At 49.1% G+C, this 71,661-nt stretch overlaps 1 protein-coding gene across 3 annotated transcripts; it reads right to left on the reverse strand.

Annotated features, from left to right (window-relative positions):
- Positions 1-8,408: 8,408 nt before the first annotated feature.
- Positions 8,409-58,740, reverse strand: PMEPA1 (prostate transmembrane protein, androgen induced 1). 3 transcript variants are annotated; one of them, XM_065692012.1, is made up of 5 exons: positions 58,309-58,740; positions 42,689-42,727; positions 20,644-20,798; positions 13,759-13,812; positions 8,409-13,655 (listed from the first exon to the last, which is right to left on the reverse strand). In XM_065692012.1, exons 1-5 carry the CDS (start codon positions 58,409-58,411, stop codon positions 13,107-13,109), a joined length of 900 nt encoding a protein of 299 aa, XP_065548084.1. In that variant the 5' UTR covers positions 58,412-58,740; the 3' UTR covers positions 8,409-13,106. The 3 variants fall into 3 exon arrangements, with proteins under 3 accessions (XP_065548084.1, XP_065548085.1, XP_065548086.1); XM_065692013.1 differs by lacking the exon at positions 42,689-42,727 and having other exon boundaries at positions 58,309-58,738; XM_065692014.1 differs by lacking the exons at positions 42,689-42,727; positions 58,309-58,740 and adding an exon at positions 25,455-25,512.
- Positions 58,741-71,661: the final 12,921 nt, after the last annotated feature.

The following is a 71,661-nucleotide window of genomic DNA, read 5'->3' on the forward strand; positions in this document are numbered from 1 at the left end:
GCCATTGCATTTTGACCATTTCCTACACATCCTGAAGGAACCCCCTCTCTGCTGGCAGGAGAGCTCCATGCACTGCTGGGCTAAGGCACCCGAAACAGCAAAGGGAGGCGAGGGATACTCCTGGCTGGGACACTGACCATGCACGTCTCCTTTTACACACTGATCTACACACCAGTGACGTGCAGGATTTGCTTTTACCCTCCTAAAGCAACTGAAATCTGTTGTCACCTTTGGGAGCTGGTTTGCACCAGGGCAAGATCTCACCTGCCTTATACGAGAAGCAATGAATCACAGCTTTTCAGTTTTACAACTTATTTTACACTTATTTTTATACTCTGCTCCCACTCAGACTGTCTGGTCTCCAGGGTTTTGAGGCCATTGGTTTGGCATAGCAGAGATGAGGGCTTTGGAGCAAAGCACTTTCACTGTGGAGGAGCCATCAGTCAGCTGCTAAAAGGGCCTTCGATGTCGCTCAAAACTGTTCTACATATTGGGACAAATGGTGGAATTGCTGATCTCAGAGGTGTGAGGACATTAAACACACTGTTCCAACCAAGGGAGGAAGCCATCAATAACATTCCTCCTCTGGGTACACTCACCTGGGGCTATAAGCAAACTCAGTAGACTTGGAAGCCTGTTTATGGTGATTTTTAACACTTAATCCAGCTCAGGAAACGAAAACTACAAGAATTAACCCCCTCCGGACAGGCAGGTGATAACTGCCAGAGGACAAACCCATGCAGCAGCTGGGCAGTTATGCGGGTACCTGCTGAAAGAAGGGCCTTTTCAATTACACAGGGTTGATTTTCTCCATGTACATCCCCCATTACATGGGGAAAATCAATTAGCAAGAGTCATCTGTTTCTGAACACATTGGTTGGAGGGAAACATTAGTTCGGAAACATTAATTTCTGGACAAATGTTTACAATTAAAACGCAGTTTTGATTCCACTCAAGTCCTGCGCTGCCACCGTGTCTCTCAGCCAGCTCTGGGGAAGAAACAAGTCTCTAGGAAAGACAGATCAGGGGTCACAGTGATGGGAAGTGCCACCCATCAGTTTGTGTGAGGGCACTGAGATGCTTTGAAGGACAGGACCAGGCGACGGGGCTATTTCTGCACCTGAACCTTGTTTCCCAAGCCATGAACAAGTCCTGGGTTAGCAGGAACCCAGAGGCAGAGAGGAGGACAGCACACACAGGTGGCACATGGGGATGGAGGACAGCAGGATGCAGTCCCTGAGGGCTTGGGCTTTTTTTCTCCATAAGACTGATATTGGAGAATTTAAGAGCAACACATCCCTATGCTGGATTAGGTTGGTGCTGTTTGCCCAAGTCCTAAAATTGGTCCAGAAGCTGAAAACCGAGACAGAAAGTGAGCAATGGGCATAGTCTCCTGGGGGTGTCAGAAACCCACACACACATGCAGCACACACAGAAGCAGCAACTCATGGCTGCCCTCTTACCTATGTGTGGTACTGAAAGCCAGAGCAGGAAAGTGAAACCGATGCCTTTTCCCATAAACCAAAACTTTAAAAGAAAAGGCAAAGCCCATGTCCAAACTCACATTTGGTTCCAGCTATTACTCACAGCTCGTTACATTTGCTTAAGTCTCATTCTGAGAAGACCTCTATTCAGGGCTGAAACCTCAACGAGAAGTTGGGCATCTTCTGATGAACTTGAACTGAGTAAACTTGAATAATCCGTTTAAAGTTAGCCTACTTCCTTAAAGCCTTGCTTTGTCCTGTGCTTCTCTACACCACAAGAAGTCTCAATTATATTCCTTGAAACTATCCCTTTGTTCTCCAACACAGCTACTCAAACACCACACACCCCAAAACGGAAGAGTTTCCTTTGAAGCATCGCCAAGCTATAGAGAACAGCAACCACATGCTTACGCACGCGTAAAGAGCAAGTGTGCTGGAGGTGCCTCACCTTCCTCGAGATGTGATGCATGTAAAGCACATGCCTGCATCACCTTGTGTAGGGGTTTTCTGCAGTGAAGTTGCTCTTCTGCCACAGGTTACTCATCAGATCTCGGTTCTCAGCAGCAAGGTGCAAGTGCATCCAGGCACTGTGCGAGTTTGCAGAAATTGCTTATATAAGTAGATTATTTAGGCATTTACAGTCAAATCTGGCCTGGAGAGGGTAAATACAGTTCCAGTTTCATGCCACTCTTATGGAATTACTGTAAATCTGGTCATATTCAGTATTTTTTCCTTCAAGTGCAGGAGTTATGCACCCAGCTGACCTTGCACTGGCGCAGGAGGAAAGGAAGCTTTCCAGACCTCCTGTTTGCAAAGCAGTAAAACATAACAGGGCTCAGAGATCAGCAGGAAAGCAAACAGATCCTCGTACTCCTCCTCCCCACTCCCCCTTTTTACCTCCCCAGTTCATATTTAGCCCCAGCCCCTCCGTTCCCGTGGGAGGGCTGCCCTGGGAGCAGGGAGCCAGGCTCTTGGGGAACCTCGAGCTTTCCTCCTTGGAACAGGAAATCAAGGGAGCGGCTTTGCAGAACAGCAGCTCTTGCAGGAGGAGACTGGAGATGAGAATAAGAAAGCATTGGGGCCCATCAGGGTTGTGCATCATTTGCTTTTTAACCTGATTATGCTCATCTGAACCTTGCGGAGCCGTGGTTTGGGATTGAAGGAAAAAACCCATCCGTGTGCACTGTGACAGACAAGTACATTAATACGTTGTCTGGAGTGAACATGTGCTTATAGCGCATAATCTTCCCGGAGAAAGCCATTGGTGTGCACTCACCTTGAGTTAAAATCCAACCCAGCTCCCTCCTTGCACTCACACCAGCAGTGCTGACTACTCCAGACCTACACAGACTCTCCTCAAAACACCACCAAGCACCCCAAAGGGGCTGGTTTTACACAACTGTATGAATGCATGACTGTTTTAAAGACCCCTCACATGTTTTGGATGTTTAATTCTTATTCATCTTAACAGGCCAGAGTACTAAAACACTGTAAACACCTCTTGCAAAAAGGTAGCCCTTGGTACAGACAACGTTAACTGAACACTACAGTATCAGCAAAGGAGATGTGGCTACAACTGTGGTCCCCAGGAGAGCAGAGCCATTCCCCTCCCTGGGCCAGGTACATCATAGAATCACAGAATGGTTTGGGTTGGAAAGGACATTAAGATCATCCAGTTCCAACCCCCTGCCATGGGCAGGGACACCTCACATGAGACCATGTTGTTCAAGGACCCTATCCAGCCTGGCCTTGAATACTGCACAATATTGATCTTAAAGGTCTTTTAAAGTAGCTTCATAGCTTCTTTGGTATTGGGAAACTATCAATGCCAAGCTTCCAATATAGCAAAAGCCACCTTTTTCTCTCCATTTATGCCTGGACGATAGCAAGGCCACAGCAGATAAGAGAAGGTAGGAGGTTGGTGCAATGCCACCTGCCTTGTGCAGTGTGCTGTTCAGTGAGCAATGTGGTGAAGGTGCCTTATACTTAAGTCTCCAGTCTCTTCCTTGCAAAGCAGGCTGCTTATTAGCCATGCACAGCAGCCCCAAAGCAATAATTGCTTTGTACGTCAGAGTTACTCTCTTAATCAAATGCAACTTCACAGAGCCACCCTGCTCTCATTGTTCAATGTCCAGGTTCCCTGCCTTCACTGGGGATAAATACTCTGAGGAGCTGCATTTTGACTGGCATCCAAAACTCACCCCTGGCTGCTGTGATTGTGATTTATTGCTGCTGCTAACAATCAATCTCAAGGCAACTGCACGCATTTGAACTGAGAGTCAGGACTGCACGAGGGGGAGGAACAAGTACCCACCACGAGCTGACAAGTAATGAATGAATCCAGACCAGCAGTCAGCACTCTCCCACATTTCTGCATTGCAAATCCCACTCCAAGCACACCGCATAGAGCAGTTTATGTCACCTTTCCTCTGCCTAGACCAGAGCTTTCAATTCCATTTATGAACCTTTTAATCTTACCTGACAACAGGTTCTCCGTACGCCGAGCCGGGGAGGAAGCTGGGGATCAGCACAGCCAATGACACCCCCAGCAGACAGGGATGCTCTCCAGCAGGCAGCAAGCCCTGCTTGCATGGGAGCAGCAGCTCATGCTCTCCTGGAGGGAAGGCAGCCAGGGAGGAAGGCCCAGAGCTGCAGTGACGGATGCACTTCCAGCCACAGAGGACAGCAAAGCACACATACAGCTCCTGCAGCCCTGCTCTGGGTGGCCTAAAAAATGCCTTGAATCTCCATCCCACTTCAAAAAGAACAAGCTCTGAAGTGGCCGCTTCTTCCTTTGCCTCACCCCAACAGCTTCAGACACCTGGGGCATCACCACAGCGCAGCCCCACCTCACACAGCTGCAAAGGGTGGTCTGAAACGCCCTCTTCAAAACCTCCTCCAGCTCCTACTCAGCACAAGAGCAGAAAAACCCCACGACCTCCTTGGAGCTGCTCAAATCTGCCTCCTGGGCCAAGGCAGGGTTGTGCCCACCTGGGTCAAAGCACCCTGCCTGCTCACCAAGGAAAACCCATGGGTCTCCCTGCGCTGGGTTCAAAGGAGGGGGGGTGAGCTGTCTGCAGGGCTCTTGAGAAGGGCAAAGAGGGAGGGGGAAGCAGCTTTGATCCCACCTTAAATTAAACGAATCTTGAGCCGTGCTCTTCCAGCCTGATTGTGTCCAGGAGAATAAGGCAGGGATTATGTCCTCTTCTCCTGGCCAGTGTTCTGCTTTTGCTATTGACACTGTTACAAGGTCCTGTTTGATGCCAAAGCAGTGGGAATTTCTAGAGTCTTGAACAGCAGCAAGTGTTTGGAGTAAATTCCCATTACAGTCAGGACAGTCAACAGCAAGGATTCCTGTGACAGCAGGTTGCGTTCTCTGTGTAACCCATCACTGCAACACCCACCATGAGGGAGAATGCGTGTTTCCAGCTACCCTGCTTGGAGGGGTTCTGTCCCTGGTCAGTGCTTCCCCTCTCCCGACAGTGGGGCAGGTCTCAGCCTGCACAGGAGATTTGGGACCAGCAGCTTGGAGGCAAACCCCCTCCAATAAACCCGAGGGAAAGCAGGTTAAAAAGCAAGAGGCTGACTCCAGGTTCACACCCTCCCTACCTCAGAGCATCCCAAGGCATCTGCTCTGCCTTTACTGGGAGGGAATCACTGGCGGGCACCATCCCCGAGCACGGGGCCTGGAGCCGAACAAGTCCTGGGGGTGTTTGCCTCGTGCCCTCCAGGCACAAAGTGGATTGAACGCATCGACATGGCAGGAGTGGACACATGAGAGCTGAGTTATCAGCTGGGGAGAGGAGCAGGGATTAGCACAGCTCCTGAGGCGGGTGCGGGCAGACAGAGGGGAAGAGTTTGGGTTGGGACAAGCAGATGAAACACGGAGACAAAAACGGTGGTGGGGGAAAAGAGCCTCTGTGAAGTTCAGATACTTTGAAGCTGGAATTTGCACCTGCAGGAATTAGCGCTGCAGGAAGGGTTCCGATGCTGGGAGCTCGGGGGAAAGCTGCGTCTGGTTTCTCAAGTCCCATTCAATCTGCAGCACTGAAATCTGTTTAAAATCAAAGGCTTCGCCGCTTGTGGTTCCCAAAAGTCACAAAACTGTTTCTTCAACGGAGTTGCAAAGGAGAAAAGAAAGAAAAAGAAAAGGTTTAAAAATACTCTTTTGCCAGCCAGGCGTGCCGCAGTGTCCCCAGCTCACCTCATTAGCCGCGCAAAGGTAGCTTAGTAACAACATTTCTCTGCCCATTCCCACGCACTGCGCTAGCTGAACTTGGCTGGGTTGGGGTTTGGGAATTTTTTCTTCATTTAAAAAAATTCCCCTTTGGAAAATGTGGTTTCAGCTGAATTCCCGTTTTTTTTTTTTTTTTTTTTTCTGTGGGAAGATTGTTGGTTTCAGCTGCGAATCTGAAAGTGAGAAATGCCATTCCCAAGCACTGATTCAAAGCAAACCCTGCCCTTTCCCCCACCTCACCAAGGTGGATGCTTCCCGTTTGGATACTTGTGATCCTCAGTTTGGGGCAGGGGCATTGCCCCCTCTCAGAAATGCAGTGTTTTGGTGTTGCTTGGCGACATGGGATGAGAAAATGGGTTTGGAGCTGCTCAAGACAGTGCTTGGGCCATCAGCATCACACCAAGGTCATTGAGCCCCTTGTGTCCCCCCGGCCATGCTGCCCCTCACGGCCTGCGGTGTCACATTTGTCAGTCAAAGCAAACCAAGTCATCCCCGCCGTGGGTTTTCACCCCGGTTCTTCCTGCCGGCCCCGGTGCCTCAGGACTCCCGTGCGCAGTGTTACACACTGAGTAAGCCGTTTGAATTATCTGTTATTCACAGTGCATAAAATGAGACATCTGTGTCTTTTCAGGATGGGGGCCCCAGTTTCTGTAAGCCATGTCAGTCCTGCAGAGCTCCCACCACATCGTGGGTTAATCCCGACCATGCTTGCACACAAATGGCAGCTGCGGCAGGAGCAGGGCCAGTGAGGACTGCAGTGAAGACAAAGGTCACATCTTCATTACCTGTTTGAACACATGCAAGGGGCTGTTGCCTGTTTTGGTCCAGGCTGAAAGGTAGATTTTTCTTCCTAAATGCTACCTCATTGCACAGCCTCCCTGCGAGCTGCCGCCAGCCTCCTCTCAAGCCTGCCTAGGCTGCTAGGGTACTGTCCCTGAGGAGCCCAGCTTTGGGACAGAGCATCATTCCTGCCTGCCCCAAACACTCGTAGGAAAGTTGGTCAGCCGCTGAAATGGAGCAAGCAGGTTCTGCTCATTTACAACATGCTTTAGAGCAAAAACAGGCCCCTGGCCAATGGCTCATGGCTTGTAAATGGACTGAAAGGCACCAAGTGCCGGCAGCATAGAGCAGTACTGCATATAGCACACTGCTGGTACCTCCAATACATCACCTCAAATGCTCCGTGATGCCTCAAGAAGCCCACTTGCACCTCCAAATTATCACTCACCGATTCACCTATGAGCCCAACCAGCTGGGGCCAGCGTCCTCTGCTCTAAGATGGCAATGAGAGCAATGTGCCCATAGTGCTGCTCATGAGCCGAGCCTGCCCAGCAACACACTCTTCCTCCAAGTGGTTCCTCAGCTCTTTGGGAACCTCTGGCTTCCTTGGGGCATGGGGATGGCACCAGGCCTGAAGCCCCACCAGCTACATTCCAGCTGCTGACACCGGGATATGTTGAGTCATTTGGGTCTAAAGGTAGAAAGGCTCCAAACTGGACTTGGTTGGGTGTCCGGCCCATCAGAGCCTGCGGTCAGTTGCTGGCGAGTGTTCCCTGAAGCCAGGAGAGCCCTGCCAATGAGCCATGCACCAATGCTCCCCTGGGGAAAAACTGTAGTGCTCTAACCCAACACAGCTGCTTTTCAGTACTGTATCCCCCTGAACTATACTCGGAGGACACCAGCAAAATGGGAGGCAAGTGGCACAGCTCCAGGATCAGAGCCGGCGCATAGGATTTGGGGTCCTTCCTGTGCTGCACCTAAGCTGCTTTCAGTCATTAGTGATATTTTCCCAACTGTCCATCAGCTCGGGGCTATCTTGCAAGTAACCAGCCAGGCAGAGCATGCAGGCATCCCACTGAAGTCCACAGGAGCTCCTTGTGCTCACAGTTCCCCCATATGAAAGCCAAGTGTTCACCACTTGCCCATCCAAATCAGCTGGAGGGACGGCTTGTAAAAGCCAGGGGCCAAGACCTTAATAGAGGCTTCCAATCAGAGAGAGAGAAGGGCTGGGGAGACTGAGGGCTTAGGCAGAGCTGACAGCCTTCAGGTAAAGCCTAGGGATTAACCACTATACCCTCCTTAGCCCCAAGAGGGAAGCCAAGGTCTGGGTGAATCTATAGGACATCCTTCAGAAACACAAAAAGAAAACCCCCTGCAAACAGTTAAGTTTTAAATCATTTTAATGTGATCACTGCAACTTGACCACAGTCTCAGAAAGGAAAAACTCACACAAATTATCTGTGCTTAGGATTTGAGTCAATCTACGCAGTTCTTGTTGATTGACGGTTATTCAAGTTAAGACCTTCTGACCATCAGTGATGTTCTTGGCTGAAAGGCAGGATCGCAAGTGTTGGACATATTGGTGCAAACCAGGAATGCTTCTGGGATTAAAGCTGTGACACCTGATCTACTCAAAAGAAAACAGAATTGTACACACACACAAGGACCGAGCATGCAAATACACCGGGAACCAGCTACAGCTTCACGGAAAACACGCGTTGTGGCAATACAGAGGTTGGCCTGTTATTCAGAAGGCTCCTTAACAAGGAGGGGGGGAAAGAAACCACACAGATAGAAGGAACGGAGAATATTCATTTTCCAATGGTTGAAAACAGGAAGAGCGTTTGAAATTACATTGTGTTGGCAAACTCTGAGTTTTGGGTAACAAAGCAAAAGGTGAAGGCAAATTTTCCAAAGTATTGTAAAATTTATTGTATAAGTATTGCAGCTTTTAGAATGACATATAATTGCCACTATCGGTTACTGTTACACAATAAGCGTTTACAACAGGTTTTTGTAAATTGGCATCAGAGTACATATTCATACTAAACCAGCAAAATATAGATAAGTACTGCATTGCATGTGCTGTCAATAGTTTACATAAGTTTAAACTCGAACAGAACTCAGGATACAGGACTGCCTATAACAAACTCCAAAGCCAACGCAATGCAACTGGAAGTTTAAGAAAATATTAATACAATGAAATGTGTCTATAAGGCAGGCAAATTAGGACTTTACTGTTGTCCTTCATGAGCTTCTATAGTACAGCAAAAATCTGAAGCGCAGTTTCTGGAAAACTTGTGTTTGTAGCTTTGTGTGGTACATAGAAAATCTCTGAGCGACACAGAGACATTACAGATTCATTCTGCTCTCACCTAGCACTGTTAATGCTACACATCTGGGTTCAGTCTGTTCCCGATCCTTAGTAAAATATGTTGGGCTTTTGTTTCTCTGTTTTGTAAGATAGCAGTTAGTGCAATTCGGAGTTCAATACACATACAAAAGGGTGAGTCTCCAGAACGCAACTGAATTTCCTTATGCCCCTGCTTAAGACAGAATGAATTTCGTAACACTTTATGGAAACAACGCACTAGATCAGTAAAGCTGAATTTTCGAACTGGTGAAATCAAGGGTTGTGAAGGGAACACAAGTTGTACCAGTGTCGGCCCCAAATGAAACCCATCCTTCCTCACCATCCTGATCGACAAAGCCATAAAGATTTGGGGGCACTTTAAGGATGCTGTTTGCCGTACTGTAAGCTAAGAAACTCTGTGAGATTAACAACCCCTTTTAAAGCTAACGTGACTTAAAACTTCAAGCAAAAAGGCAGGCTAGGACAAGAGGTTGCTAAGCATCAGCAATGCCTTGTTTCTTCTATATTTATTTAAAAATAAATCATTCTTGAGGGGCCTGAATCTCTCTGCTGGCAGCTGCAAGATGCTAAAAACTCCTACGGAGCAGGACTGCAGCCCAGCTTGTACTACAGTTCCCTCCTGAGCTGCATGAAGGCCAGAAGGAAATGAGTAGAGACATTAGCAAGGGTGTGCAAAGCAAATTCTCTGCCTTGGTGGCAATACGGGACGTAGGAATTGGGGAAAAATGGACCCCGAGGCAAAAAAGTAATATTAAATAGTAATAATAACAATAATAACAACAACAACAATAATAATAAAAAAGAACAGACCATTATTTCTAAACACCCATTCAGAACTTGGAGTTACCCCAGGTCTGGTATCTGCACTTAATACACAGTTCTTGGGACTGCAAAGCAGAGGGATGGACAGAACAAAGGCAAAAGGCTCCACTGAGGTGGACTCGAGTGCCACCCACTGCCTGGCCCCCAGGGCTCCCCCCACCAGGGCTGCAGTGGCTCCCCAGGAACCTGCACTGGCAGCTTGGGTTTCGTTTGTGCATGGCATAGACTGAAAGGCAGTGCCTGCAACAGCAATTTGGTGCTGACGAGCTGCCCCTTTTCACACTCATTAAATTCCTCAAACTAGAGAAAGAGGTAACTGAAACTGGACCCAGAAACTCAACAAACTGATCACTCAACTGCAGATGCTTGGGCTGATGCTTGAGAAAAGAAAGATCAAGCAGGGAGTGGATTGGGGAAAGAGATAAAAAGGGAAAAAAAAGAGAATTGGTTGAAATTTTGAGGACTCCAAAGCACAAGAGCTGGGTTTAATTGCACTGCATTTTTAGACCTTCTCCCGCTACCCTTCCGCGCCTCTCCAGACCCTGCCCAGCTCCCTGACCTCTCTGCGGGGTTTGGTGGCCAAGTGACACCACTCGACAAGACAATCCCGTTACTTAACAACCTCCTGTCCCCACAACACCTCCTCATTCACTGCTCACTTCTAAACGTGTGATGCATATTCCACCCAAAACCTGCTGAGGTAACCATTTTTTTGTAGCAAACAAACTAATTCAGATCACAGACCCACATCCCCTCCCTCCCCCCTTAAAAAAAAAGCAACCCCAACAACACTATTCACGCATTTTGGCTCAAGAGGGCAGTAGATATTATATTTCGGTTTCTCTTTTGGTTGGTATCTCATTTACAATATCCACCGCAGATTTCCTACCTCCCCGGGTAGGATAATGTGCATAAATGTGTTCAAGTTCCCTTACAAACAGCTGGAGAAGAGCAGCGGCAGCAGCTCACGGGGCCAGGCCCATGGAGCTGCTCCAGGGAGCAGGCAGCACTGCCGGGAAAGGAGGGACTGGAAAACCAAATGCAAGGTCCAAAGGAGCAAGAGACCAGACGCTGGTTACTTGTGATGCTAACGATGATTTTGTTTCCCCCTCTCCTAAAAAGGGAGGGTTACTGTTTCTTTAATAAGGCACTAAATAGACATGTTACATAAAGGAAAGATACAATTTAAAAACTCTATGAATTCATCAGGTTTGTACCTTTCACGACAAACTAGATTTATTCCTTTGCTGGACTTGCTTTTTTTGTGGCTTTTTGTTTTTAGGTCATCAGAATTTAGGTTACAGGACTGTAAAGCTATGAAGATTTCAAGAGCTGTGGAAAAGCAGTCTGAAATATCGAGAAGGTACAGGACTAGTTCTAGGCAAAAATTCAACAAAAAAGGCAAAAAATAAGGATCAAACTTCAAGTTCAGCTATTCATCATCTTCTTTAAAATATATATAAATATTGTTCAAATGGTCAGAACTTCAAAACCTTTTGCATGGTTCTTTTTTTTTTTCTTTTTCTTCAAGTAATAGAAAAGTTGCTTAAAAACAATAGTTATTGCCTTTATATCTTTCATTTATGTCACTCTACTAGATAGCATCCTGCAGAAAATGTAAGCACACCCCCTTGTAAAAGCTTCACTCTCTGTGGTTCCCGACCCGTCCCTCCTCACGCTCAGGGAGATGCTCTCCCGGCCAGAGGGACGGGACCAGGACCGCGGTTTATTCCCTTTTGCTTTCTCTCTCTTTGCTCTCAGGTTTCGCACTCGCTCGCTCCATCACATGCAGATTCACCGCGAGGGTCAAACACCTACCGGACACCTGCGCAATATACACATGTAAACAATAGCATAGTGACAAAATGCTTCTGGAACCAAGGTAAACTAAAGACGTGCAATACCCGGCGGGCGGGAGGGCAGCGGGACCGTGCTGCTGTGGGTGAGGACATCTTCAGAAGAGGTAAAGGGGGTTTTGCTTCTAAAGCATTAGCATATTTCTTCAGCCTTTAATTACTACATCACAGGAGCAGATTCATTTCCATCTACTGTATCTGACACCCTTTTAGCTAGGATAATACAGTAAAAAACAGCTGACATGGCTGAGCATGTTTATCCCAAATAGAAGCTTGGGAAGTTAATACAAAATGAAGATGACTTTCACCACCACCACACTTTTCAGCTCGGACTGTTAATGACATGTAAAGCCCAGCTGAAAGGCAGCCAGTGGGCATGTTACCATTCACTCACAGTAACTTCCCTCGTCACCACTTTAAGCTCCGAATTGGGCCCTTCAGTTGAACATTGAAAGAAATAAACTGAGAACCACTTTGTTCCTTCAGACACAGAAGTTTATTCTCATCCCCCCCCCCCTCCCCAAACTTAAGAGGTTGTCCAAATAAAAAATGAAAATAAAAATCAAGTAATTTCTGCTGCTTCAGCCGTTACTGACTCTCAGAAGCAGGGAGGTTTGCTTTTACCTTTCCACTCCAATAATCCTACGGGATGACAAACAGATACGCACCAACTCCTCTTGCTTTGTAGGGAATGTGTAAAGCCGTGCGGCCATGCGCAGGGACTCTGGAAATTAAGGATTTGCATAAGATGCAGTCTTGCTCACCGCTCCGCCCGGGGCTGGCAGCTCCACTTCAGCGCCTCTCCACCCCCTTCCAGCTACTTTGTTCTTCACTTCGACATAGATCCCTTAACAGGTTCATGGTAGACATGATAGAGGCTTTGACCAACACAAGCACTGACATATTTATATTAAAAAATAGTGCAAAATTTCAACATTTATATAAATAACTCTAAACCCCTGCTTTTGATTTTTTTGTGTTTTTTTGTTTTTTTTTTTTTTTACAATGTAATACACGCTTTTTGAGTTGGCACTCAAAAAATTGCCATTTTTCTTCTAGTTCAGAAAACAACTTTTTTTTTTTTTCTTTTTTTGAATAGGCCTCTTCTAATACAAAAATACTCCTGCTCCGTACACATACACTTTCTCTTCTTTTTAATATATATTTATATATTTATATTGCAGATCTTTAAACAAAATGGTTTTTTTTGTGCAAATATTTTGTCTTTAAAGATAAGTGAAATAATCAAAATAAAAAGCATTCACACACAGCTCAACTAGAAAAAAAAAGGACTACTGTTGATTTTTTTTTTTCCTTTTTAAAGGTCTAGACACAGCTCAATAAAGAAATGTTTTTGCAAGCTTGGGAGGCTTGTGCATTCAGACCAGACATAACAAGTAAATATTTATACATGGAGAGATGGGGAAGGGCTTTTTTCTTTGCTCATCTTCCTCAACTCTCTCTCTCCTTTTTCTACGAGAAGTGCAGAGTGTTTTCATTTACTTTCTTGCCTTTTTTCTTGTCTTTTTTTTCTCCTTTTTTCTTTATTTTTTTTAAAAGGGGTGCCCTTTTTGTTTCTCTTTCTCTTTGTTCCACGCAGTTGTGCTCTCAAGGCCATTGAGTTGCGAATGATGGAGTCTGCTGCCCTCCAAGATGGAAGGCATGCCGTTGTTGTTCTGCTGGTGCTGGTAAAACGTCGACCCTGGGTAGTGCCCTATCACCTCGCTGTACGTCGGCGGCGGTCCCTCCATCCTACCATTGCTCCCATAGCAGGTCGCACTGATGCCAGAGTTACTGCTGGGGGGGCACGGCCCCCCGTACACGGAGTTATCTATCAAGTCACTGTCAAAGATGGTTCTGTTGGGGGGGGCCCGGACCGACTCTCTGTTGAGCTCCATTTGCTGCTCGGGGTCCCGCAGCTGCAGTGTGCAGGGTCCCTGGTATGGGGGGGGCTCTTCGCCATCCGACAGCGAGATGGTGGGAGGCAGGTCGATCTCGTGCTGCATGTAGGGGTAGGTTGGCTGGAATCGGTTAAAGCGGTCCCTCTGCAGGAAGGATGGCACTGCCAGGCGGTCGCTGGGTCTCGGGGTGTAGATTTGCTGCTGAAAGGGAGAAAAGAGAGAGAAAGAGGGTGAGAGAAGCGTGAGACACTGCAGCCTGGGACAGCAGGAGAGGCAGCAGCACCCGCAATCACATCGCCCTCACCTCTGTTATTCCATTCCCTGACACGGTGCTTTCCGAAGGCCACAGGCTTCCTTCCTGCATTGGAAAGAAGAGAGTGCAGAGTGAGTCTGACTGCCAGCAGTGGTTAAGGTCCCGCAAGCGGCTCTCATGCCAGGTTTCATCCTGCACCAGAGCCCAGGTAAGATGCTGCTGCTGCCATTCAGCACATCCCTAACCCTGCTGCAGCGACGCATGGCATGCACCCTTTTCTAAACAGGCAACTACCCCTGGTGGGGGTATAAGCTATACGCTCAGTATCATAATGGTATATTACCACTGAAAACAACACTTTGACTAATATTTCCCTCCATTTTCACCTCCATTTACATGTAATAGATCACTCGCAGAATGAATGATGAGACGACACCAGCAAACAACACTCTCCCATTTGCAGACTTCCCCCCTCTCACCCACACCCACCCAACATGTTTCCCTCCCTGGTTCCAACATGCCAATTTGCGATCCATGAGCCGTGGGTGATTCACAAGACATCACAAAATGCTCCATGAAATAATCACAAGATTATATATATATATTATTTATACATATAAAATAACCCAACAAAACACCAACCAAAAAAAAAACCCCACAACAAACCCCCCTAAAAATCAACCCCCAAACCCACCTCACACCCACATAACCGCATTATGATGCACACAATCAAGGAAATAATGGGAAAATAAAGATAGTAAGTGAATAACCAAATGTTAAGCCTAATTTTGATTTGGCTAGAAAAAACCTACTAATAAAAAGCAATCTGTAGCAACAGGGTGCTTCTAGAGTGTTTTTCCCCCAAAAATAAGTGGTCCTTGTCTTAAATAGCCTGAGGAACTGTGATCTAGAGGCTTCCCTTCACTGCAAGCATCACGCTGATTCTGCGATCCCAACCCAGGTGCCAACAACCCCAGGCATGATAAAGCCACAAGCCAATTTCCCCCAAACCATGAGATTAGCTTACAATTCATGATCAAAACAAACAAACAAAGGCTCTTCCCATTTGCTGGTGATGCTCTGAGCGCGCACAGCTCACCCGGGACACTTCTGCCGTGAGCACTGAGGTATTTAAATATTGCTAATATTCACACAGAGCAACATCCCTCCGGCAGGCAGGGCTGGGGGAAAAAAGGCCGGAAGGCTCATAATTATAACCTGGAATAGCTGGCACTTTTCAGTTCCTTGCAGGTGGATCTCCTGTTCTGGCACCAGCAAGTCAGGTACAAGCAGAAGAGTTTACACCAGTGGGAAAAAAATGCCAAGGGTGGTTTTTCCCCACTTTTTCCCTTTAATCCGTCCCATCCAAAAGCCATTCTTGGGCCCAGCCCCAGCAGGGCTCCCCAGGTGAGCAGACCACAAGCTTTCCCGCTATAAAACCACCTAGTTCTCTAATAGCTATGGTGGTGGTCCAGGCAGCCTGAAGCCATGGAGGAAGCCTGTAAAAAGCTGCAGTGGTTCTGCAGCACCATGAACGCCTTCACTGATAAAATCAGAAGGGATTTTGCTATCTGATGCTCCCTGGACCTCGCCCAGCTGCAAAGCACATCTGGCCTCATAGCAGGCTGCAGTACACAAGGGAAAAACACTGCTGCACACTTCCGCAGCTATCCCAGCAAGCAGCTGAGCAGCATCTCCACTCACCACAGCAGCACCCCAGAGAGCAGACAGAGCAGGGGTGCCCCTGCAGGCAGAGCCAGCCCCAAGCCCTGCAGCAGGAGCCTCCTCACCTGGGCATCCACAACACCCATCCAACTGCCCAAAACACAGCACCGGGACTGTGTTAAGATCTCCAGAGAAGCCACCCATCATAATATCCCACCCCCTGCTTTTTTCTTCTTTATTTTCCCCAAGTTTGGAATATATTTTCTCTTGTAGCATCACACATGGTTATCAGATATGGAGAGAATCCCATCAGATTCCCATTTCTAAAGCTCAGTTCTGCACATAAACCTGAAAGCGGTCCTGTTGCAAGGAAAACAGTGATTTATATGCAAATGAGATGGCCCAGATTCTTCCAATTTCTAGGTGTTCTTTAGGAAGCATCTCTTTGGAGCAGAGGTTAAGTGCTGCAATACCAGCACCCTCCCCTGCTAATCTATCCCGGCTAATGAACACGCTCATTGAGCTGTGAGCCACACAGCCCTTCCTGAGCAATGCAGCACCGCATTTTATACGGACCTTGAGCCTTCAGTATGCAACTGTTTACAAAGGCATCAACTGTTTAGTCTGGTCCATTTTACATGTATTTCTTGCCTGCAGGGACAGTCTACAGTCAAACTCCCCCAGCAGCCAAAAGAACCAAGACAAACTGCATCTGCCACAGACCAAATCCATGCCTCCAACCCCCCACTCAGCCAGGGTGCTGAGACCAAAGGGTATGGGGAGGGTTTCCAGTGCTGCCACATGCGCTGCCAGCCCTTCACTTCATCCTGAAGGACGCCAAAGCAGGAGGCAGGAGTGGGAAGCACTTTGAATATTGTGTTTACTTTGCCATGCCCCCATGGCAGACTTCCTGAGCAGTGAGTACCCCGCTGCCTTCTGCTAGATGTTTTATATTTAACTTGGCAGTGGGCAGTGCCATGGCAATATCCCATCTGCTTCCCCCTTTCCTGGGAGTGATGTCAGCCAGCTCCTACGAGGGTGGCTGCATCCCGGCGCATCCCGGCGTGCGGAGCATCACTGCGCTCAGCTGGGGCTTCCTGCTGCGGCAGGCGATGAGGAGGCCATGTATGCACCCTTACGTGAGTTGCTCCACCCAAACCACTCATGAGCCCTAAGTATCACTCACCCAAAACCTGCACCCAATATCCCACCCAGGCGTTCAGAAGAAAAGCCCTGGCTCTCATATTAACTCCTCTGTTTGTACAGATGAGGTCCAGGAGTGACGCTCCAGGCAACAAGCGATGCAAGAATAGCAAACAAGTAGAAACACCATGGGATCCTCAGGGAGACACGGAGCAGACAGAAGACCTTTTGTAGAAGCTGGATCTCTCAGCTGTTATTAACCACTTCTGTCAGGACTCCAGGGCTTTGACCTGGACACACTTCCGTGCCCATGGCTGACCGATCACAAGCACGCTCACCGACACTGACCCTGTGCCTCACACACCACCAGGAAGCCCATGGAGCCTCGTCTCTCCTAAAAACCCAGCAGTGGCAATCAAATTGCTGAAAATCAGTAGCAAGAAGAGGGCAAAGCCTCAGAGACAGGAAACATACACAGTTTTAGCCGTCATGCTTTGGCCACAGGATGGCTACGCAGCCCCAGCGAGCCACACAACACTGCGCTTGACCCATGAGGGAGCATCACTGCTGTAAATCCCCATCCTCAGGGCTCTCCTCACTCACCTCTCCATTTCAGAATGTTTAGGACTTGAATTCATCTCAACAATGGCTGAGGCTAGAAAGCTATGGCTTTCTGAAATGAAAGCTGAGATCCTGCTGTCTGATGAGCAATACGGCTGTAAAAGCCTCCGCAAGTATTCCAGGACTCACTGCAGAACCTAAAATTACTTTTTAATTTCTTTTTAGAGATCAATCCTCGACTTTTATAGAGCCGCTTGTTTTAGCGGTGTCAGAGAATTTTCTCCGTAAAGCTGCATGGTGCAGATTAAGCCTCTGAGCCTGCAGGAGGACCTGCATTTTCCATTTTGGGGGACAAAGGTATGCTTTGAAATGGCATTTAAACCCCTTTTTTCCTGGGGGACTGGGATATCACTGCTCCAAAGGTGCAGGAACCTTTCTGTGGAAGTTTTAGTAGCATTTCTTAAGTAATCTTAGTTCTGGAAAAATGAAGGCACTTGTTATAATGACACAGAGTTTAAGTATAGCAAGAATGGTGATGGAGAAACACATAAGAATTCCTTGCTACCAAGAACTGCATTTAAAAAAGCCCTTAGGGAAATTAGTTTCTCCTTCGGTGGTAATTTTTGAGCTACAACAACGAGAAAGGACAACCCTGGCAGACCTAGCAGCATCCCGACCATGGGATGATCTACTTTAATATTTCAAAAGATGAAAAGCATGCATGCAGCTTTGGTGCCCATCTGCAGTCACGACAGCAAAATGAAGTTTGGGATTTAGAAAGCCCAACACCAGGTCAGCACAAGTTTAATGGACAACATAAACCAGTCTCCAGTTCAGCATAGCCTCTGTCTGCCAACCTTCAGCACTCATTCAGACTGGAGCTGTTTTCTACTGGAAAGACATACTGTGCTGATATCCAACAGGAGCTCCCTTCAAGATCTGTAATGACAGGACCAGGGGTGAATGGGCTGAAACAGGGGAAGTTCAGGTTAGACATAAGGAAGAAGTTCTTCCCTGTGAGGGTGGTGAGGCACTGGAACAGGCTGCCCAGAGAACTGCTAAATGCTCAATCCCTGGCAGTATTCAAGGCCAGGCTGGAGAGAGCCTTGGGCAACATGGTCTAGCTTGAGGCAACCCTGCCCATGGCAGGGGGGCTGGAACTGGATGATCTTAAGGTCCTTTCCATCCCTAACTATTCTATGATTCTATGATCTTTATTACAATTGATCCCACTGTAATGAGCTTTCCACTTAGTGCATGAGGGGCTTCTCTGTCCTGCCAGGAGTTTGGGCCACAGAGAAGCTTGGCTGCCACTCCATCAACGCAGAACCATGCACTCACAGCACAGTATAGACAGAGAGGCAGGGCAGGAGAAAGGGGGGAAAAAGCCCCCAAAACACACCCAACAAAACCCCTGGGACATCAGCTTTTTCTCCCTGTAGCTATGAGAACAGTTTTGAAGTGCCTGCATCCTCATGGAGGTTTAGCAGAGGCACACAGGTAAACCTTTGCTGAAAAGTGATTAAATCACTGATGTGTCTGAAGGCTGAATAAATGACAGAGCTGGTTTGGTGTGGGGACCGGGCCAAAAACTGGCTGGAAATTATGGTCTGGTGAAGCTTGAAAAGAGAAAAGGAAAAAAACCCCAATAAATATTTAAATAGTCAATAATTTTTGATTCAACCTGAAATTTCTGTTCAATCTCCATGTGATTTATTCCATGTCAGCCTTCTTTCCTCTTTTAAAAGAGAGAAAGTCAGGCCGCTTTCAGAAATGGAGATTAGTAGTTTAAAATAAAAGCATGCCTGATCTGAGATCTTCTTTGAAAATGTAAAATTAAACATTTTGGTATTGCTCAAGTAAAACGGGAATCATTCTGGACATGAAAAAGCAGTAAAAAAAAAAAAAAAAAGAAAATGTGAAAACCACCTTTCTGCTATCTTTAATACTTCACATGCTCGGATGCTCACATTCTGCTGGTGTTGGAAGCGGGTACACGGAACGGTGACAAGAGACATAGGATTTCTGTAACTCTGTAAGGAGCTGGGATATGTGCAGGGAAGTTTAGCTCCGATCCCCAAAGCAGGCAGGTGCTTGAGCAGTCACCACTGGCTGGTGTAACGTGGGATCACACACTCCCAGCACTTTGATTTTGTTGCACAGCACCGATACAGGTCCGTGAGCTGAGCTCACTGCCATGCCCTCTGGAGACACGCTCCACAGCCCACAGCACTCAAGTGGTTTAATTGAGCCTGGGGTTTGCACAGCTCTCCTTCCCAAGGGCTGCCCTCCTCACTTCAGTACTGAGTGTCTAAGGGACCCTCATCTTCCTGTGACAAAGAGCAGCTACAGAGCAGAGGGACAGGCTGTGCCCTGGCATCTGCTGGCTGGACAGCATTCAACAGCACTGTACTGAAGACTTATGAAATAGAAGAAGTTAGATAGCTGTCTTGTGCGCCTGCTCTCTCTCTCAAAAAATAGAAAGGAAAAAATAGAAGGAAATAGAAGAAAAAAGAAAGCAATCCTAGTATTTGACCTTTTACCAGCAGCAAGCCTGGATTCAATACAAGGCCCCACACAGACCACCACAAGGCAGCACTAGTGTGTTCAGCCTGCCCTGGAAACCTGCAGAAGGGAGGGCACGAAGCAGCGACCTCGAGGAAGCCCGACCGTCTAAGGAGCTTTAAGATCCTTCAGGGTGAATGCTAAGAAAAATAAAATAGCATCAGTACATGACATCCCTGTGCTGAAGACAGAGCCAGCGGTGAATGGTGCATGCTCAGCCTCCAAGGAAAGGTGATGGTTTTTCTCTTTGGGATCTTATAAGTCTCTCTGAGCTGCTGCATTTGAGGAAACTACATAAACCAACATCTGCCCCGAGGCTGGAGAGGCTCCCCCTCGAGTCACTGTCAGAGGTACAATTAACACGTTTCTCCTCAGGCTTTTATGAAGCATGGAGCCTGGGTTACACAAGGAATCTCTCGAGCATCCCCGTGGAAAGATGCCTGGCTGGCTGACAAGTGTTTTCTGACCCCTGCACCACAGTAATGGCAGCACCACTGGTGAAAACTGGAGAAAGTCTTTCAGGATTTCCTGTTCTCTTCAAGGCAGGCAATAAGTACTTATACAACCATCTGAGACACTGCAACTGGAGCTGCCAATGGACTCGATAGTTTGGGGCTGTTAAAAGTCAAGGCATACGCACCCCAAACAGCTGAGGGCAACTTGTGTCTTGTTCCTGAAAAACCAACATCAAGAATAGTCTCATACCATTACTTTACTGATGTAAAGTCTGAATTGCAAAGCTGAGGGCAAAGGCAAAGGCTACAGCTGTCCATATATTACAACATACAGAGCCAGAGGCACCCATAATAGCTTCCCCCCAAGAACAGAGACAGAAGACGATGCCAAGATCCAACCTGGACAGTGCCTCTTCAGGCAGTGCCAAGTGGCACATGGGCAAACAGGACCCATATGAATGCCTTTGGCTCTAATGCGTCCCCAGTGTCACGTCATTTGGCAACCAGCGCAGGATGAAGCGGGTTGGAAGAGCAGGGCATGACTTACTGATGAGAGGTTCTCGTCCCTCCGCCTCCCCTGGCTGTGCCGGCTGATGAAGGATCGCGCAGAGAGTTTGTAGTGGTTCAGCAGACACGTGATCACCACCACCATCACCATCATCACCACCACGATTATGATTATCTGTACAAACTCCAACTCCGCTGCAAGAGAGACAGACAGACCGTAAGCCACCAGAAAAAGCAGCATGTAATTGAGCACAAAAACTGCTAATGTGGATGAGACCCCAGTGACACCGCTGCATCGGTCCCCCTTAAAGCTCTCACACATGCCTAACTGGGCTCTGCATGCTTTGAGCCCAGCTACCTATTTAATGAAGCTTATGAATTCACATATTTAGTGCCACAGAAGAGTCTCTAGGAGGGATCTTTAAAAACAATCTACAAAGCAGAGCATTTCCAAGCTACAATGCAGACAGGACTTCCCAAAGCCCCCCCAGCTGCAGTGTGCTGGATATCTCCTCCACCAGTACAAAACCAGCGGAATCTCAGTGCTGAGTGTGCCTTGCTTGGGGCCATGGAGCCAAGAGCTAGCATAATTATAATATTGTTACAATTATTTATTTATATTATTATTTATTTATTAATTATAAAGAAACCATCCTAACAGAACACTCTAGCTAAATGCAAGCTAAATTTCTGAATTTCCCTTCCCATCACCACCACTCCGGTCCAGTCCTCCCTGGAGAAGAAGTCCCTCTTGGGGCATACCCTTGCATCACGCACATGTCCCCTTTGTCACAGGGGTCAGACAGTGGTGTGGGGTGCCCGCAGCACAGCACAGCAGGCAGACCCCCTTTTCCCAATGCTGGCCCCTCCACCATAGGGCACAGGCAGGGAGCCCTCCTGCTTCTTGGTGAGACACCAGATGGGCGCGATGCAGCTGCCCATGGGGGCCACATCCCGCAGCTCCAAGCATCCCTCGGCTCAGGGTTCGGCCAGCTGACAGCAGCAGCTTGAGGGGCTCGAGCTGGCATAAAGGAAGTCTGAAAAAGCATCCTCCAAACAAACACGAACAGGCAAACAACAGGCTATCCGGTCAACTCCAGAGACACTTGGCAGCAGGCAGTAAGAAGCCACTCCTAAAATTTCCTAAGGAAGTAATTCCTCACCTCTCTCAGGCTCAGGAAAACTGAGTACGGGAGGCAAATGTAGCACTGGGGTCATGCATCAGGCACACAGAGAGCAGACACCAGGTCCAAACTGCTTGGTTGCTCCCCATATGCCTCCTTGTGCCAGCAGCACCCAGGGCTCACTGTGCACAGAACAGGGCAGCAGCAGCTCCAGTGCTCATCGTAAAGGAGGGGCCAGACCAGCAAAAGTCAATGGTTCTGAGGATTTACACTTTGTTTGCTTCTCATCAGGGACAGCTATAAAATCCAGTTTTAGAAAGCTGTGCCCTGAGCTATCACAGACACTGCCATCTGTATTTTATATACAGACACACACACGTATAGTATGTATCTGTAGATACACAAGAAGAGCCACCATGCCTTCAAAGGGCAGCATCACACCCTTCGCACCAGCAGGGGTGGCTTCTGCTGAGTCAGGCCAATTGGATTTTACCTTTTTTTATGGAAAGTTTTCTCCTGGCAGGTGGCATTTAAGTGCCAGTAAAAGCAAATAAATGTCAAGAAAACAGTCCAGGTGGTGAGTGCTGCCAGTTACCTTGGAGCTCATTCTGCTGAGCAGCAGCTATTTCTGCCCAAAATGCTTAACCAGCTCTGCCCACCACCTTCAAAAAGCAGAATTATGCCTTGAAAGCAGGAGCTTTATCTGTCACTTGAAGTTAGATGTATGAGTGACTTGAAGCCCATATACTTATGGCACCCTTAAAAAGCAGCTGCCTCTACACCAGAAGACTGTACATGGGGTGGGAAGAGAGGGATTAAAAGCCAAACACTGCAAAGGAGTTTTGCCTTCAAAATGCCTTTTAATTAAAGGCATCTTCTTAAAAAGAAGCTCCGGGTCTTTCACAGCAACCCCAGTGAGGCGCCTGAATGCCACTGTGAGGGGAAGAAGCCTGGAAAAAAACACATTCCCAACAATTCATGATCCAGCCCCAAAGCAGCAGCAGAGCTCTCCCGTGGGAATGATGAGTGATGGGACCTGAGAACAGCCATAGGTGCCCCATGCTGGAGGAATGGGCCGGAACAGGAGGCTCCAGTCAGATTAACCCGACACACAAAGACACCAGAACTCAAAGCGTTGGGAGAAGAGGATGACGCAAAACCTTTAAAACCAAAAAGCAAGTTGCCTCTTCCCATGGCACCCCCCATGTAAGAGCATGTCCCCACACAGCCCAAAGGCATGCTGCACCCGTTTTCTTTTTCATTACTGAAAAGAACAAAACAAACACCAACCAATGTTTTTAGGAAGATGAGTCAATTCAGCCTCAAAATGCAGCATGTGCTTTGGCCACAGTAAGAAAACACAAGAAAAAAAATACATAAATGGGGCCACTGATGGAAAGCTTCCTTTTCTGGTAAAAGAGGTTATATTTCTGAAGAAAAACAAGACCAAGGCAGTTATAAGGGAAAGTTCCTTTCCTAGGACGAAAAGTCCCTTAAATGAACAAACCTTGCTATATTGGTCACAGTACTTGGGTGACACAGGTGAAGTCTGGCCATCAGGAAGCACTGCCCTAATTCCTTCCTAGGAAGGAACACGCACAAGACATGTCATTTACAAACAACCTAAGCCAAGCTTCCTTCACACACCTAACAGCTGTGAAACAAGCAGAGCTTGAAGCAGAATAAAGGGTGGGAATTTCATCAGGATCTGGGACAGCACACCAGCATCTCAACCATTCCCATCCAGCTCCAAACGTTGTTTGTTCTGGCTCTGGGACTCCTGTAATCGGAGTATTACAAAGAGTTGCCAAGAGCAAGGCACAATACGATTACCAGAACAAAGGGGACGCTGATTTCCAGCAGGGACACTCCTCCTGCCCCATGTTTCTCTCCCATGTTCTCCTTGGAGCTGGTCATCTGGGTGGGCTGGACTGCCCCAGGAGCCACATGGCATGGCCAGGAGGTGCAGTCAGTGTTTGGCCTTGCTCTTCAAACTCTACATTTGGTTATTTCAATGGGGAATCCAGTTTAACGTTACAGCAATCATGCTGGTGTTAACAGCAGCAAAGCGATTTTAATATCCCACTTTGTGGGAGGAATGAGAACAATGAAGCTGCAAATTAATGTTCTGTAAATGGGTTTGGTGAAACATGTCAGAATGATAAAACCTGATCAGCTCCCCCTTGCTTGGACTTTGTCCTTTTCATGCCAATGGCCATGCTCTTCTCCCTTCTCCATCACTAGCACAGGGAAGCAAACAACTCAGTCAACAAAGCAGAGCACATCTACCCTCATCCTGCAACACAGATGAGGGCTCAAATGTTTCAGTATTACACACAAGAAATGCATCTGCACCCATGCCTCCTTTGGAGAGAAAATTAAGATTTCTTCCCAATGCTTCATGTACACAAGGAGGCCAAACCCACCAGGAAACTGCTCTCTGCACCCACAGGAGCTCAGGGAAGAGCAGAGGACACACAGTGCACTGAGTTTCACTCTACCCAAGCGTAGCCTGTGAGGAGCAGCACAGCCTCGCAGTGCCTCGGAGCAAACATCAGGTATGGCGAGGTGAGCTTTAATCCCAAGAACAACCATGTTGCCCAATCCGGCCTTTGGAAAAAATGAAAGTCAAACCAAACAAAGAAGTCCCACACACTCAATTTGTGCTTTTCAAGTTTCAAGACTCATACCCACTTGAGGCACCAAAGTTTCTGCCAACTCTCCCTCTGTTTTAACTTGTCTTTATGGGCTTCCTTTGCAGAAGGAGGGGGGAAAACCCAACACACTGGAAAGCTGGATATACTTGGTGAGATTTTAGCCAATCAGCCCAGTCAAACTAATGAAGAAACATCATTAAAACCCCAAACTTGGAGTTAATACATTATTATACAAGTGCAATTCAGCTGCTATGCTAATAAAAAGCCTTTGGGGGAATGAAAACCAAGCCAAACTGCAGAGCACGTAATTTATAATTCTACTGGTATTCTTAAAAACACACACACAACAAAACAAGACAAAAAATGCTCAACACATTTTGTATTTGGCTTCCTAATCATTGTCACTTTTCAATTAGAAGAGACCTCATTCCATTCCTCTCTGTAATTTTCCCCAAGGGAAGTGTTATAAACGCACGAGGCTTTACAAGATGGGCATATTCAGCCTCCAAATGCAAAGTAAGGTCACACTAATTTAATTCTGCATAATTTTTATTCCAGAATATGTTTCAAACTAACAGGTTCAGACATCACATTGAAGTGACACAACCTGCTTCTCTGTATTCTCTGTCTAGACGCCGCAGCCCTGGCAGGCGGTCAGCACGCGTGCGACTGTTCTGCAACTAAGCATTTTTCCCCCCAGATTCTCACAATCCTGAAACTGGATATTCGTGATCGAGTAAAATCACTTGTCACATCCCATCCTTCAAGTTCATCGCTCGCTTGCCACCTTAAACCACATGTGGCCTTGAATAAGGGTTTCGCAGTGGATTATAACGTTACATTGATGAACGATAGGAGACTCCACTGCTGCCCAAAGCCTGCGGGCTCCGCAATGTGCAGCCCGGGGCCGTTCTCCAGCGTTTCAGAGGAAGGCAGCACATGCCCTTGCTGACCACACTGGGCTGCTGTCTGGCTACCAAGATAAGGCACTCAAGTGCCTCAAATCTATGGAAGTGGCAACAGATGCCGATGTGGAGGCACTTCACTGGCACGGCTGCCAAGGTACTTACTTGGCCACACACCTCCCACCAAAGACCACGCTCAGGGCTCAGCAGAATCAGCTGCATCTCAGAGCTTCCTCAAGCAGCAGTGAACAAAATACTTGGCATGCACAGGTTTAAAATTCATCAGCATTTCTGCAAGGAAGGAGAGCTATTTGAGTCAATGGTGACACCGGGAGCACTGAGCCTCTGCACGCACGCACGGTTCACAACAGCCGCAGGGGAGGTGCGGCTGTGATACACTTTAAATGCATTTCCTTACTTTTACAGCTGCACTACAGTTCATAAAACGCTTACTATAAACTTTGTTAATGCTCTTCCTTCCACATAGAGTATCACTGCTGAAGACAAATGCTCCAAAGCTCTAGCAAGCATGAAGAGGAGCGGGGAAAAAGAAATTGCACCTGCATTTTGCTGCAATTATGAGTCCTCCAGCTATCATTTGCAAGTGGACAGAACAGCTTTCAGACAGGGTCTCAGCCAAGATGACCTCTGCTTTCAGCTGGGTATAATGCACATTTGCAGGTCAAAACAGTTATCTGTAAGCTTCAGTTACATTTTCCATATATATTGGGATTGCATCACACGAGAAGTGATGATAAGAAGTGAAATTACTCAGGTGGTAATGGCTAAGCTTAAGTGTAGCTGCACTAGTCACAATTCCTAAGGAAAAAAGTTTAAAAGAATAGGCCAGTCACCATCAGTGCTGTGGTGCAGAGTGCTAAAACCCAAGTCTGTTTTGCTGAGGCAAATTAGAGGAAGCAGAGAATCCCCCACCAAACAGTTCACTTCTCCTATGGTGACTTTCACTTCCTCTGACTATTTTTATCACTAAAACGCCCTTAGTTCCAACCTGAAACACGGCTGGGGCAGTTCACGCACCATGAGTCCGATCACAGGCTCTCACAAATACGCTTTCAAGGGTTTGGCAAAACCCTCCTGCTGCTGACTTCATCTTCCCGTGGCCATCAGCCTCGTGCGAGGCACCAATACCCTGCTCCATGCCAGGCAGGATCAGACACCTCCTGAGCAAGCCTCGCTGTTCGGAGTTAATGAGCTCTTGGTTAATTTTTACCCAGGACTGACAGGACAATGCACCTCTGCTTCTGGAAGTTCCCATGACAGTCCCTCAGCATCACAGGCTCACTGTCACTCATTTTATCAGCATTCTTTAGGAAACACATCCAAAACTGTGTTTTGAGGTTGCTCCACGTGCCTGACAGAGGAGAGGCAGGCAAAGCCTCCATCACACTTTGGGCACAGTACCATCGCTATGGGGAAACTTCCAACACTGCCCCAGCATCTGCAATAGCACAGATCACAGAAAAGGCAAAAACATGGGTTTAAAATGAAAGCTCAAGTCCATCGGTTTCCCCTACTTTAGAAACTGATGTGAATTTGAGTAACAGAAAAATCCAGAAGGAAGTGAGTAAGAGTCAGGGAGACTAAACAGGGGCTGAGAGCAACACAGGGTTTGCTCTTTCAGAACATTCAGACAGCATCTCCCCTGGATCACAGCTGGGCCGTCACTGCCACACAGGCTCCTTGCTGGGCAGCAAGTCTGACCCAACCCTGGGTTTTAGCCCACTGCAGCTCAAGGACCATCTGGTTGAAGACCCTCCACAGACGCTTGCAATCCACGAGAACAGAGTCCTTGTCTGCACTGGGACACTGCCCTGCAACACAGCTGTATGGAAACTTCCAGACTGGCCAGTTGCCACTGTACATAGGGACTATTTCTAATTAACTATCACTTATGTTTGTAGAGAGACATCCTGTAAGTGCCTAAAGCAAGAGCCAAGGAACCCTGCCACATACTGTGCCTTCACCTCTGGTCTTCACTTTCTTCAACACACTTCAACTTCCATCCCAAGGCAGAATGGGATAGTTTTGTACAGAGATCCCTCCTGCTGCCGAACAAGAGGGATAAATAAAACAGTATAATAAACACTAAAATAAAACCAGCTCAATAAAACAGCCAGAAACAAACTAGGACATTTTTAACTTTCCAGCTGAAGTACAGATGGATGCAATGAGGTCTTGCACAAACCTGGCAGCATGTCTAGCCTCCAAAAGACACGGGCTAAGGATGAATTCTAATGGCAGGCAGCTTGAGCTCCCTCCCTACCCTGCCCCTGCAGCCCCCCTGACAACCCCAGCAGGGCCTGCAGGCACCCAGGCAGGGTTTTAGAGCCAGGCTTTTCCCACAGCGGTGGGCACAGCACAGCCTCCCTTCCACTCAGGCAGCAGAGCCATAGCCTATGGATGAAATCAGTGCACAGATATAGGCGGCTGGTGGTTCAGAATGGTATAATTTGGGTCCCTGAGAAGCCAAAGAGGACAAGCAGCTGGAGCAAAGCTTGGCATGGGAGATGCACCATGGCGAGGTGGAGGAGTGCTCACTCTGACCCTGAGCACCTATATCAGTTGCCAAGTGGTAAGCCCAGGCTCTCAGCCCATCCACTGATGAGGGACGAAGTCTTTCCCTGGGTCACTCAGCCCAAGAACGAGACTCAGCCTCACCAAGGAACTAGGTCTGTCCTGGGACTGCAGGAGGAGCATGGTCATTGGTACACGCATGGAGCCAAACAGCCCACCAACAACAGGATGCAACCACTGGGCATAAATCAATTGGCATGAACAGGGAACCCACAGCACAGGGCACCTGAGCCCCCTGCCAGCAATCAGCCCTTGGAAGAACACATGCATCCTGCAGGGGGGCAGCAGGATACCCGTCAGCACCATGCAAAGAGCTAGGTGATACTTAGGGAAAGCGGAGCTGAGAAAAGCATCTTGCTTTGTGCCCCCAGAGCCCTTTCTCCAACCATGAAGCAGCACTTTCCGTTCCTCGTGGTGCACAGCTGCTTCATGGAGCACCCATGGTTATTTCTGGTGCCTGGTCCACGCGGGTGACTCAGCATCGCTCTGATTCAACAGATTCCATTTGGGAGCCTGCAATGACGCGGAGTGGGGCACCTCGGTGGGGACCGTCCCGCAGCAGCGCCTCCAGGACTGGAGACGGTTGGGCCACGTCAGGTCCTGAAGCTTATGAAATCCATACATGAATTGCTGCCTACAGTCAGCTAAATATGGTGGCACTGTAATGTCACACCGCATGCCCTGGCTTCTTCCATAATCCTTGGGGATTTAGGGTAAATTCAACTGACTGCAATGCTCTGTCCTCCATGCACCACGCCCCCTCCAACCCTCCAGGAAGGAAGGTCTCTATGCATATAGACACACACACACGCTGAGTCTTTCCAGACATGGCAAAATTAACTGGATGCATTAATGAAGAGTGTTCACAATCTGCAGAGAGCACTTTCATCCCCGATTTTCCATTAACACCTCTGATATCCACAGAGCTGCCCTGGCTGCGTGACTCAGAGCAAGGTGCAGCAAAGATGTGCACAGCCCTGACTGCAGCTCCTTCCCCTCCCAATTTTGTCATCTTTTCATCCATCTCCACCCGTGAGCATCTTCTGTTTGAACAGGTTCCTTGTGGCCCTTGATGGCAGCACTGTAGTTACATAAAAAAAAACATGTAAAAGACATAAATAAGGGTACAGGTACTTTCTGAGTGAGCATGTGCAGATGAGGCTATTCAAGAGTAATCAGGAAGGCGGTGGGAAGAAATTGAAGCAAATGAAAAACAAATCTTGGAATACAGGCAGATCAAGGTTCCCCTTTCCCAGCATCAGTAAATGTCTGTCAGCAGCCAAAACCTGGGCTGCTTCAGCATCCTGCAGCAAGCATCTTTCTCAGCTGCTGGTCCAGACATCCCTGCCTGCTTCCTCACCAGGGCCTTTGACAGGCAGAAAAAGAATATGACCCAGCATCTTCTCCAACCTGGGCTGCCATCTTCGCACGAAACTTACTGCCAATGGGTAGGCAGAGACACTGCCCTAAACTAGAAGTGATGGGTCTGACTTTCTCAGCACCCACATCTCCAGCTGAAGGCATTAGCAAGGGCAGGGGCTTTGGCACCAGCAGGCTGCAGAGGAGGCGGAGGAGGGACACCCTTATCCATTCTGTCAGCTACTTGACAGCCCAGCCCGCTCCCCTCCTTGGTCTCTGCTGACATTTCAGAGCATCAGAGCTTCAGCAGTGCCTAGAGGCACTGTTGAGAACAAGGAGACACACAAGGACAGTCCTTGCCACGAACAGCTGAGAGCCTACCACTACCTTGCATGCCCCAATAGTGAGGGCGCAAACCAAGTCCTGATCACTTTTGGAAAGTGAAAGCTGAAGACACGCTGGACTGCCTTGCCTCATAAAAACCAACATGCCGTCTTGTGGAAGCAGAGAACCAGAAGACCAGAGCTGACATTACTGAAGTGGTCTGCAGCAAGCCTGGACCAAAGAAGGGCTCCCAGAGCTGGCCTGTGGTCTACCTTGTCCTCATGCTCATTTTGGAGTCTTGCCCACCCCAAGAGCTTGCATTTTTGCCTGCCTGCTACAAGCACACTTTTGGAGATCAGGGACAGACGTTACAGCAAAATTTGGGCACGCTCTGGCACAGCATGTGGCTCCCCGGAAGCACACGAGGGTTAAACTGAACACGTTCAAGTCCAGCAAAGTGTGGTCACTAAGCCAGATGCTCATCAAAGCTTAAGTAAAAGGATGTGGGTTAAGCAATGTAGCCAAAGAGTGGACCTCATTTTTTCTACTCAAGGCTAAAGAATGTGAATTTGAGAAGAGCCATTTGAATCCAGCCACTGTTCTGACCTAGGATTTTAGTCGGGAATAAACTCACAACTCCTCAGCGAGCAGCTGTCGGGGCTTGGATTCTGCAGCATCCCACTGGAGAGGCAGCGGGCTCAGTGCTGGGACCATGTCTGACCACAGCCCCTCACCCTTCCCCTGTTCATACAGCATGGAGGAAAATACCCAGGCACAGCAGCAACACAGCCTGGTGCAAGCAGCTCTGCCATGGCTCATCCTTCCCAGCCCTGCTTGCAAAAGGGACATGCCCGCTATGCTGAACATTACATTTGAACTGCTCTCATTTAAGCAAGAACCAAAACAGCTCCAGGCAACAGCTGGAACCCAAAGGCTGCCAGAGAGGGTGCAGCACTGAACACTGCTCCTGCCTTCCACAGGCCATTTCATCCACCAGATGCTGAGCTCCTCTCATTAAAGAGACCAATGTTCTCCCTCTCAGAGGCTGTGGAGAGGGAAGAAGAGATGAAAGAAGAACTTCAGATGGCAGATTACTCACCCTCTGCCACTTATCTGTTAGGCCATCTTAGAAACAATCAGACCAGGCAAAGCCATTACTGCAATATTCATGTATTAGCATCTGCTACATTTATCTTCTAAATAATACCTCCATAAAACCACATACGAAGGGCCCATCAGATTGTCAGCAATTGTATTTGTTTACAAGGCAGCATGGGAAGTACTGGAGATAGATACAGAATATGATCTTGATATTGCCATTGCTGCCACTAATTAGCAGTACCCTGAAGCTGGAGCTGCCGCAGCAACACTGAGGCATCAAAGAGAACAGGACAAGGCCTGTGACAACAGGCAGGACAGCTGGGAAGAGCCCACTGGATTTAGTCCTGCTTCATGCATCATCAGTACAGCTAAATTGCATGTCCAGATTCAGCATGGCCAGTTCTGATGTAGCAAGCACAAGTAACTGTGAGCCAGTGATGGCCAGCTGAGAAGGGGGCAGGAGTGCAGAGAGCAAGTGGGACTCAGAAAAGGAGCCAGTCTGAGAAGCATCACTGGAAGATGGGTGATGGACCCCGACCGAGTCATGCTCACAGCATCAATCCCTGGGCCATAGCTGCATTGAATATAGTGCACTTTCTTCATTTGTCACCCCGGGTAATCAAGCACCACATCCTCTGAGTCAGTGGCAAATGATGGCCTCATCCTGCACCCCCACCCCTTTTCTGTTTGTTTTAAAGGAAACAGACCCATTTCATATTAACCAGTGCCCTCAGAGCAATGAGAACGTTCAGACTTTCTAAAACCTTGCATACGCCAACCCCTTTTCTCCCTTTTTGTGCTGTTTTGCTCACCCTCCCCTTCTCCAGGATTTTGAGAGAATGTATTTTCTGCACAAAATCTCAAAGCTAAGGACAGCTAAACTGGATATAAGAATAAAGTAATTTTGATTTTGCAATTAAAAGACAGGTAAATTTTCTTGCTCGCTAGAAAATGTTGACAAAGGCTCATGGCTCCCACCAAACTGAGAACCCAAGCATCTCCTGCTTCCCATGATGTGGCACAGTGGCATGAGGCCTGGACAACGTCTGAGGCAAGGGGGAGGGCAGCACATCACCCACCACCTTGAACACAAGCATCAAGAGAGGGACATGGAACAAGAGTTCACCGTCTGCAACCCGAAATAGCATGAGTCTGAAAAAAATCCTACTAAAAACCGAGTGAAAAAACAGAGCACACAATATCCGGATCAGCCCCTGCCAGCTGGCCCTGAAAGGCCAAAGGGGTTTTGTTTTTAGGGGTATTTCTACAGCTAGCAAAAATAAACACATTAATAAATAAGCATTTTCGTATACCCTGGAAACACTCCTGATCAATATGTGGCTTGCTACTGTAGAGGTTTTTTTCCTTCCACCCAGCAGAAAGTCATGACAAAGGAAAGCACATCTCATTTATGAACTTAGCTATAAATACTTCTGCTAACTGCCATTTAGGAATTTCATTTCCTGCTTGAGCAAGTCCTGTTGAAAGAGGCAATTACCAAATTTGTTTCTAGTTATAGAAATAGATGTTTGTCGCTGCCCACATCTGTTTCGACAGACAAATTGCCAGTCGCGGACGCTCCAAGGAGAGCAAGTGCTCCATCCAGGGAGAGCTTTGCCACCTCTCCAGAAAGCCAACAGCAATTACAGGGATTGGGTTTCCGATTCCAACTTCGTGTGAGCCCTGTCTCCCACTGCCACACAGCTGCCTCGCACCAACAGGGCACCCGCAGCTTTGCATTCAGGCACAACCACCAGCACTGCAACACCCAGTGTACCGCACCGATCGCTGCTGGCAATGCCACAGCTTGCTCCCTCCTCCTGCTGCCACCCATACACCACCGAGTTATGTTCTTTGTTAGTCACCAGGCCCATCAAAACAAGGCAACTTGAATTCTGCAGGTCACAAGGATCCAGTGCACTGCACAGACAGGAAAGCAACAGCAAAGCATTCTCCTTGCCTGCGAAGCGAGGAGATGGCACAGGCTTTCCTGCTCAGTGTGTGACATCCCACCGCCAAACAGCCAGGAGTGATGGCAGGAGGGAGCATCCACCATCAGCACGGACCACAGCCTCTGCACATTTAACACTGTATATAACATTTAACATGTACATAACAGGTTTTACTGGGTCTTCCTTCCCACTTCCTTCCACCCTGGCTGTCCTCTAGTTTCCATTTCCTCTAATTCCTGGGACAACCATGCATCGGCCGATTCCCAACACACTCAGCCACATCCCCACCATAGCCAGCTGCAGCTCAGGTGCCCCAGCACCAGCACCCAACCCTAGCACAGTGCCTGGCAAGCCCTGCGGTACCCACGCTCGAGCAGGGGCACCATGAGAGGGACACAGACAAGCAGCAACGCCTGTGTCTCCCTGCCACAGGCATGGCACCCACTGACTCAGACGCAGCATCAGCTCAGGGATGTGGCAGGGGCACAGAGAAGCCATGAAGCACCCCCCGCTGTGGCTGGGGCACCTCTGCACCTCCGGCATTTTTTCTGTGTGAATGAGCATGACTCCCCCCACGCCACCTCACTTACGAACCCAGCACAGCCCTGAAGAGCCCATCGGCATTTGGGAGCAGTGCTGGGGACCCCATCCTGAGGCCACGGTGCTGCAGCTGCCCTGGGCTCCCCGGGACACGTGTCCCTGGGATGCAGTGCCACGGGGGCTGCCCCGACACGCAGCTCACAGACAGGTGTCGAAACACACATTGAGCAAGTTGGCCAAGGCCACGCAGGTCACGACGGGGCTGCGACTGCGACCGGATTTCCTCAGCCCTGTCCAGGGCTCGCCCTCCTCCGCCTCTTCTTAAGCGCTGTTATCATCCTTATCACTTCGCAGCTTTTGCTTACAAAAGGAGTGACCTTTCACAAGGTAACTTATGCCTGGAACAAGGACAACCTTAAGTTACAGACACAATTATGCACTGCAGAAAAAATATATGCAAACCGCATGCAAATGCCCAGGCGTGCACACTGCGTCTGGTCACTGCAATATTCAAGTTCAGTTCTTGAACTGGTCTGAGCACCACCAGATGGGAGCAAATGCATATGCACAGCCTCAACACGGAGATGTGACAAATGGTTTTAAATCTGTGTATATACACACCCCAGAGAGAATGCGGGTGAGGAGTAAAAATGCCCCAAGTCTCACAAAATAAAAGGTAATAAATTTGCTTCCACCTCAGCTGTAGCAGCAGCCTGGGAAAGGCTTTAACTCCTACAGCAGATAGGCTGCAAAGCCTCAGCTCCGTTGTGGCGCTTTGCACTTGCGAGTTTTCAAGCAGACACAAAAAGAGAAGCTGTTCTCAAAGCAAAACCCAGCGGTGTTTGCTCAGCAGAGACCGTTTCTGGAGCAGAGAATGAGGCTGGGTTCCCAGTTCTCCCACCTCTTGGCTGCAGCAGGAGGAGCCCAGCCTCCCCACCCCAATCCCCATCTGCGTCCCTCCTGCCCCATTGTCCCCAGGCCCCCGTCCCATCCCCATGTAGCCCCCAGACAGCAGATTGGTAACACAGGGCAGTGGTGGTGAGCCGACCCGCGAGGTCAGCCCCGACAATAGGCTTTAGGGGGTGGCTGGAAGGAAGAGGCTACGCAGTGAGGATCCTCCCAAGCTCCATCCCTGTGGCAGAGGTGATTCCTAACCCAGCTTTCCAGGCCATGGGGAGGAGGATGCTGGGCAGCGGGTGGGCACCCTGGCCCCGCAGCACAGCAGCAGCTGCCTTCACACCACGATGGAGGGTGATTTGGGAAGGACAGGGAAGGGGGGAAGAGCACAGAGGGGAGGATTATCCACGGACACAGCCTGTCCCCCTTTTCACTGCATTTAACAATAAAGCAGTAGCTATAGCAACGGGGTTAATTAATGCATCCTATTTGCATAACTAAAACTCTGAACCCATTCAAACCTTGCTGATATTTTCATTCTTAAACCTGGCCTGCAAGGCTGTGCTCTTATGGCAAGGGGAACCCAAACAAACACAGCCATGCATATGTATCACTATACTTGCAGGTACATGCGGGGCATCACACAGAAACAACAGTGCACAAAGCCATCCCTCAGCAGCATGACCTGCCGGGAGGCTCCAAGAGCCATTTGCTCCACATACCTTTATTCCCCCAGAACGCATTAACACTTGCAAATAAGTACGCGGAAAAGAACAGGAAAATGGGGACTGAAGTGTCCTTCAAAAAAATAAAACGGGGAAAAAGTGCTTTTCAGAGATGGAGTAAAGCACATTCCAAGACAGAGGGGGTAAGGAGATAGGCAATGTAAAGGTTTCAGACTATCGTATAACCAGAGGGGGAAATGTCTTCTCACCACAAACATGCATCTGCATGATGTCTAGACAGTCATAAAAAGGGCAATTAAAGTACTGCAGGCTGCAGTAAGCTAATGTCTCCTCTCCCAGTCTAAACAGTTGAAACATACTGTACTAACTTGGGGGGGGAGAGGGAGAAACAGCACAGAAAGACAAGTTTGTAAGTAAGAATGTTTTGAAATTCAGTTTTAAATAAGCCAGTAAATTAATTCAACCTTGTCACATCTTTGCCTTATAACATATCAAATATTCCGCCTGCGTCCTGTCTAGACTGCGATAACAAAGGGCATTTAAAGCCCTGCAAGATGCGCTGACAGAGTGGCCATTTAAAGATGCAGTATTGCTTTCTCCATCTAAAACGATTTGTCAGATGGAGTTAAAATGAAAATGATAAGTAATGACTCTGGTTCACAACCATTTCAGAGGAAAAAAACCACAAAACCCCCACAGCTCATAGATATAAATCCCACTGAATAACTCCAATGTATCATTCCAGTGGGACTTGTTTGGACTTTTTTAAATGGCATCTGGGGTTTTTTTGGCTAATCGGAGATGTCACTGGCTTTCTGCAGCACGCGCATTTCTAGAGACGTTAAGTTCGAAAAAGCCAGCTCCAAGTATTAATTGATTTATTGATATAAAATGACAACTTGTGGAGAGCCACCATTGTAACTCCAAGGGTTAACATCAGAATGGACTGCATTCATTTATTCATTTATTTACTCGAAAGCAAAAGAACAAACCATCTCGCATGAGAGAAACTGGCCAGCCTCCTTTACTGACACAGTTCAGCCTGATCTGTCACTGACAGGGCAGTTAAGATAACCTCCGTGGCTGCAAGAAACCGCATGGCTTTTTACTGAGAGAAGACAGTTTTCTGGAAAAAGCAAACCAGAAATAATCGTGTCTAACACGAGAAACATTTTCCTCCTTTCCTGAGCTTTATCGGCTGTTGGAGAGCCAAAAATCTCTCCCCCCAAAAAAACCGAAACCATGCAAAATAGCTGATCTGGCTTTCCAGGACAGCTAACGCTGCCCATGACGGAGCAAGTGCCCAGCACTTCTGCAGCCACCCTGTTAGAAGGGCAAGACTGGCTTTTAAAGACTGTTCAGCTGTGACATGGCACAAGCAGATACCCAAGGCAAGGGAGGGGAACCGGGGTGTGCAAACTGCACACCACAGATACTGATGGGGATGTCACAAGAAGTTCAAAGGTGGGCTCCCTGCAGTCCCCCGCTGCTCCTCATCCTATAGCATCCCACCAGCACCTCATTTGCACCTCCCTCTGTCTCCCCACCCTTGTTTCTTAATTATTATTTTAGTAAGAGTGTTTCCAACTCCACTGTTCATTCTGCAATAGCCCAAGGGCTACAACTGTTCATTAGACAGAATTTCTGCTTTAATTGCACTGACACAGATGTGTAGGTTATCTGGAAGAAATTACTAAAACGAGCAGTAAAGAATGGGGCTGGATGCTTTTCCTCCCTTATGGAGGGTTTAATTTAGCATTATTTCCTTCCACACCCCATACAAGCAGCATCATTGGGTGCACTGCAGGTTCACAGAGGAATTAACCCCAAATCATTCCCCCTGCCACAGTGCGTACAGGTGCGCTCTGCTCCCCATGCAGGATTTCCACAGGGACACGATGCACAGTTTGCCTCCAGGGGGCTGCAGACGTGGTGCTGGAGGGGGCTGACACCACCCAACCCACCAGGACCCAGGTCACCCCTGTGCTCCCCAGGCAGCGTGAGTCAGTGACGTTCTCCCCCCAAGAGTGAAGCATCCAAGACCAACATTAAAGCTATAGGGAAGCCCAAGTCTTGACTTGACTATAAATTGGTGGGTTTTCCATAAGGATAAAACAAGGCCCCAAATGAACACTGCAGTCACCCTGAATGCTTCTGCTGTCACAGCTTTCAGCAGCTCAAAACCACAAGCCCTTGGTGAGATGTGGAAGCACCAAACCACAGTGGGGCAGGAGGCAATGCAACCACCACCCAACAGCTCATGCCCATCCCCACACCAGCACTGGGGTGGGAAACAGGCTCCCTCGGTGCCCCTCACCCTCTGCAAAGATGTAAGTCACGAGACACAGGAAAATGTCATCACTTCTGCTCAACAGCATCCAGCTTCGAGCCCGCCACGGCTGTGCAGCTGCCAAATCAGCCATGGAGTTTACATGAACTTCCTCTGCAATTCATGTTGGCAAGAGCCGGTCACCTAATAGCCCTGGATTCACAGAGAAAGAGCTGCCAGTGTTATTTCTATTTAAAACCTCTATTTGAGCTTCATACACTCATTCTTCACACATAATACACATGCACATACACAGAAAATGCAGAAGTGAGCCAGATCCAGAAGCATTTCACTTCAAGAGCACTGCCTAATAGCGATTGCAGGTTTTGGCTCACTGGTATTATTTAATAGACTTTAATTCAATCATAAAAGGTATGAACCTGCCAATTTTTTGTTACGTCTTCTTGCCAGGAAGAAAAAAAACCCAACCAGGAATTAAGAAACCATGCAAGAAACTTGCTACCAACTTATTTATCTGTATTTGCTCCCCCTTATTATCCCCATGCAAGGGGCTGCAGCCCAAATGCACCTCCAGGGCAGGAGAGGGCTGAAGCTGAGGAGCACTCAGCCAGGGAGGGTGGCCTGGGGAACAAGCAGATGCACATCGAGGGCTTAAGTCCCATCTCTCAATGTGTTTAAAAGCCATTAAAAATGTCTCCTTCAGAAAAACTCATCTTTGATTTAAAGGGGGTGGGAGGAAATTTCACAAATGCTTCATGTCAAAAAAAGTCTGCATTAAGGGAAAAAAACCTCTCCTTTGTTGCTAGGGGACTTATTTGCTTTGTATCTGCTGAAAACCTTAAAAATTCCAACACTGTATTTAACAACTCCCTGAAACTGAAACAATCTCGTGTGCTAAAACCAAGAGACAGAGCACATCGGTTCCATCCTTCATTTCTAAGTACTTTGCTCAGGCCTGACTCCGTTTTGCACCTTGGTCCTTGACGCTTTTTGGCAGTTTGCTCTAGACTTACTGGCAAGGGCTAAAAGGTTTCTATTTAGCTGGTGTCAGCTGAGCATCTGTGCCTGCAAGAGCTGGAGTGGGGGTGATCCCGACTGCATTTCAAAAGCACATTTCCTTTTGGAGGCTGCCACAGTCATTTTAAATCCAGGCGTGTAGCCAAGCGACTCCCTTCGGAGGGGTCCCTGCCGCAGTCCCGAGTGGAGCGCCCAGTTCTGGGAAGGATTCCTGACCGGCGAGGAACAGGAGCTGGGAATGCTCCCTAACCTGTGACCCTGATAACAAAAGGCAGGGAGAGCGTCTAGACCTCCAGTCTGATGGGGAATGAAGGCAGGCATTGTGCTGCCGGCGCACAGGGGCTGCCTCAGACAAGGCTGGCACACAGGCACTGCGGGACGGGAGCAGCGCTGCAAACCCCAGCTGCAGCCATCGCCCCGAAACCGTCCAGCTTATTGAGGGAGGGAGGCCATGAACAGCACACCCTTCCCCATCAGCACAGGGTTTGCAGCAGCTCTCAGCCTGGGTCTCCCTTTGCCTCCATGTATTTCACACGTACCACCCTCCCAAATGCAACCATCCCGCATTCCAGCTCTGTACGGCTCACCAGCAGGACAGAGCAAAAAAATACACTTCCTTCCACAGAGCCTCTATTTTCTGCTTTCCCTGCCTGTCCCAGTTAAAAGGGGACAAACCAAGATGCTCCCTCTTTGCCAAGCCTGGAGACCAACTCAACATTCAGAAAAGCTGAAGCCGAGACCTGGCTCTACCCCATAATTCCTTGTGTGACCCTGGACAAGCCCCCCCTGCTCCAGCTTCTTCAGCGCTGTAGGTCCCCATATATAAAAAAACAAATGCCCTAAGTAAATGCTAGCGCTAATGGCAGGTTACTGCCAGGGAACTGCACAGAGAAAACAAAAAACCTATTAAAAGCCCTCGTTCATCCCTGCCAGGAAGAAAACCCTATTACCCAGTACTTCAAAAGATGCATTAAGAGAAAGCAGCAGCCAGGGGTTTGAGGACACCCCTGGCAGAGCCGCGAGGGAAGCGCTCCCGGCCAGCCGCCCTCCTGCACCCTCTGGCTTTCCCGTAACAAGGTTTTCCCTGCCGTGCTCCCACGCCCCAGCCATGCCCTTGGCCATGGCCTGGCCACGCCGCTGCGGGCAGCAGCAGCAGCACCTGCCCCAAGTGCTCCCAGCAGGGCACGGGGCTGGTCCCACCCCCGAGTGTGCCAACCTTCACACCAGAAGTCTGGGCAGAACAGAAGTCTTCGGCTTCACTCTTCCCAAAGGAAAGGTAATGACTTCTTTGAAACCGGGTTTTCTGCCAGAAGATGTGCTCCAAACCCAGCTGTACAGCGAAGCCAGAGGGACTCACATGTGCAGAGATGGTGACACCAGTGTGATACCACTCTAGGCACCAGCAGCACTAACTGGCCTAGGAGCACCATTTCGCTTGGGACCTCTAACCCCGGGTGCAACCAGCAGCCACCTCAACCAGCTGCAGGAGACCCTCCATCCTGTTACCCCAGGCTGGACCCTTGGAGTTACAGCCTGAAGCCAAACAAAACCAGACCCAGGAGCTGAGATAGTTTATAAAGCCATGAAAAGCCCACTCCCTTCTGATGAAAAGTGGAACACTAACACCTGATGGTGAATACACTGAATTCAGAGCAAGAGAGCACCTGGTAGCCACCTGATGCACATCCTTCACCAACACAGCCTACCACATCCTTACCTTTCTACCTGACAAAGAGGTGAAGGACAAGGAGTTTCCTCTCCCTCCATGTCCACTGCTTACTATTCTGCTTCCAGAACATCACTCCTTCTGCATCAGCTCCTTCTCCAGGTCCCTGGGGCCACCCAGGCACCACTGCTGCCTGCAGAGCAGGGAACTGCAGCAGGATGCATTGGGGTGAGATGCCACACAACTGCAGCCTCAGGGAGGTCCTGCCCAAACCTGCTCGCAGCTCGGCCCCTGCCATGGCAGCAGCTCATCTTCTGACAGCCGCGTGTGGGTTATTTTTGGTACACATGCACAGGGAGACTGCGAGATCCTACACGGGGATTTCAGCAGCGCTATGCAGCTATGGAAACAAACCCATTTAGACTAATATAACAAAATTCCCAAACCCACAACAATAAAATGAAGAACGATGCATAGGGGTGTTTTCGCAGGGGAGCAGTGCAGTGAACGCAGAGCGTGACCCAGCTGCTGGGAAACGGGAGTCTGCGTGTCCACTTGGACAGAATTCACTCAGAGCTCTCATGCATTTCCATCCAGTTACGTATCTTCCCTCATGAATTTTGTTCTGTGCAAACTCTCCACCCTGCCCTTTGGTTTTAAAGGGCTCAAGGGCTGCATCTCCTCCCAAATCAGATGAGTGGCTCCTTGGTGCAGGTATCTCCTCTTCTCCCTCTGTACACATTCCCAGCCAGCCTTTGTGAGAAGCGGGAGAGTCGACCCCAAAACCCAGCAGGAATTGCAGCACCCTTTTTGCTCCCCAGGGGAAGGACGGCAGAGCCTGACTATGACCCAGCTCTGGCTGTGGCTCAGGAACTGGGTCCCCTCTCAGCAGGTGACAGGGTTCCACACGTCATTTATAGAAATTCCAGCCTGGCATCCACACCAGAGACATCCGTGAGATGATGACATCCATCATCTTCCTGTAAGATGATGGAACAGTTAAAAAACCCAGGAAAAAAGAAACCAAATGGAAGTTAAACCTCCCTTGAGTCAGCCTCAGGTGGTGCTCCCTGCCCAGGGTCTGTGTTTTGACCCTCCATGTGCAGGGTCTTAGCCCAGGAAGCACAGGGATGGGTGTCTCTCCCAGAGGGTCCCAGCTCCACAGACAGCACCAGGGTGCTCCAGGAGGAGGTGGAGATGTCTGGCACTACTGGCCTGGGCTGTAGCTGCAGACAAGCACCCAGACAACAAAGGCAAGGCAAAAAGCCATGCAGCAGAGGCAGCCATGCCTGGCAGACTGTGGCTTTCAGAAGCCTGGGGAGACTTTCTGGGCATGAACTGATGTCTGCAAACACAGCTCTGTGCTTGGCCCGCAACTACACTAGCGGCAAGATCGCTGAAGTGTCGGACACCATACTCCAAATAGCATCCATTTAGTAAGATTAAAAACCCCCAAAGAATACAAGAGCGTATCAAAGGAGCAAGAAACTGGAAACTACAGGGAACAACTCTACAGCAACAACAAAATACATTTAATTTTCTGTTATTTATATTCTAAGAAAACCGCATGTTCTCACTCGCATCTTTGCCTCCCTCCCCGAGGCACAAACATCCACACAAAATGGGACAGGGAAGACCAGGGAAAGCAGGAAGAGCAGCACAGGTAGAACAGCTCCCTGCTCACACGCTTTCCTCAATCACAGGACAAGAAAACGAGCGCAAGTTTTACAACAGCCAAGCAACAGCAAACACCTTTTGCGAGACCGAAAACACCCCGAGCTATGCTGCTGAGCACAGCACGACACAGGCTCCCTCCACCCGCCCGGTTTATCTGCCGAAATCTGTCCTTCAAGGCATTAATATAAAATACATATAAATAAATCACTGACTGCTGCGGGACAGTTCCCCTGTGGGCTGGTGCAAGTGTCCCAGCACTGGGCCTTGTCTGCCCTCCATGCACCAGCTGCTCCCAGCCTCAGGCTCTTGCTGTTCCCCTGCCTGATGTCTGCACCATGATAACACTACTGGTGGGACTCAGTGGTGTCTTATGGCTTTTCTGTGTAAGCAAGGACTATTTTGCTGTGCAACCAAATTGTGCCATCAGGCTTGACATCAAGCAAACTGAAAGAACAATCTTTTTGTCGTATTTTAGATCATGACTTTTATTAATAATGCTTGATAAAAGCCTAATGAATGATTTGTATTATAAGCACGTTAAAGATCTGAGCGTGATAATAAGCCAAGGTCGTAAGTTCTATTGACTTTCCAGGCTCTATAACAATTGATTAGCCATTTATTAAAATCTACTTGTTAACAGTTTATTTAATCAGTTCTTCCCAGCAGGCTTCGAACACCACATTTGAGCAAAGACACCTTACTTTTGAGGTACTCTCAGAAACTCAATTCTAAACTGAGAGACAGACCCATAAATGATTTCAATGATGTCTTTTTAAACCAGCAAACCTGCAAACAGGTTCAGCTGAGATCCAGCAGCCTGGTTCAACAGGGCTCCCAGCATCTGGTTTTGTCCTGAGCACGGGCAGCTCCTGCCACACTCAACAGAAGTCCAACATGCCATGACTTAGACTGAGGTTGTGAAATTACTTTCACAAAACACAGTGAAAGTTTCTTCCTTCAGTGTAACGCTCCTCATTACTAGTGCTTAAAAAGACATTCATTCAGCTTTTGAAGATCCTTCTGCATTTAACAGGAGAAATAAAATAATCACATCCAGGATTACCAAAGTGCAGGCAGCTATTGACAGACAAACAGCAAGCTTGTGCATTGAGCCTTGAAGACACCGCTGCATCCCCCTCTGCACCCCAACAGCAGGTACCTGCTGCTCTCAGGGCAAGGCAGTGTAGCACCCATTTTGTCAAGCGAGTAACCAGGGTGTTTATAGTACAGCAGCTGCAATCATGCAATCAGCCTTCATAATTAGATCTTGGCAACTCTTGAAATACTTCACTTACCCAGTTTACCTGGAAAGGTGCGACCTAAACATTCAGTGCCTGGAGACATTTGAAAGAAAAACAGAAAGCATCTGTCAGTGATGGGAGCCACCTCCGACCGGCTGCAACACACACCCCAGCTCCCCTCCTGGGGACTCATTCTGGAAGAGCTCCCCCACAGCCAACCATGGCTGGCATCTGCACCCGAGCCTACCACCTCCGTGGTAGCCAGGAGTACCACAGCACTACAAGCCGGGTGCCACCGCTCCCGGTAACGGCCCCACATGCTTTTCCCATAGCAGAAGTCGCAGCACCAGGTCCTGCTCCCCTCCAGCCACGCCACTGCATGGGCTTCCCCAGCACCGCTCGCAGCCAGCTCGCCCGATGATATGCCAGAGCCTTACAAAGGTTTGTAAAGGGTTTAGGACCGCTCAGCCCACCCCAGAGACTTTCCCACCACGTCCAACAGCACCACACCACCGGTCCATGGCCTCAGGCAGCAGCGGGCACACCGACGCACCAGTGGGCTAATTCATGGAATGGTTTGGGCTGGAAAGGACCTTAAAGCTCATCCAGTTCCAACCCCCCGCCACGGGCAGGGATCCCTTCCACTAGAGCAGGTTGCTTCAAGCCCCTGTGTCCAACCTGGCCTTGAGCACTGCCAGGGATGGGGCAGCCACAGCTTCTCTGGGCACCCTGTGCCAGCGCCTCAGCACCCTCACAGGGAAGAACTTCTGCCTAAGGTCTACTTGTCATGTGCTGCCTGCAGACACAGAGAGGTGCTAAAGATGAAGACTTACAGCAAGTTACTGCACAAAACCCCAGATACAATGCCCAGCAGATGTATTTTCAAGTTAGGAACATAAAGTTCGGCATAAAAGACAACCCGTGACTTCCCTTTGGCCTGTCAGCGAGCAGTGCATCAATATCTGCAAACCCGATGGGATACGGATCCCCCCCCCCCAGCCCCGCCAGCACAACCCCAGCGCCTGAGGAGCTGCTCTGCAGTCCCCAGACCAAACCTGCACACGGGGCCTTTTTATGAAGCCCTTAAGAACTGTCACTGGTAATGGTTAATTGCTGCTAATGACTGCCTGCCACAGTCTGATGCCAAAGGAGTCCTGCTGGCCTATCAAAGGTGCCTCTAACCCGAGAGCAAGGGAGGCTCCAGCCACCAGACACACCGAGGTTGCTGCGCCAGGGGCCCTCACATAACTCACGCTGCTCCTGTCTCTGCTCCCACCACGCCTGCTGCGGTACGAGTGCAGGAGAGCAGGCTGGCAGGGTCTAGGGCTTGTATTAACACAGTGTCCCCCCCAGATACAGCTTTAAAAAGGGGCTTTCCATGCACGCGGGAGGATGGAGATGAGCAGCTTCTTCACCCTGGGAAAGATGAAGAGAGTAAGAGGCACAGGGGCACCGCGCACGGGGAGCAGAGAGCCTCTGACACGGGTAATCACTGCCCCGCTGGAAGGGGCACCCGCACTGCTCCTGCTGGGATAGGAAACAAAAGAACTCAGCCAAGCCAGACAGCAGTGTGTGGAAACAAGGTGTGACCTCCTCCTCCTCCGGCTCCTTCCTCACCTTAATGCACAGAGCTCGAAGAGATGGAACAAAACCGGCACAAAAAAAGGGGTAGGAGGACAAAAGGGAAAACCAGACACTGAGAGAAAGTGGAGGCCAAAAAGAAGCAGGAGGCTCAAAAGGTTCAGGAAGCCAAAGTAGAGGCTAAAAAGAAGTTGAGGCCAAAAGGAATGGGAAACCAAAGAGGGGTGGGAGGCTGAAGTAAAGTAGAGGCTGAGAAAAAAGCAGAGGCCACAAAGGCAGTGGAGGCCAAAAAATGCATGGGAGGCCAAAGCAAAAACAGAGGCGGGGAAAAGTGGAGCCTGCGAAAAAGTAGAGGCTGAAAAGGCAGAGCAAGGCCAAAAGTAAGTCAGAGACTGGGAAAAAGTGGAGGCCAAAAAGGGGCATGAGGCCAAAGGAGAGGGTGAGACAGAGTCCAGACTGAAAGTGTGTGGAGGGTCAGTAGAAAAGTAGAGGGCAAAAATAATGGAGGCCAAAAAGGGTCTGAAGGCCAAACAGGGGCAGGAGTCTATGGATAAGTGGAGGCAAAAAACAGGTTCAAGGCTAAAATGGAGTGGGCAGCCAAGGGTACGCAGAGGCCCGGAAAAAGTGATGGCCAAAAAGGGACGGGATGCCCAAATGTGTGTGTTTCCATGGGAAAGCTGGAGGTTGAGAACAGGCTCCGTGCCTGGATCAGGATCTGCTGTTCTCAGGATAAACTCCCAAAGGGGCAGCCAGCAGCAGCTCTGCCCCTCTCCCTGCTCCAGGGCTCCGGCAATGCCCAGGGTGCCTGGACCCCCTGCGCACACACCAGGGCTGTTGCCTGGTCCCAAGGTGTTTTGGCCATGACCGGGACGTGTGGGAGAAGCGAGCCTGAACCCTCCCAAGTCAGGCAGGGTTTGAGGATGCAGCTTCTCGCCACCCTCGGAGCTCGCCCGGCTCTCCCATGCTCACATTTGGCCTTTTGGTTCAGCCATTTTGACAACTTTTAAAATGCAAGTGCAGATTTGCACTTAAAGCCATCACTTTAAACTCGACCAGAGCCACCCTCACCTCTCCTCCCTCCCTCCATACATGCATAACTTGTCTTTTATGCAGTCAGCAGCAGGGAAGGGGATACCGGAGAGGCTGAACAGTCGGTGTGTATTCCCTGTGGATCAGTGCCCGGAGCCCTTCTGCAGCCACAGTCCTGCCAGACGGCTCCATGTGAAGGGTGGCTCACGCTGTCTGCCTACCAGCAGCAGCAGCAAGGAACCAGTAATTACACTGGCTGGACCAACACCTGCTGGTGGTTTTGTCTTACACTGTTTGTGCAACCAAATAGGCTGCCAACAAAACAAAGATGGACTCGGTCTAAACAGGTGAAAACACAAAACAGGGAATGGAGCCGCTGCGGTTGTTCCACGATGCCCAAGTGCAACGCATGCTGGGACATTATTTTCTGTTTCGTCTGCAAGAAGGCTCCAAAAGCAGGTAAAAGGATCACGTGCACTGAGAAGTATCCACTGCAGGAGGAGGGAAGAGGTCTGCCCATGCCCAGAGCCCAGCTCCTGCATCCGGCCTCACACTGTGATGCAGGGCACACGGATGCTCTTTGCTGGGCTGTAACCCCAGCCCCAGCAAACCCGGCTTGATGGCAGCACGGCCTGAAGGCTCCTGCTAAACTGGGCATCCCGTGTGGACAGCACACAGGACACAGCAGCCCTCGCCTGACCAGGGCTGCCCTCCCAGACAGCAGCGAGGCAGTTCAAAGCAGAGGTGCTCATTCCCATGCCAGGGTCCACACAAGGCAGGGGATCAGACCCCCCACACACACCATTCCTCACTCACAGAGCCAGAGCTCAGCAGCAAGGTGGGGAGAGAAGGGCGAATACCATGAAGGACCCCAAAGGAGGACTTGGGCCAACCTCAGCCTTCGATGCCTTTCGGCAAGGCAAGAAAGCGAGGATCAGCTCCTAACTGCACCAAGTCACACCCAAGGTATGGTCCCCCGTCAGCAGATGGGATTTGTTGTAGATGATTCGTCCTGGAATAAACACATCAGCCCCACCTCTCATAGCCTGTTTACTGAGAGCCACTAAACATTAAACAGAGGCAAAAAGTGTATCCCAGCAACATCTGGAATTTATCCCTTCCCCCCTCTGCAAAAAATAAATAAATAAATCACGCCTTATTCTTTCTGAGAAAGAAATGTGATTATGTACAATTATGATGCTGGAAGAAGACAGAGAAGAGCAGAATTTTCTCTAAAATGCTGTTTGGACAATTAAAAAGGGATAGTTTCAAAGAGGCAGCAAATCTCTCTCAGCGTTTTCCGCCCTGTCTCACAGTGCCAGGCCTTCCTCCCATGTGTTGGCTAAGACACTCTTAGGAAAGCAACAGTTCTTTTCACCCTTGCAAGACCTTTAGCAAGCTAGAAAGGAAACCAGCTCGAAGTCCTAACTGGAACTAAAATATTCTTCCAATTCCTGACAATAGGATTTGGAGGAGCCTTGTTTTCTATGGAGAAATGCTCCTTGGTGACCAGCTTTCCAGAAGAGGATGGGTCAGTCTTTACCCAAGAGAGCTGACGCTCTGTCTCACCAGAGAGAACAACAGAATGGCTTTAAATATAGAAACAGGACAGACTACCTGGATTAATATGAGGATGCAAGGTCAAAATGTGATATCCTCCACTTCCTCAGGCTCCTGACCCCAGGACAGCTTGTGACAGCCCCACAGCATCTCCTGGCCCCAGCAGCGACCGGGGAAGCCCAAGCTCAGAGGAAAACCCTGCCCAGCCATCCCCGAGGCAGGAAGCAAAGCAGTCACTCTCAGCCAAGCCCACAGGAGTGCCCCCAGCTACTAAATTACCCGATGACTTAAAGTAACTGCATTGATCAGGCTGGAAAACCAAGCTGCAGAGCTCTTGGCACGCCCACAGTGAGGAGGATACAGCTGCAAGCGTTCTGCATCTTCTACCTTTAGGTAGTTACAACCACAACAAGAGATCCTCCTTCCCCTGCCCAGCCCTGATACTGGGCAGTGGAGTGCTGCAGGGGGACACCGAAGGCCAAACACACGCGAGAGGGAACCACTGCTCCAGATGCCTTTCCAACCAAGCAGAGCCTCAGCAAATGACAGGTATGTCCCATTTTGCAAATGAGGGCAAGGCTGTTCCTAAAACCAGTCCCATTACTCAGGCTCCTCAACCCCCATCTCCTTGGCTGCATGAGGACTGGATGCAGGATTTCATCAGGACATTAAACTCAGAAGCCGTAAAATCACTGTGCAAAAAACCAATTATACCTATTTTCGTAACAGCCAATTTAAGCTTGTATTTAAGTCCCCTCACATACCCCTAAGTTACATAAAGCATTTCTTCCACTTGAAATGCAGCTTTCTAAAGGCCATTTTGCTTAATTTAATAGATGCTTAATGTGGGTCTGCAAATCTCTAGAAGCGTAACCAAGGAAGACACATGGCTACAAGATACAGCGTGATCCCTTCCCGAGGCAAGAGAAAGAACAGGAGAAGATGAAAAGCATCTCCAAACCCATGAACCTGCTGCAACTGGAGTGCACTTGTGGTCTGAAGAGCAGCAAAACCCCACGGTCAAGTCAGAAGAGAAATTCCTGAACATCTGCACGTGGCTGTTAACTCACTCGAGACCAGGCAGCACTCTGCAGGCTGCACAGATCCTTCCTAGCTGCAGAACCAAGCGAGCTGAACCGAGCCCACTCAGCCAGGCTGCTGTCAGATTCCAACGATGCTTTCTGAACTTAAATTCAATAAACGCAGTCATCTTTTTTCTTCCTTTTTTTTTTAATTTAAAAATAAAGCTGCACTAATAAAAAGCTCACAGTAAATCTATTCAATTGAGGCTGTCCGTTTTATTTATTGTTCCTTATAATTTAGGCCTGGATGGCAAGTCAGCGGATGTCGAGAAGTATTTATCAAGAAAACCTATGAGAATGATGAGGATTAAAAGCTATCAGCAAGCCAGAAAATGTTTGTAACCTTGTAGTTTGCTCTGTGCCTTGCTCACAGCATGCAGGATCCCATCTGAGAGCTCTGCGCCCTCTCCTTGCTCTTAAACCCATCTCTGGCACATCAGTTGACAAAACAGACCCTGCATTGACAGCAAAAGCTAGAAAAGGTGCAATCTGTATACGCTGCTACAAGTCACACTAGGGAAACATAAAACATTCCTTGCATTACACACTGGTGGATCAGCATCATTAAGTGTTATACACCTCGTGCGTCTCTGCACGCTGGAGAGGGAGACGCTGAACTCAAAAATGCATCTTCCAATTCAAGCAGAGTCCGCCTGCAATAATATGACTCTAACTGTGAGATTCCCTTTTATTATATGGGAAATTATTACAATTTAAGGTAATTTTACTCAGAATTATGTGAAGCAAGTGTCCATAAATCATGCTATTCCTTGCATGTCCTAAAAGCAGCACCTAGGAGGCCAAGGAACTTTCAAAGCTCAGTGATAAGCCTAACCTATATACGCTGTTCTAAGCTACTGAAGTGAAGAGTCCACCCTTAGTAAGATGGAATAATGGTGGAAAGAATGAAAACAAACACGGAAGGAGCAGGACCTGTGCTCCAGGAAAGCAGCAGAGACATCCGCCTTAACAGAGCCAAGCTCTTGCAGCCAGGCCAGCACAGGGAAAACTCTCGCTCTTGAGGAACTGAGTCTCATTGCACTGATACTTGCGGAGAGCACAAGGAAATCCAGCCTGGCTTCAAGTCCGGAGCGGGCACCAAGAACAAGCTCAATTCTGGGTTACTGATGCTGCTGAGCTTTGGGTTTCATCCCTGTGCTCTAACAGCCAGCCAGTGCCCTCAGCACTGCAGGAAACGGGAGGGTACGGGAGGCTCAGGGCACAGCTTCACTTTGGGGGGCATTTTTGATAACAATATTAATGACAATATTAAACAGAAACCACTAAAGGGGAGGAATTCAAAGCTCGCTCAGCACAGAGCCCAACCCGCAGCAGGCAGCTTCCCCAGGACTCATCCTCAGCACACGGATGGAGGAGGCAGCGAGCAGAATCCGGAGGACTGTTGTAAGGACTCAGGCTTGGAAACGTTAGTCTTAACGCTGAGCGGTTAGATGTCTTTTGGGAACCCATCCAAATGGCACTGCTTCCATCCCTGCTTGCCCTGCAGGTAAATCTAGCATGTGGCTTACACAATCTGTTGACTTAAATAAAGCAAGGGCAGAAGACGAAAGCTGCTCAGACATCAGGAGAGGCTCATTAGTCCTTTGGGCAAAAGTCTGGGTCACTTCCCCCTCTGCAGCATACTCGGTGTGTCAGCCAGGGCCCCGTCTCCTTCTGTGAGAGCACATGCAATGAGGGTGCAGCAGAAATGGTCACTGTGTTCAAAACATCAGGACAACAGCAACATTGCCAAATTGTCCCATATTTTTGGCGAGCGCCGAAGCTTAAATTCAATTTACAGAAATTTGAGTCCATGAGCTCTGTGCTCCAGTCAAGTCCTCTAAAATCAAACACAACCCAAGCAGTGACCACACAGATCTCCCAGGGCTCAGGGAATGGGGCCACAGCAGCTTCCAAACCTCACGGCACTGGTCCACCTATGCCTCCAGCTTGCCTCTGGAGTAACGCTCATCCCTTCTGTGGATGTGGGATGTTTGTAAAGCACTGTGAGACCACCACATGCTCTGCAAGCACAAGATGCTGTTGGATACCCGTGTTTCAGGTGCAAAACCAGCAGCAGCGCACAGGACTGAGGAGCAGGCAGGCGCTGGCAGGAAGGGCTCTGCAGTGAGCCTACCAGCTGCCCTCATCCATACACCACAGGAGTGCTTCTTGCCCCCAGTATTTTCTATCAGTAGTCTCTAACTCCATCCACACGATCAACTCAGGCACCCAAGTGCCAGCCCTGGCACCCGGCTCCTCCACTCCTGAGCACGATGGGAGCAGACTGAACACAGCAATCCCCACATGGCTGCAGCCAGGGCTGGTTTGTTATCAGAGTTACAAAGGGGAAAGTTAATTCCCACAATCCATGAAATGGGGCCAGAGTAGAGGCAGGCTACCTTGTAGAGATGCAGCTTGTCTTCCTGCTGAGATTTTAAAGCACTAAAGAGGCATTTGGAAGGAAAACCTATTCACCTGACCACCACTGTCTCTGCTATGATGTCGCACAACCATTCTGCCTGATGTGCAAAAGAGAAACCCTACCGCTGACCACAGACAGTAAGTTAATTAATTATTAGCCCAAATTCTGCACATAAAGCATATAATGACTGAGATCTGCAACAGCAAAGAGCCAACTTTGCTACTACAACTACTCAAGTTGTTAAGTTAATGTCTACATCTCAAGGTAAAAGAGACTACCACAGCACTTAGGATGGTGAGCTCCTTAGGAGGCAAGCTAGGCACTCAATCCATCTCTCCTATCAGACCTGTGTTAACATTTAAATAGGACTTACTGTTGTGATCTCCAGCAATGAGCAGATGTGGCTTTGAGTAATGGTTAGCGTTACTTAACCGGTTATATTCACTAATGTAATTGACACCTATTCCATCATCCTTAATACACCCACTTCTTTCTCCGATACCATAAATAGATTAGAAAAGTTTCTGCAGATGGCCATGACCCCATTTGTTTGTGCACTTAGCCATGTATGAATCACTCTTGGCTTGTAGCAGCACTCTGGAATTACTGAAAGATAACTAGTCGGCACAGACACCAATAAATGAATCATGCTTTCCACAAGACCAAACCTTTGGGCTTTTACAGACTCCAATTACAAAGTAAGAAGAAAAGAACAAAGAAATTACTCAGTCTATTTGCACAAAGTCATGCAGAGTTGATTCATAGTTTTACAGAATTATTACTGACAATCATTTGTAGGGGGTTAGAGTAACAAACCAGCTACTTAACAGATTGGACAGAATGAAGAGATGGGGAAAAAAGTCCCCAAACCACGTCTTGCATGTATTCTTGAAAAGTAGTATTGATTTGTGTGCAAGTACCTCTTCATTCTTGGTATGCTCCAAGCCTGGGGGTTAATCAGCTTTCATTCTCCAAGGGTAAATTCTGCTCTGCTGTGTTGCTTGGGCCAAGTTTGCAGATGTGGGAAATCCTGTTGCACACGCTGAAGCGCACAAGCCTCACGCCAGCAAAGCATCACAGGCACGATCCCTCAGCACCACGGGCACGAGCAGGGTCTCGTGAATGACCAGAGAACTGCCATGTGCAAAAGCACTTGCCTTTCTAAACGCAAGTTTTCGAATGTATACTGGTAGTGAAAAATCAGCCAGTCTGAGGCATTTTATTAAAGATAGGTGCGAGACTGATTACACTGAACACTAATGTGTGAACCACTGGAAAGCGCTGTGGACCTCCACCAACACTGACAACTTGTGAGACGACTTTCAAAAGATGTGTAAGGTATCTTTACGTAATGCCACAGCCTGTGACACTGCTAACATACACCACACACAGGAAAACACACCCTCTTCCAGATCAGAGCATAAGACTGGGCTTGTATCAGTGAGACTACTTGGAGAAAAAGGGGATAGTTGCTGTACGCAGTGACACAATATTGTTAAGTTAAAAAAAAATCAGAAGGTGATGGTGGACTTGATGCCAACCTGAGCCTGCAATATGCATCAGTGCACTGGCTGCAGCATCTCTGAGTGTGACAGCTGAATTTACACATTTCAGGACCACGCAGCATCACATGCTCCAAATCCGCATCCTGTACCAGAGAGATACGCAGAATAACAAGGGTAACGTGCAACTGAACAAAGTACCGACAGTTTGGAAAAGGATGTAAATGTATAGCCAAGACTTTCTGTCTAAGGCCTTACTGCCATTTACATGTAACTGAAGACCCAACTTCAGGGGCTGATTTAGCTTGCAAATGAAAAGTGTGCTCTCTTTTACAAGTCACTTGAACTCAGTCCACAAGCAGAGAACTGCCAGCCTGGTACAGCCTAGAGTCACAGCTCAGGAGAGGCCAAAAACAGCACCAGAGGAGCTACCACACAGCTCTAAATCAGTTTGGGAAAACTTGCTTATTTGTCCTCATCCTTAAGGCTGCCAATTTCCCAAGAGAGGTACAAACCCCACCCCAAATGGCTACAAGAAGGGAAGATGCTCTGCAAGATCTAAATGAAAACCTTAATAAACATTCCCAATTCCTACCCTCGCTCCCACTCTACCCATACTACATAAATTAATGCAACAAGCTCTCTTGTATAAGAATACGTAGGCGACAACAACCTTCTTCCTCCAATGACGAGTTTATCTGAGGATGTGCTGTAGATAGAAGGAGAACAAAAAGGTTCCCGATAGCACCACTACAGCAGCACCGGGTTGTCTTCAAAAAGCTTGAGTCACTAGAATCAAGGTCTTCAGGTGCAATGCAAGACTAAAAGGGTGCATGTGCTAAACAGCAACATGTCCTTCAGAAGGGAAAAAAAAGCAAGCTACATCAGGAACCTGAAATATTAGGTGGATGCTTGAATACTGTACGACATAACCGCAGCAAAAATGCTAATGCGAGTTTAGGTTTCACACTGGAGCTATTTCAAAAGATTTGCAAAGCTTTGATAATATTTAACATCTCTGCTAATTTCCTTTTTGGTGTAATCATAAATTTACCATAGTAGCCAAAAGATCTGGGATGAACTACAAGTTCTAGCTGGCTCCGAAGCCAACAAGAATAATGTGTGCTGTTACTATTTTCTCTCAAAACATACCTCTGCAAAACTGACTTAAAATGAGAAAAGAAATTGTGAAACTGTCATTACAAAGAAGCATTTAAAATGCAGATCAAAGTGCTGCCTTAGAAGCTGTATTCCTTGCCAAATCATCAAAGCTCTCTTTACTCTCAACAGCTCCCCAAATCCTCTGATTTGGATGATAAACTCCTACAGCTGAAATTTATCTGTTTTTATAAAAAAAGTAAACAAAAACCCGAACCCCCAACTCCTTTCTCTGGTTACCAACTACCTCATTAACCAGTTTGTTCTCAACTGCTCTCTTGTACTGCAAAATCAATTCACTTTCACAAATGTGCTTATGCCTGTGTACACACACCAACAGTCCCTCAGCACCTTTTCAAGCACTGAAAACCTGTCAGCTCTGAGGTGCGTACGTGTACAGTCTCACCCTGCAAACGCAAGTCCTCACAGCTCAGGTAGCCAGTCCAGCTTAACACCAGTATTGCTGTGACACGGCTCTACTACACCCTGCACTCCTCAAGGGGTCCCAACACCACTACTATGTTTACTGCAACAAGGAAGCAGCAATGCAGCAGCCATATAACCAGCTCTGACAGACGGAGATGATGGGTCATATCCTGCCTGCACGGACGGGAGCCTTGTGCTGAAATGGGTCCTCTCCAGGACCAGACTTGGCTGCACTGCCCACAGCCAGAGCAGGTCCCTGATGTCTCCTCATGGGATCTCCTCAAAGGGGATCTACCCAAGTGACCTACCTTCTACCACCAAAACAACAGTAAAATAATCACCCAGCAATTTAGCCCCACAGACAGAAAACACCACATAAAACATCCCTGTCAACATTAATGATTCCTTTGCTTTATGGATGTCTGGGAGTGTGCTCACAGTGTGAACCAAGTTTCCACCTAATTGCAGCAAAGTGGCCCTTGTACCTCTGTCCTCGCCAGCCTTCCAGCCAGGCTTTACTACTTTGATGGAACACCCCAACAACAGATGCGCCGTGCATCAGAGAACTGGAGGGATCTGATAACACAAACTGCACGCCGGATCCCCTTCCAAGGAGCAAACTGGCAGTCAGTTTTTACATGAAACACCACTGCAAATAAACGACCTTTTTTAGCTAATTAGGGTTACCAAATTCTGACGGTTGCTATTACCTGAAACAAGACCAACAGACATGACTGTACAGTGAGTTATTCAGGAAAGAAGCTGGATGGTAATTACTGTCTATTAGTGACACCATATATTTTGGTACTTCCCTTGGAAAGGTCTCCTCACGTCTATCCATTTATAATTCAGGTTTACAAATTCTTTCTAAGACTGAATTTATCATGCCACCAACTCTCAGCCTGGGAAATCTAAAAATATTAGTGTATTTGGTGAGCAACAGCAAAACTCGGTTAGAACAAACATTTGTACGCACTCTTCATCTGCAAAGGAAGCAGTGGTAGTTTAGCTAATCAAATACCCTGAAAATGTAGAGCTGATCCCAGACCTTACCTTGGGAATTCCTGGTTTTAAGGAAAGGAATATGGTTGCTGTTTCCCACACACCCTTCAGTGCCGCTCCTCTCACAACCAAGATCCAAAAACATACTACTAAATAAAACCAAGGCAAGCCAAAGGCTTATATGTGGGGTAGAGGATGCCTTCATCAGGGCTTGGTACCAAGCATCCTCCTCAGAATACACCGTGATACTGACTGAAAAGGAAGAATTACCCATGTCCTGTCTCCAGTTTGCGTTACATACGACCACCTCTGATTACAGAGGATCACCTCTGATGCTGTGTGTGCCGGCCCCGCTGTGCGGCACCACACAACCCAGGTGTTCACCCAGAGGAGAAAATCAAAGTTTTGACTATTTTCCCCCCATTTCGTCCCCTGTGTATTTTCACTCTCCCATTCAACACCAATTATAAACCACTAAGATCAGAATCACTGCCTGGGGGCACAGAATTAACTGTCATTTTGAGACCCCTGTGCTCTCCAGGCGCAGGGAATTAGGACTTGCCCTCCTGCCCTGGGTACAAAAGGTGGGACCTGCAGCGCTGGGACCGCAGACTGACAGAGTCCCTGCGGATGGCCAAGGGCACTACAGGCAGTTCTTAGGCCACCGTAAGCAAAAGCCATCCTGCTCCGCTCCTCCTGTATTGTACTTGAGGACGCTGATCTCGGCAAAAAGCAGCTCCTGCCACAGACACAGGGCCAGAGCCAGACACAAGGAACAGACCGGGCTGGCTGGAGTCAAACTGAGATGCCACAAGCTGAGCACACTCTGTGCAAACGCTCTCTGGCTTGCTGAAACACTGGTAGCAGCTCCCCCGTCCCTCCCTCCTGAAGGAAAACTTGGGGGCAAGAAAGAAGTGCATGGCTGTTTTCCACTCTGCCCTGGAAGAAGCCGTAATTGCCATTGACGCAGCATCAGGAAAGAAACCTACTTGCCAGAAAAGCAGTCTGAAGTGGAAAGGAGACGCGATCCCTAGCTGAGCCATCTGCCTTGGGTTTGTTATTAAACCAAAGAATGCGAAAATCTGGAAGTCCTTGCTTGGGACACAAACCAGCTCTCTCGGTCCGCTTGCCCCAGCCCACCGCGGGCCAGGCACATTGCTCTGACCCCAGCAAGGCGAGGGGAACGGTCTCATCTCCTGGGAAGATCAACAACACACCTAAACCTCCTGAATGGCACTGCACGAGCAAAGCTTCCACCTGCCCTCATGCCCTGCGCCTCCAGCCAGCCTTTCACACGGATGCCCGAGGAGGCAGCATCCCCTTATCCTCCAGGGTAAGTCCCTGCAGGGCCACAGCACTGGAGCTGAGCTGCCCTGGAGGAGCGAGCAGCGAAGCCGGCGGGAAGGCAGCATGTTCCCTGTGCCAAATAATTAGTTATTTACAGGCTCTTCCGCCACGACAATCACCCCTGACCTCTTTCACCCAGCCGAAGCGATTAGAGACCACGGGCACAGACGTCTGGCTGCTTAAGGCCGCCTGGCGTATTGGCACTACAGCCCCAGCGGGTGCGACTCGGCTCCCCGCCCCCCAAAAAGCCCTTTCCTAATCCTAATCTGGGAGCGCCACACACAGAACCCAGCTGCTTCCTCCACCGCAGCGCTGCAGCCTGCCAGATGGAATAAAGCCTGCAAAGAAATATTTTTGGGGATCAGTTGTGCAGTTAACCCAATTAGAGGGGTAAATTAAAAGAGTTTACAGTTATGCCACCTTTCTGAAGCATTCCTGCGTGGCAGCTTTCGGCTAGGAAATGAAATAGCATCTGGTGGTAGCTGCTCAAAGTCATATCAGAAAGAGAAATAAAATGAAGCGACTGGAGGTGGGGAAAGCTATATAATGAATTTATCCCAGGGAGGCTCAACTCTGTCCTTTCCACGGATCCCAGGTGGAGGAAGCGATCAGGTAACAGCCTCTGCAGTGCAACCAAAGCCCTCCTGTAGCACAGAGGTGAGCTAATGCTGCCCGCCATCGGCAGGAAATACATAAAGAACACTGGCGATACAGAAACCTACCCGAAAATGAGGTAAGGGTGGCAGCATTAAGGGAGCTCAATGCAAGGCTTCTGGGAACTGAAGGGAACCCGGTGCCCGAGCGCCAGGATCCCAGAGCTGAGTGGCTGACACAGGGCGCGGGTGCGGGAAGGCTCTCGGGAGCCGCATGGCACCAGGCTCCCGCGACACACATCAAATCCAGGCAAGGTGTCCTCCAGCATACGCTCCACTGCCCCCAGCCTCTCACCCCACATCCATAACCGGCACCTGCCCCCTCCCAAGCCTTGCACATGCTGAAAAAAACGGGGAAAAAAATATAAAATACGCTATTTCTAAAAAGCCAAGGAATGGAATTACAAAGCCTGAGTTATTTCAACAGAGCCTCATGCCAAGAGTTAGGCTGGAAGAGAAGCCTCTTCTTCAAAAGGCATTACATATTTTAATTCACAACTTTTATCATAACCACGAGCCTTGATCTGACACAAAGTAAAGTCTCTCATCCTTGCAATTCTGTGGGACGCAGTTTATGTTCACCAACTGGTTGACACAAAAAAAGAACTGTATTTCATTATTTATACACTGCTATTGGTATGCACATCTAGCCCGGCCTGTTAAAGTCAGGGAAGAATAATGGTCTATTCAGTACCCATAGTGTTAATAAAATCAGGCAAATCCAGCTTAGTTTTGTCTGAACACGAATGAGATTAAATCAAGATTAAATGTGCATACAGTACAAAGGGTATGGTTTATGCTAAAATTCAGAAGGAACACATTTTAGTACCCAGCATACAAATGCCTACAGACCTTCTCCAGGACTCAGACACCTGAATTAAACAACGATGAAACCGGAGAAGGCGAAGGCAGATGACACTGGACAAAAGCCACCCAGAATACCAAGGGACAGATGCTGGCTCTAAAATACTGCTCTGCAGCCCCGCTGGAGGTAACGGGGCAAACCCTGTGCTAGAAGAAACAGGCAGAGCTCAGCTGACTTTCCCCTGCATGCACCGAGCGTGAGCCTGCCCCATCGCAGTGCCAGGAATATATGCAAAACCCAGACTCTTTCCCAAGTTTTTCATTTTGGGCCATTTTGCATTAGTCTGTGTCGGATTTGGATTTCACAACACAGAACAAGGTGCTAAGCGGGCACAACTCTGACAACCCGCCCAGCCTGGGATGCCTCAAAACCCTTCCCTTCACAGAAAATACCATCTGCGTTAAACTGCCAGAGAAACCAACTCACTTCTCCTTCCTCAGCAATAATGGTCTTTCACCTCCGTGCACTTCACCTCCAAGAGGGAAAGAGCAAACAGAAAAGTAGTGGGTATTTAGGTCAGGCACTGTCCTCACCGCCACTCTGCGAGGGTTCAAAACACTAATAAAGCCTCAAACAGCCCCTCGTAACAAAAAGCCCCCAGGGGCTGCAGGCGGGGGAGCAGGGTCCCAGGTATAAGTAAGCCCCACTCGGGTGTCCGGATCGCAGCGCTCCCCCCGTAACCAGAGGACGGTGCTGAACACCGGGGCTGGCGAGGACGCTCGGCGCAGGCTCGGGGCCGGTCAGCGGCACCCCCGTTGCCCGGCAGACACGCGGAAGCACCGGTCGGGAGATGGGGAAGAGCTGGGAGCTGCTCCGCCAGCCCGGCCCCGGTGGCAGCGCTCACCCGCGCCGTGTCACACCCGCACCGCGCACCCCGCAACAGATGAGAGCGCTGGGGGGGGATATGATATAACAATAATCACTCCGCGGAAGCGCAGCGTTGGAAGCCCCCTCGGAAACTTCCCCACCCGCACCGCACCCCCCCTCGCACCCGGGGGAAACCGGGGCCGGCCCCGCGGCAGCCGCAGCAGGACAAGTACTTACTGATCTCCATGCTCTGGAACAAAGACCTTTTGCAGTTGCATGTGCAGGACACATTGGGCTGAATAGCTACGGCCGTGCTGTTCAGCCCCATGAAGTTGTACATTTAAAATTTAAAAAAAAAAAAAAAAAGGGAAAAAAAAAAAAAAAAAAAAAAAAGACGGCGACGGCGACACAAAGAACTTGGCGGCCGCCGAGCGCTCCCCGGGCAGCGCCACATAAAGCCGGGGCTCCTCCTCGGCGCGGGGGGGCGGGGGGAGGGAAATGCAGCTGCGATCAAGAATTGGAAACGAAAAACCCGGCGCGGCGCGGAGCGAGCAGCGCCCCCCGCAGCGGCGCGGCACAGGGCTACGAGGCGGCTGCTCCGCGCCTGCTCCGCGCCTGCTCCGCGGCCCCTCGGTGGCGGGCAGCGGCTGCGCTGGGCGCCGTGCGCGGCAGCCCCGCAGTTTTGTGGCCGCGGCGCGCAGGGACGCGCTGGGAGCGCTGCCCGCCCGCTCCCGCTCCGCGCCCGCCCCCCGCGCTCATTCACGGCCGCGGGGACGCGGCCGCGCGCCGCCGCCAGCCGCGGGCGGGCTCTGTGACGTCAGCGCCAGACGGGGACTGCCCTTTCCCCCGCGCCGCCGCCGCCGGTCGGGGCTGGGGGGGGGGGGGGGGGGGGGCTCGGCGGGAGCGCGCCCCGGGTGCCGCGCGCGGCCCCGCGCTGCCGAGGGACGGCCGGGGAGGTACCGGGAGCGGCCGTGGGGTCCGGGGTTAGCGCCCGCCCGCGGGCGCCGGTTTCGTTTCTCGCCCGCAGCGTCACCCCCCCCCCCGGGGCCGGGGCCCAGAAGCACGCGGGCTGCGGGACACCCACCCGCGGGGCAGGCTCGGCCCCACGGCGCGCACGCAAGAACGGGAGGCGCGGAGCCCTGGGCTCGGCTTGCGCAGACAGCTCCAGCGTCCGCGCTTCCCGGAGAAAATGGGGGAGACGGGAGAAGAAATGGGGGGGGGGGGGGCACCTGTAAGCATCTGAACTTGGTGTCAATTCTGCCGTGAGCTCCAGTGTGGCAGTAACCACGCTCGCTTCCTTCCACCAAACTGTTCCAGACAGAAACTCCCATTTTTGTTTCACACTTCAAAATGGAGGGACCCGATTCACTTTTTTGACAGGTGAAAGTTAAAAGCGTCACCTTTTCCTGAGGGCTCGGTGTGCAGAGGCTTAACCAAGGCAGACTGTCGTTAATTTCCTGGGAAATACAGCTGTGAAAAGGGTTTTTGATGAAAATGCTGAAACAAGCTCAGCTACCGTGGTGCAAAGCAGCTGCTGTAATACTCTGTGAATGCTGTTACTGGGAGATGAAGACGGCTTCAGGTATTCTGTAAGAAAGGGTATTTTCTCATAATACATAATACAGGCTCCCAGTACAGAGCTACAGGTACAGGGCAGATGGTGTCCAGAGGCAGGGCAGGCACAGGGCTGCTCACCAGTACAGTTTAACCTTTATTCCCCCCCCCAAAAAATGGAATTCTTTCCTACGTGACTGCTTACAAACTAATGCTAAATACACGCCTGTGCTTCACTCCCCATCCAGTCCTGTGAAAACGCCTGAAGAGAAGGAACAAGGACTTGCCAGGTTGTTTAATCTTTTACTCTTTGCCACTCGACAGATGGTAACTCCCAACAATTACTAATCCAAAGGAAACACGGAAGGGGATCTTGTGGCTCGGATAGAAACGAGCTGTGAGGAGTTTGTGCTTTCCCATGCTGAGCAGACGTGAACAACCATACGAGTGCTGTTCCCCAGTGCAGGGCAGCAGCACGGGGCTCAGTGCAGGCCTGGCAGAGAGGGACAATTACCCCCCCCCAAAATCTATGCTACACCTGGGAATAAAGCATTTCCAATTCTATTTCTGTATTTTGTTCCCAGCCTTGGTTTCCTCATCAGTAATGCAGGAGGGAGAATTCTTACCTGCTTTTTGGCTAAATTCCTTCAGGTCCTGGAGTCTCGATTTTTTTCGTGCCAGGGAAATTTCTAAAAATGCTTAAAGCAAGGCACACGTGGTCAAAACTGAAGAGAAATGCCAGTTAAGACAGCTTTACTGCTCAACCCACTTCTATTATTATTTAGCTGGAAATACATCTTTTTAAAACACTCAGCAGCTGGATATTAGACACCCTTTCCCAATGGACCTTCCTAGACGGGCCATAAAAGGTGGCTGTAAACTAAGCTGAGCCCACCAGCTTGCAACTAACAGTCCTTCGCACTTAAAATACATAGCACCACCATAAATTAAGTCAAGGTGAACACTACACGCTTCCTTACGTTGTGTGAGATACCAGCCAGCAGCAGCCTGCCAGCACCAGCCCTCCCAGATCATCGGCTGTGTAAATGTGGCCATAGTTTGTGTTTGATTCAGGATTATTGTATTTTAAGACCCAGACACATCCTTAAATGGTCTTCAGGAAGTAAATGCAGCTTTAAGAAACAGACTGTTCTCCTGCGGCAGGTCAGATCCTTGCCTGGTGGGTTACAGAATCCTCCTTTGCACTCTGATTTTCAAGCACAGCTTTGCCTTTCACAACCCAGCACAGCATCACCTATGGCACCAGGGAATGGGAGACAGGGTGGCACATGGAAGGGCATGGCCGGAGGCCTGCTTGCAGGCAGGATGTGCTGGGAATGGGCGCTGTGGCAGAGGAGCCTCGGTGGAGGCATCTCACATGATCCAAACCAGCACCAGTGTCCGAGGCAGCGCAGGCAGGAAGACTCGGTGCCCAGGCTTGGATGAGCGGTGGAAGAGCCGGCTCCGCAGGGGAAAAGGCGCCTGCCCACACCCCGTGAATCAGCTGCCTTGTTCCAGGGGGTGTTTTTACAAGTTTGCAGAGCTCTGGTGGATCAAGGCTCCAGTTTCAGATGCAGGCTGCTGCAAGTTCACACGTCTTCCTAACCTTCGTGAAAAATACAGAGAAAATAACTGTTTGCAAGTCAATGCTGGTTTAAGAATGCACTGTTTACCACCAGCCCGACTTCATCTGAACAACTGAATGTGGCTTTAAGGACAATCAGCATTTTTCCACCGTGATTTAAGAACAAATAATTCAAGTCATCCCAGATGGGCTTGTAAAAATTAAAAGTACATCAGCTAATTTAAATGCTTTTGCCCTGTACTTTGTAATAACGCTATCCACCCTCCAGCCCACTGCTGTTTGTCAGAGCAAGTGCTGCTCTCCTGGAATATCCTTTTGTTGATTTTGGCCTCTGTATTCTGTCACTGATAAGCTTTCTTCAGTTTCTTCTTGTGTTCTCCCTAGAGACACCTCTGACGGCTCCAGGAGGAGGCTGGCACTGTGAGATCTCCCTTCGCCTCCCGCTTTTGTGGGAATTTCAGGGTGAGCCGAGCTGCTCACTGGGCTCTTCAGCCACGGAAAGGGACACATGGGAACTTCCATGGTATGTGACGTCCTGGGGCAGACACATCGGTCTGCTGGGGCTAGCTTTGGACAACAATATAATCTCACTCATTGCCAGACCAGAAGTCAGGCGTTTGCCTGTGCAGTCACATTTAAATCTGTCCCTTTATTCCTCACTGCAACGCTTCAGCATTAGTTAAAGACGGGAGCAACACCGCATAATTGTTACAGTGCAGCACTAAGGGTAAATTCCTAAAATGTTATTGGAAAGAGAGATCCATGTGAGAAATACGTAACCTTAGAGTCAAATCATGTTCTTCTGAAAGTGGGTGAGGTGATCTAAGGAAAAACGAAGCAAAAAACTCCACAACTCCCCAAAGCTTTGTTAACTAAACAGTTGTCCATTAAAGAGACCAAATACTTCACAGCATTAGTCTTTGGATTAATGTTAAATCAATATGCACTAACGCAATAGGGCAATAGTTACCATGGTGAATAATTCTATATTTATTTTCAAGCAAGCCTTATTTCTAACAATTCCAGACGTGGTTTCCACTTTCGGTGACTAACCTCTTAATTTATTTTTTTTAACTGTTCAGTACCAGAAACTCAAGTATTCTCTTCAACAACTAGAACCGGACCTCTGCTGTGACAGGAGAACAATGCTGGGCAGGGACACAGATGCTCGCCAGTTTTAGCTAAGGGCTTGCTTGCTTTTGAAAGTCAGTACAGCTACATCTCAGGTATGATCTGAAGTGTACAAAAATTCACATGCTGCGAATTAAGTCTTCGTTAGACGAGCCCTCATCCTTGTTTCGAACAGCAGAAGCATTCTCCTTCTGAAACTTCAACCCATTTGCAAAGTGTCAATAACCGACCTCAAACAATACTGCACCTAAAAGGCTCCAAAATCCTCACCCTTCTCTGGGAACCCACTCACTTGCCTTCTCCGCTTCCTTCCTGCTGTGGCATCAGCCAGTGCAGGACGATGGCCCTGGGACAGGAGCTGCTGTCACCAACTCAGACAGTTCACAGCTGCCTCTTCCCAAGTGCTTGTTTCCCAGCCCTGCACAGCCCTGGGTCGGGTCCCATTTAGGAGGTTTTGTTCCCAGCTGGGAGGGCTAAAATGTCAATGGGTATTTGTTTGTAATGAGAATTTCTACTGAAGCCACCAGAATGTTATTCCAACCCGTTCTGTCTCATCTGGGGCCTGATACAACTCTAGCTGATGTCACTGGGAAGACTCCACCCTACCTTTACATTTCATTGGAGACACTGGTAGGAAATGCATCACTTCACTAACAAAAAATAATTGCCCTTGGAATTCACAGCTCCCCAGCGGGAAACATTTCAGTTTCTTGTGCTAGCGCTAAGGAAAGCGCTTTAGATGCACAAACATAAAATAGCCCATGACTTTTCTTGATGGAACAACAGGCATTTTGGAGAGAGGAATGGGTCTTTGGATAACAAAGGTGACCCTGAACTCCCTGGCTGAGTGCTGACATACCCACGCACAGACTTCGGCTCATCGGAGGAAGCACTTGAGTCACGCTGAAAGCCAGCGCAGAAGCACTCACAGCAGCTCGGCTGCCAGAATCCGTGTGCAGTGGCTTAGAAGTAGAGCAGCTGCCAACAGTTCATGGACTGCCCTGTCCTCACACGGGGCCCACGTACCCCGGTGCACTCACATACGCGGTTAGATACGTACACACACACACGGACCACACTCGTGTTTGCCAGCACCCAACTGCTCTGGCTTTAGCTCCTTTTGCGCGGACAGTGAGACCCGGCGGCCCGGGCTCTGCCTGCACTCGGGCGGTGGCAGCGCAGCCCCGCCGGGCGAACACGGGCCGGGCCGGGCCGGGCGCCCCTGCCCCGACCATTACACCCGCGGCCCCACGTCGTTGCCAGCCGCGCCTGCTGCGGGGCCGGGGCACGGCCGCGGGGCACGGGGGCCGTCCCCAGTCCCGGCCCCACAGCCCTGGCCCCCCCAACGCCGTGCCCCCTGCGCGGCTCTGCCCCTTTAAATCGTCCCCCGACGGCGGCCGCTGTCACGGACACGCGTTATTCCGCCCTCCGCCCGTAAATGACGCCCGCGCTCAGCAAATCAGAAGCTCGGCAGCCGGCGGCCGGGGGCCACGGTAACCAATTAGCGGAGAGAGGCGGGGCGCAGCCGGCCATGTGGGCTCTAACTCCACGTGGGGCGGGGCCGTGACCGCGCCGTGACCCGGGGCCGTGACAAAGGCGCGGCTCGCGCCTTCCCGCGCCGCCGCCTTAAAGGGGCAGTGCGCGGCGGATCGCGGCGCTCCGCGGCCGGGGCAGCCCTGGCCCGGTGGGGCGCGGTAGCTCCAGCACCGCGGAGGAGCCTGGCCGGGGGCCGCAGCCAGGGCTCGGCCTGCGCCCGCCATGCCCGCCGGGTACGCGCTGCCTGGGTAGGGCCCGGTGCCCGAGCCCGTGCTGGGTACATACATCAGCGGCGGGGCCTGCGGGGTTCCGCTGCCCCAGCCATGCCCTGAGCTGTGCCTCCCGTTGGGCTCCGGTTATTTTACGCCCCGCAAAGTGCCACTTCGGGAAACAACGCGCAGGAAGTCACCCGGGATGGGCTGGGAGACTTGCAGGCGGGGTGCTGCTGGTGCGAATCACACCAGAGCAGACGGGAAAGGCGACAAGGCGTGCGTGGTGGAGCTGAGCTCGGGCTCGAGTGGCCATGGCTCTGCGTGGCAGCGAGCCAAGCACGCAGCTGAACAGGCCCGTGCTGCAGAGAGGCCCATTGTTCATGGCCGGGCTGTTGAACTTGCACTCCATTCGCTCTGCCCTACAGCCGCAGTGCAGCCGCGGGGCCATGTGCACTGCCTAGCTGCGCATTTGACATCGTCATCACTACCTAATAAACCTGTTAACTGGGCAGCTCCAACACCAAAGAGACAGAAAACAAACAAACAGGAGGACTAGGAAAGAGGGAGGATCCTGGAACACAAATGATCCCATAAATGCCTTTCCGTAAGTCTATTTACTCAGCTGCTGAAATGATTTCAACTGATCTTACACGCAAAACCAAGCCATCCATTCTTTTCTCTGATAGTCCAAAATCCTACATCTGGTACTTTATCTGCAGTCTTTTTTTCCCCCTCCTTTTGTTTAAAAGAGAGCGTTTGCAGTATTTGATCCCCAGGTGCACTATATCATCACAGTTTGGGCTTAGAGGTGAATCACAGATATTAAAATTGGTTGTTTCAATCCCACTTGACTGCAGAGAGCTGAATCCTCCCTCACGAGGCTTTTCGAACACAAAAGACACGAAATTGATAATTTGAGAGCCTGATTTTCAAAGAGGATGACAAGAAAGTGTTTTAACTTCAGATGAGGACAACCCTAAATTGTACATTTGACCTCCTGTGGTGCCGTGGGGTGTTGGAGCTCCAAACCTGACGTGCTGGCTCTGGGGATGGTGCTTTCGGGGGGTTCTCTCTTTCTTAAGACCGATGCCAGGAAAAACAGAGGCAGCAGAGACTTTGTGCGAGGCCAGACCGTGAGCAGCAGCTACAGCAATACCCTGAGCTTGAAGCTGCCTGGAGTGCATTATGTATTGTACAGCCAGGTAGTGGTGGTACGTACAATAAAATAACGTGGGACGTACATAAAACATCACCTACTGCTCCATTGCCAATAATCTCTACTTTTATTGGAATGTTGAACGCCAATTTTTTGTACTTCTTTCTCAAACCATGTAGAGTCTTGCCTGAGCCTGGTACTGCTTGGTACAAAGAGAACTTACAGGCACATCTAATTAAATCGTATGAATCAGGGATATTGAATTGTTGAAGGCTTTTTTGTTGCTGTTACTGCAATTTTAGGTTTCTAATAATTCTGATTATCTGTGAAATCATTAATTCTAAGGCTTAAGAGAAAACCACAAAAAAAAAAAAAGACACCTTTTGGAGACTCTCGGGGCCACATGTGAATCTGATTTTCCAAATGAAAAGAGTTATAATATCAGTTAAAACCTAAAGGCTTCACTTTCGCAAATCTTTTATGCTAGATTTTGTACAGCTAATACATCGCCAATGTTTCCAAGGAAACCAGTATGCCCTGTTCTCACGGAAACAAATCTCACTATTAAAACAATTAAAAACTTAATCTGGGTTCCCTCCCTTCCTCCCCCTCTCTCCTTTTGGTGTTATCGTATGCATTTTAATTAAAACCACGATCACGATAAATTTTTTACACATACGTAGGCTACACTGTAAATTACCTGAAGGAAGCTTGACTCCAGAGCATAATCGTTTGGAATGAAATATATTGCAACAATTGAGCAAAAACAAATCAGCAGGAGGCTTGGTGAATCAATTACAACCACTACCCATCTCTGAAGGCTGCCGGCCGTAGCTGATGGAGAGGAGTTTAAAACTGTGTCAGGCTGTGAAAAATACAGGTTGAGGTATTAGGGGTAGCTTAGACCCATTCCTGAACCTCAGCTGACAGTGCGGTGAGATGGCTCTGGCAGGCAGGAGCTCTGGCTAGCCAAGGCAGAAAAGCAGTTCCTGAAGGGCACCCACACTCAGCTGTTGGGAAGGAATTCTGATTCTCTGCTGGATGACCCAGCAATAGGTTTTAAGGTCACGGCGGCTGCAGAGCATCCGTTCCACAGCCCTGCTTCCGCAAAGCCGTCACACAATGCGCACCACACTGCTGTATCCACACTTGGCTAAGCCTACAGGAAGGTCGGATGCCACAGGATAGAGCTGCCTGAAAGCTGACTATGAGCTCAGAGGGGTCTCCTGCCCTGTGCGCACTGCTCTTTCAAACGTCTGCTTGTGAACCACTTCTTCATACATCTGGACCCAAAGGCCCAGCTATGCTGGGTCACAACAATCCCCCACAACAGTACAGGCTGAGAGAGGAGTGGCTGGAAAGCTGCTCAGCAGAAAGGGACCGGGGGGTGATGATTGATGGTCGCTGAACACGTCCAGCAGCGTGCTCAGATAGCCAAAAAGGCCACGAGCATCTGGCCTGTATCAGAAATAGTGTGGCAGCAGGGCCAGGGCAGTGATTGTCCCCTTGTACTGGATCAGAATCCTGTGTTCGGTTCTGGGCCCCTCACTACAAGAGAGACATTGAGGTGCTGGAGGGGGTCCAGAGAAGGGCAAGGGAGCTAATGCAGGGCCTGGAGCACAAGTGTGATGGGGAACGGCTGAGGGAACTGGAGGGGTTTAGTCTGGACAAGAGATGGGTCGGGAGGACGTTATCACTCCCTACAACTGCCTGACAGGAGGATGGAGCAAGGTGGGGGTTTATCTCTTCTCCCAGGTAACAAGCAATGGGATGAGAGGGAACAGCCTCAAGTGGCACCAGGGGAGCTTTAGATTGGATATTAGGAAAAAATTCCTCCCTGAAAGGATTGTCAACCACTGGAACAGGCTGCCCAGGGAAGTGGTGGAGTCCCCATCCCTGAAGGTATTTCAGATGTGTAGATGTGGCACCTGGGACATGGTTTAGTGATAAAGTTGGCAATGCTGGGTTAATGGTTGGACTCAATGATCTGAAAGGTCTTTTCCAACCTAAATCATTCTATGATTCTATGAAATGAATCAAGTGAGAGGCCCCAGCAGCTCCACCTGCACCCACACACTCTGCAGAGCCCGGGGGAAGAGGGGCCTTGAATATCCAGCACTTTGGATTTGAAAACCTGATGGGGTTTACAGGAGCTGTCAAAGTGCCTCGCTCCACAGCTGGGTGTCTCAGTGGCACAGGAGGGCAACTGATGCCCTTCTGAGGAAGTTCCTTGTTCTGCCAGGCTGGGGGTGCTGCTCTGAGCTGGCAGCCCGGATCAGAGCTGGAGGCACCTTCCACGGGCCAGAGCATGGCGCAGTCCCGGGGCTGCAGTACTCTGCCGTGCTGCCTCAAGCCTCTCGTGGTTTGTTTGTATTGACTTAGCACCACTGCTGTCCTCAGGAGCCGGAGAACAAATAGGAACCCCGGGTGCCAGCACCAAGGAGCTTAAAGCTTCTCTGCAAACACACAGTTCAAGCTCTGTGTTAGAAGTGTTTTGCTGGTTTGATTTCAAGAGGCCTAAGGATCCAGCCGCGGGGCTTTGGGGGTCTGTCTGCTGAGGAGAGGGATCTGCAGGTCAAGAGGCTCGTGAAAGGAGGAAACCAGCTCCAAGCACAAGAAGGGAATGCCACCGGGAAGGCAGTAAATACAGCCCCGCTCTTTGTTTTGCCCCCATTGTGTTCCCAGCTCTGCCTGCTGCATATTGACTTGGCTTTTCTGTTCCCCTTGTGTGTGTGTACGACTTCCACTCCCGTGACAAGAGGCTAAGCACGAAGGAAGGGAGCAGTCGGCAGAGAGATGTTTCATGTGGATCCAAGAGCTAAATCTGGCCTTGGCTTGTGTGCTCCCCCAACTCCGCAGGGAGCAGAAGGGAAACGCAGCCAGAGCTGCTTCCTCCACAGTTCTGAGCACTTGGACATCCTGCTGCCCACGCTAGTGAAGGGCAGGGGATGGGGATGGTGTGTCTGAGGAGCTTCCAGTTTGCCTCATGTCTCTGCACGGGGCTGAACAGAGAAGCTGGAGCATGGCCCAGGCTCTGTCCTCCCTCCCTGGAATTCCCTTAGGCATTGGGTTGCCCAGAAGATTTAAGGAAATGAATCTTGCTCACTCCTTCACACACATCTTTTAGGGTACTGCATGTTGTTGTGTGCTCTTTGCAAATGCAGTTTCCTGTGAAAAAAAATCCCAGCCTTGCTAACATCCCACATGTAATGTGATACATTCCCATTCATACACACTTCCCACCACTCCGACACACGGCACTGTACAACCAGAGAGACAGAAAGTGTACGGCACGTCTGCACGCAGAAATGCCAAATTCTCCTGGTGTGCAGGGGGTGTCTTGGGGTTATTTGGGTGTGTGTTTTCCCCCCTTTTCTAGAAGAGTTTGGAAAATTACTTTCCACCATCTGCCCTGCCAGAGCTAGGAAATATTTGGAATACATTCCATTCTCCTAATGAACACGCAGCAGCAGGGGTGCTGCAAATGAGAGAGAGAAAATCTTTCTAATGAACAGCAAATGAACTAGAAATCACATCTACATAGCTTCAGCTTTTGTTTCCTATAGCTTTAGGGTGAGTCATGGAGACGAAAAGCAATGAATGTGCTGTAGACCCAGGTCTAGCACGGCGTGCAGAAGTCTTGCTGTGACCCAAGCCATATTTGTTTTGGATACAAATACAGACTCTCACAAGCTTCCCTTTCTTTTAATTGAAAAGAAGTAGGGGAAGAATTTAAGTATGGTTCCTACAACTCTTGTTAACGCTCTTCAAAACGTGTTGAATTTATAGGATACTGTCAAACGCATATTAGTATTCATGACACAAATCACGTTGCTTCCAACTGGTGTATAGAGCTGTATCATGCTCTTTTGTTAAAAAAAATAATAATGTGCTCAAATGGAAGAAATTAGTGGTTTTTTCTCAGAGGAAAAGGGCCAAAAAGCTCCTCTTGATCCATACTCTTCAGAGACTGGGGATCGGTGTTGCTGGGCATGGCCAGAGGTGAGTTTGCAGATCCACCAGAGCAGAAATTAAGGGCTTCTCTCAAGTACTGTGTGTGCCATTATGAATATGCAATTAGCTGCTCTTCTTTTAAGAGTTTTGCCTGCTGCAAACTATCCAGACATAAGCAAGTTTCCACCCAAGGCTTTTGGTGTCAGAAACTTGGACATACCAAACGCAAACCTCAGTTCAGGGCTTAGATGCTGTGTAAAAGCACAGTGAGGCCCATCACAGCTGGCCTTAGCGCAGGAGAAGTGTGAGGAACAAGGCATTCATAAGGGTACGACACATCCCATCCTTATTGGCAAGACCTCTGATCAGATACTGGGACTTTTCCTCATACCTGTTACAGGTGGATTGATTTTGTTTACATTAGCCCACAAGCTCTACCCCAAAATACTCAAGGAGTGACAAGCACCAAGACAGAACTCAAATATCAGCTCCAAAGCTGAGGCATCTCTCAGCTCCTCCCTTAAAGGAAAAGCCATGGGAGCACAAGGGATATTTCCAGCCACCACACAGTGGCCACAGTAGGTCAAAAGCAACATTGCCAAGCTAGGCAGATGTGAGTACTAGAACAGGGAAGGTCTCAGTCCTTTAAGTTTAACCTTAGAAGGTACTACTGACACTTTCTACACAACTCCGACATCCTAGATTGATGCCACACATTTCCTAGCCCCCAGACTTTCTCATAGGAAACACCACCAAGAGGTGAGGTGGAAAACCATATAGCAAGAAATCCATCTCATCCTGCCCTTATGGGAGGCTTCTGAAAGTCTGGAACCCTAGAGACATGCAGATAGCAACCCAATGCATGGCGATGAAAGTAATGGCCAGGTAGGTGTTGCTGTACGGGTACAACAATATCTGCTCTTCCCTATGCAATCTCTGCATCCTTCACTGGGTTCAGGAAGATTGGGACAGAAGGCATTGCACTGGCTTTCCTCCTTGCACCTGGTATTTCTGCCTGTTTGTGTGCTGAGGTGCTGACTTTTTGGTGTATGCCTTCATTTTCCTGGAGCCTGACTCTGCAATTCCTTCAAGCCGGTAACCTGCAAGAAAGTCAGCAGTTTCCCTAACAAGACCTTACATGACCAGAACTCCTTATTTAATACCATCTTCTGCACACACGTTCACCTTCACTGTCTTCTGTTCCTTGCAGTTTCACCCACCTGAAAGAGCAGCTGCATTCAGCATCCCAGGCTCATTAAATAGCCACTTGGTTTCCCCTTGTTCTTGGTCTCTCCCACTGAAGCACACACTAAAAAAGGGAAAGGAGAGAAACAGAGAAACAGAACGTTCCTACAAAAAGCAATTTCTTGGCTGGCCATTTTCTTTTTTTTTTTCAAACTCCCCTCAATATGGCAGGAGATATTTATGTCTGAACAAATCCTTCTCCCTCCCAATCAATCCAGCTTCCCTTGCTTCTGCAGCGCAGTCACACTGTTTAGATCAGTCTGGTGCTGTAAAAATTATCATGACAACACAAAAAGCAACACAATGACTAAAGGTGTGTGAAACAGTCCTGGAGAAATACAAAGTGACTTCAAATGCAAGGTATTTCCTCCTTCCCCTTTCTCCATCCTACAAGCTGCTACAGCTCTGAAAATGGGACAGTTTTCAAAGAGGCTATATTTGCAGAGCAAAGATGGATGCTATTTTTATTGCAAATTAGCAGATTTTTTAGCAGATCCAACTTCATTTGCAAGTGAAAGTGACTCTACTTACCATGCAGATATAGGTCTTATGTTGGAAACTCATGGAAATTCATGTTTTGAACATACTTACAGAAGAAAAAAATAGACCTTGCCTTTATTTCTGGCTGAGACTAGCTCCACTGAAGAGATACCAGTGGGGCAGCGTGTATTTGCTGAACTACTACATTATGTGAGCAAGTGGGACTGAACCTGAAGCAGGTTTTAGCTGTGCTCTGTGAACTTCTGGGGGCCTGGGGACTTCAGGGAGTCCACAGAGATATGAGAAAAGGTATTTGGCTGTTAGCAGCCAGAAATGTGCTATTCAGGGATCCACATTCCCCCGGAAAGTTTTGAATGCATATTGGTGAGGACCGAAAAATCACTACCCTAATGTACAGGGCTAGCTAGGGTTGTCCGTGGTCTGCACGGATGGGAAAAACCCAGTGTAGTAAACAGTAATGGGGGAAAACAATCAGTTAACAGTAGTCCTGCAAAAGATGCCATTTCGGAATGCCAAAACTTTTCATTAAATTGGAAAAAAAATCTGGTGAGTGTTTTAAGCCAAGAAAAACAGTTAAAAAAAAATAGGGAAATAAAGCACTGCGTTTCAGTGCTACTGAATCCAGAGATTTTTTTTTGGGGTTGTTTCAAAATGAGATTCTTCAGCTAAAAGTCAGACCTGCATTTTGAGAGAGGTAAGTGAATGGTTAAACTCCT

The sequence above is a fragment of the Lathamus discolor genome, chromosome 11, assembly GCF_037157495.1.
Source record: "Lathamus discolor isolate bLatDis1 chromosome 11, bLatDis1.hap1, whole genome shotgun sequence".
Classification (NCBI taxonomy): Eukaryota; Metazoa; Chordata; class Aves; order Psittaciformes; family Psittacidae; genus Lathamus; species Lathamus discolor.

What these genes read in the sequence shown, in the direction of transcription:
- PMEPA1 (XM_065692012.1), bottom strand. Translation starts at nt 58,411, where the DNA reads ATGTACAACTTCATGGGGCTGAACAGCACGGCCGTAGCTATTCAGCCC. An exon ending in CACCTTTCCAGGTAAACTGG is followed by an intron (nt 20,799 to 42,688) that starts GTAAGTGAAGTA and finishes TCTCTCTTGCAG; the next exon opens with CGGAGTTGGAGTTTGTACAG. An exon ending in CAGGGAATGGAATAACAGAG is followed by an intron (nt 13,656 to 13,758) that starts GTGAGGGCGATG and finishes TCTCCCTTTCAG; the next exon opens with CAGCAAATCTACACCCCGAG.